At 44.3% G+C, this 60,948-nt stretch overlaps 1 protein-coding gene across 1 annotated transcript; it reads left to right on the top strand.

Moving 5' to 3' along the window:
• The first annotated feature begins 24,478 nt into the window (after window positions 1–24,478).
• LOC139830241 (uncharacterized) lies at window positions 24,479–30,108 on the top strand. Its single transcript, XM_071818242.1, has 2 exons — window positions 24,479–24,487; window positions 29,728–30,108. The coding sequence occupies exons 1-2, from the start codon at window positions 24,479–24,481 to the stop codon at window positions 30,106–30,108; spliced, it is 390 nt and encodes a 129-aa protein (XP_071674343.1).
• The last annotated feature ends 30,840 nt before the right edge of the window (window positions 30,109–60,948 follow it).

The raw sequence follows: 60,948 nt of genomic DNA, 5'->3' as shown, positions 1-60,948 counted from the left end.
TTCGTTTAGTAAAAACAACGAAGTTCCTTCCTCTTGTCGCGTGGCGGCCTTCAGTGGTAGCCACGCTCTTCCCAAAGTAAGTATCTTTCCTTCAAGTCGCTTAACTATTTTTTTTACTGCAACTTTGTTTTCCATATGTACTCATATATTGCTTTTACCTTTTACAGGGTCACCAAATTCTATCTTCTCTTCCCCCCTTCCTGAAGGCGGAGAAGTAGATGATCGGCAAGTTGTCACTGGTGATTCTTAGGAACCTCTTCCTGAAAGTGAAACCGCGGGATCACAGAAGACCACAGGTTCCTCCGAGAGCGGAACCAGATCAGGACAACAATCTGAATCTGGTCACTCCATTTCTCCTCCTCTTGCCGCTTCTCCTGCGCGCAAGAGAAAAAGAAGCGATGTCGAGGATTACGGCGCCTCCAAGCCTATTGATCCGGCTGCCAAAGAAACTGAAGAGGAGGGTGCTTTCGGCCCCTAGGATGAAGCTGGCGCTATTAGCTCGTGAGTTTCTTTATTTTTTATGTTTTGCCTATCTTTGTTTTCCTCGGGATACCCATATTTCTATATTGACAGCTCTGAAGAGGAAGAAAAAGAGGAACCCGTGGTTCATGGTACGGCTCCTACGAGTACGTCCAACACCATGGTTCTTTCGGAAGAACCTCGCACTGCTGCAGATTCTTCGCCTCCCCATCAACAAATCATAGCAACGTCTACGCCAGCAGCCAGCCCCCGAGCACCTTGCCGAAGAAAGCAAGAACCGGGGTTGGCGACTGATACGTCTCAAACGTATCTATAATTTCTTATGTTCCATGCTAGTTTTATGACAATACTCACATGTTTTATATACACTTTGTATCATTATTATGCATTTTTCCGGCACTAACCTATTAACAAGATGCTGAAGCGCCAGTTCCTGTTTTCTGCTGTTTTTGGTTTCAGAAATCCTACACAGGAAATATTCTCGGAATTGGACGAAACAAAAGCCCAGGGTCTTATTTTCCACGGAGCCTTCCAGAAGTCCGAAGAGGAAAGGAAGGGGAGCCGAGGGGGCCCCACACCACCTGGCGGCGCGGCCAAGGAGGGGGGCGCGCCACCCTAGGGGGTGGGCCCCTCGGGACTCCCCCGACTCTGCCTCTTCGCCTATATATTCTCTCCGTCACGAAAACCCTATTACCGAGAGCCACGATACGAGAAAACATACTGTGACACCGTCGCCGTCAATCCCATCTCGGGGGATTCAGGAGATCGCCTCCGGCACCCTGCCGGAGAGGGGAATCATCACCCGGAGGGCTCTACATCACCATACCCGCCTCCGGACTGATGCGTGAGTATTTCATCCTTGGACTATGGGTCCATAGCAGTAGCTAGATGGTTGTCTTCACCTCTTGTGCTATCATGTTTAGATCTTGTGAGCTGCCTATCATGATCAGGATCATCTATTTGTAATGCTACATGTTGTGTTTGTTGGGATCCGATGAATATGTAATACTATGTCAAGTTGATTATTGATCTATCATATATGTGTTATTTATGATCTTGCATGCTCTCCGTTGCTAGTAGAGGCTCTGGCCAAGTTGATACTTGTGACTCCAAGAGGGGGTATTTATGCTCGATAGTGGGTTCATGCCTCCATTGAATCTGGGACAGTGACAGAAAGTTCTAAGGTTATGGATGTGTTGTTGCCACTAGGGATAAAACAACAATGCTTTGTCTAAGGATATTTGTATTATTTACATTACGCACAGTACTTAATGCAATTGTCTGTTGTTTGCAACTTAATACTGGAAGGGGTGCGGATGCTAACCCGAAGGTGGACTTTTTAGGCATAGAAGCATGCTGGATAGCGGTCTATGTTCTTTGGTGTAATGCCTAAGTAAAACTCATATTAGTCATCATGATATGTATGTGCATTGTTATGCCCTCTCTATTTGTCAATTGCCCAACTGTAATTTGTTCACCCAACATGCTATTTCTTATTGGAGAGACACCACTAGTGAACTGTGGACCCCGGTCCATTCTTTTACATCTGAATACAATCTACTGCAATCATTGTTCTCTGCTATTCTTTGCAAACAAACATCATTCTCCACACCATACGTTTAATCCTTTGTTTACAGCAAGCCGGTGAGATTGACAACCTCACTGTTAAGTTGGGGCAAAGTATTTTGATTGTGTTGTGCAGGTTCCACGTTGGCGCCGGAATCCCTGGTGTTGCGCCGCACTATACTCCTTCACCAACAACCTTCACGTGGCCTTCATCTCCTACTGGTTCGATAACCTTGGTTTCTTACTGAGGGAAACTTGCTGCTGTACGCATCACACCTTCCACTTGGGGTTCCCAACGAACGTGTGCTTCACGCGTCATCAAGCTAAATTTCTGGCACCGTTGCCGGGGAGATCAAGACACGCTGCAAGGGGAGTCTCTCACATCCAATCTCTTTACTTTGTTTATTGTCTTGATTTACTTTATTTTATTTTCTGTTTTGTTTGCTTTCTTTATATCAAAAACACAAAAAAATTAGTTACTTGCATTTACTTTATTTTGTTATCATGACTAGTCATGTAGCTGTTACTCTGTCACCTGAGGAATTGATCTTTACCTTTAAACAAGGGGATGAGGAGAGTTTTAAGGGAGCTTGGTCTAGAATTTTTTATTCTTATGGTAAAACTGAACCTAAAATGACTCTAAGCCTGCTTCTTAGTAACTTTTATTTTGGGCTTATTCTTCGCTATAGATATGCCTTGGATTCTGTAGTGGGAGGAGATTTCCTTCATTTCGATGGGGATCAAGCTTTTAATGCCATAAAAAAATTGGTTGCATCATCTAGCTCAGCTAATAATTTTGATCCATCTCTTGATAGTATTTATAATAGATTAAACACCCTCGAGACAAATATATCTTGTTTAAAAGAAGGGTATAGTAAGATTCATGAGCATTTTGATTATGTCCCAGTAAACTTTGAACCTTCAATGTGGGACCCCACTATTAAAGTTGTTATTTGTGGTGAAACTTTTTATGCCCGTTGTGATATTATGTCTGAGTTTTGCCTTATGCCTAAAAGTATTTATGAATCTTTGACACTTTGGGGACTTACTGAAGGAGGAGAAGGAATAACTCTTACTGATAACTCTGTTATAATTCCCAAGGGAATAGTTGAAGGTGTGTTCACAACCTTTCTTGGAAGAACGGTATCCACTAATTATCTCGTTATTGAATGTGTAGGGACAGGACAAATCACACTTGGAAGATCCCTGCTGAAACTCGTGGGAGCAACCATAGATGTGGGGAAAGACACTCTAAATTTTACCTCTACACCCAGATGCGGCCATATATTCCCTAAACCAAAGAGTAAAAATAAGAGTAAGAAGGGTAGGCGCAAAGCCCCTGGTAATAATGTTAATGCTTCCTCTTTTGATAATACTTGATTTACACTTTCTGCGCCTAGCTCAAAGGCGTTAAAGAAAAGCGCTTATGGGAGACAACCCATTATTTTACTTCTGCAATTTTTTGTTTTATATTTGTGTCTTGGAAGTTGTTACTACTGTAGCAACCTCTCCTTATCTTTATTTTATTGCATTGTTGTGCCAAGTAAAGTCTTTGATAGTAAGGTTGATACTAGATTTGGATTACTGCGTAGAAACAGATTTCTTGCTGTCACGAATTTGAGTAGATCTCTCTGTAGGAACTCAGAAAAATCTGCGAAAAATCATGAGTAATCCTCAGATATGTACGCAACTTTCATTCAATTTGAGCTTCTTCATCTGAGCATGTTAAGTGCCTCGAAAAAATTCATCTTTACGGACTGTTCTGTTTTGACTGATTCTGCCTTTTATTTCACATTGCCTCTTTTACTGTGTTGAATGGATTTCTTTGCTCCATTAACTTTCAGTAGCTTTGGGTAATGTCCAGAAGTGTTAGGAATGATTGTGTCACCTCTGAACATGTGAATTTTTGATTATGTACTAACCCTCTAATGAGATTGTTTTGAGTTTGGTGTGGAGGAAGTTTTCAAGGATCAAGAGAGGAGGATGATATAATATGATCAAGAAGAGTGAAAAGTCTAAGCTTGGGGATGCCCCCATGGTTCATCCCTGCATATTTCAAGAAGACTCAAGCATCTAAGCTTGGGGATGCCTCCCCAAGGCATCCCCTTCTTCATCGACAACTTATCAGGTCACCTCTAGTGAAACTATATTTTTATTCCGTCACATCTTATGTGCTTTACTGGGAGCGTCTGTATGTTTTTATTTTTGTTTGTGTTTGAATAAAATCGGATCCTAGCATTCCTTGTGTGGGAGAAAGACATGCTCCGCTTGTTCATATGAACACTGGTGTTCTTAGCTTTACTTTTAATGTTCATGGTGAAGGTTGAAAACCGCTTCGTTCATTGCTATTTGGTTGGAAACAGAAAATGCTTCATGTGGTAATTGGTATATTATCTTGAATAATTTGATACTTGGCAATTGTTTTGAGCTCTCAAAGAGATCATGTTTAAGATCTTGCATCATGTAGTTTGAACCTATTAGTGGAGAATTACTGTAGAGCTTGTTGAAATTTGGTTTTCATGATTGGTCTCTCTAAAAGTCTAGATATTTTCTGCTAAAGTTTGAACAACAAGGAAGATAGTGTAGAGTCTTATAATGCTTGCAATATGTTCTTATGTAAGTTTTGATGTACCGGTTCATACTTGTGTTTGCTTCGAACAACCTTGCTAGCCAAATCCTTGTACTGAGAGGGAATACTTCTCGTGCATCCAAATCCTTGAGCCAAAAACTGTGCCATTTGTGTCCACCATAACTACCTACTATGTGGTATTTCTCTGCCGTTCCAAGTAAATTGCTTGCGTGCTACCTTTAAATTTTCATTCCTTGTCTTTTCAATATATAGCTCATGGGAAAATAGCCTTAAAAACTATTGTGGTAAAGAATATGTAGCTTATGTATCTTATTTCTTATAAGTTGCTTGTTGAGTGGTAACCATGTTTCTGGGGACGCCATCAACTACCACACTTTTGTTGAATATCATGTGAGTTGCTATGCATGTTCGTCTTGTCTGAAGTAAGGGTGATTTGTCATGATTAAATGGTTTGAGTATGCATATTGTTAGAGAAGAACATTGGGCCGCTAACCAAAGCCATGTATCATGGTGGAAGTTTCAGTTTGGACATTAATCCTCAATCTCTTATGAGAATATTATCTGTTGTTGAATGCTTAAGCATTAAAGAGGAGTCCATTATTTGTTTTCTATGTTGTCCCAGTATGGATGTCCTCAAGTTGAGATCTATCAAAAACGAGAAATCAAATGCGATCTATCTCCTTGGACCTTTGTACAGGTGACATAGAGGTACCCCTTTGTGACACTTGGTTGAAACATATGTAATGCAATGATAATCCATGGAAATCCGAGCTAATTAGGACAAGGTGCGAGCACTATTGGTATTCGATGCATGAGGCTTGCAACTTATAGGATGTTTTATGCATAACACATATGAATTATTACTACCGTTGGCAAAATTGTTTCCATGTTTTCAAAATAAAAAGCTCTAGCACATGAGTAATCCCTGCTTCCCTCTGCGAAGGGCCTTTCTTTTACTTTATGTTGAGTCAGTTTACCTACTTCTTTCTATCTTAGAAGCAAACCCTTGTGTCAACTGTGTGCATTGATTCCTACATACTTGCTTATTTGCACTCATCATATTACTTTATGTTGACAAATTATCCATGAGATATACATGTTGAAGTTGAAAGCAACTGCTGAAACTTATATCTTCCTTTGTATTGCTTCAAAACCTTCTATTAAGAATTTATTGTTTTATGAGTTAACTCTTATGCAAGACTTATTGATGCCTGTCTTGAGAGTACTATTCATGAAAAGTCTTTGCTATATGATTCAGTTGTTTAGTCATTGTCTTTACCATTGCTTTGAATCACTTCATTCATCTCATATGCTTTACAATAGTATTGATCAAGATTATGATAGAAGCATGTCACTTCAGAAATTATCCTTGTTATCGTTTACCTACTCGAGGGCGAGTAGGAACTAAGCTTGGGGATGCTTGATACGTTTCAAACGTATCTATAATTTTTTATGTTTCATGCTAGTTTTATGACAATACTCACATGTTTTATATACACTTTGTATCATTATTATGCATTTTTCCGGCACTAACCTATTAACAAGATGCCGAAGCGCTAGTTCCTGTTTTCTGCTGTTTTTGGTTTCAGAAATCCTACACAGGAAATATTCTCGGAATTGGACGAAACAAAAGCCCAGGTTCTTATTTTCCACGGAGCCTTCCAGAAGTCCGAAGAGGAAAGGAAGGGGAGCCGAGGGGGCCCCACACCACCTGGCGGCGCGTCCAAGGAGGGGGGCACGCCGCCCTAGGGGGTGGGCCCCTCGGGACTCCCCCGACTCTGCCTCTTCGCCTATATATTCTCTCCGTCACGAAAACCCTATTACCGAGAGCCACGATACGAGAAAACATACTGTGACGCCGTCGCCGCCAATCCCATCTCGGGGGATTCAGGAGATCACCTCCGGCACCCTGCCGGAGAGGGGAATCATCACCCGGAGGGCTCTACATCACCATGCCTGCCTCCGGACTGATGCGTGAGTAGTTCATCCTTGGACTATGGGTCCATAGCAGTAGCTAGATGGGTGTCTTCTCCTCTTGTGCTATCATGTTTAGATCTTGTGAGCTGCCTATCATGATCAGGATCATCTATTTGTAATGCTACATGTTGTTTTTGTTGGGATCCGATGAATATGGAATACTATGTCAAGTTGATTATTGATCTATCATATATGTGTTGTTTATGATCTTGCATGCTCTCCGTTGCTAGTAGAGGCTCTGGCCAAGTTGATACTTGTGACTCCAAGAGGGGGTATTTATGCTCGATAGTGGGTTCATGCCTCCATTGAATCTGGGACAGTGACAGAAAGTTCTAAGGTTATGGATTTGTTGTTGCCACTAGGGATAAAACAACAATGCTTTGTCTAAGGATATTTGTATTGTTTACATTACGCACAGTACTTAATGCAATTGTCTGTTGTTTGCAACTTAATACTGGAAGGGGTGCGGATGCTAACCCGAAGGTGGACTTTTTAGGCATAGATGCATGCTGGATAGCGGTCTATGTTCTTTGTCGTAATGCCCTAAGTAAAACTCATATTAGTCATCATGATATGTATGTGCATTGTTATGCCCTCTCTATTTGTCAATTGCTCAACTGTAATTTGTTCACCCAACATGCTATTTCTTATTGGAGAGACACCACTAGTGAACTGTGGACCCCGGTCCATTCTTTTACATCTGAATATAATCTACTGCAATCATTGTTCTCTGCTGTTCTTTGCAAACAAACATCATTCTCCACACCATACGTTTAATCCTTTGTTTACAGCAAGCCGGTGAGATTGACAACCTCACTGTTAAGTTGGGGCAAAGTATTTTGATTGTGTTGTGCAGGTTCCACGTTGGCGCCGGAATCCCTGGTGTTGCGCCGCACTATACTCCTTCACCAACAACCTTCAAGTGGCCTTTATCTCCTACTGGTTCGATAACCTTGGTTTCTTACTGAGGGAAACTTGCTGATGTACGCATCACACCTTCCACTTGGGGTTCCCAACGAACATGTGCTTCACGCGTCATCAGCGACACTGGTGAACTTGTCCCGGGGAATTCGTCGACTCCCTTCTTGGACGATGTAAGTCCCTTGTGTTTTCCTTAGCTTGTTCTTTTGTCTTGCTTTTCTATTGTTCTCTTTCTGCCAATACTTTTATCCTTATTGAGTTTGCTTTCCACTGACTATATTTTTCCCTTTGCTTCTTGACAGCCTTTGATGAAAAATCTTATCGACCTCGGCTCCCAATTCATTGGGTTCCGATGAAGCCACCGCTCTCAGAGGTAAAGCCACATTGTTCTTGATATGATTCCTGCTCTCGCCAAATTTCTTTTTTCCTTCTAACAAAGGGTCTTCGCCTTCCAATTACCTTTTTCTAGAAGCTCTCCAGCGAGCCGAAGAACGTGTTGACGTGCTTGCAGCCAAGCTAGAATGCAGCGAAAAAGCTCGTGAGAAAGCCGAAAAAGACGCCGATGTTGTTGAAGGACTCCGCCAGAGGCTTCAAACTACCGAAGATGCTTTGAGCAACAAGGTAGCCCAGCAAATTGAGCGTGAAAACGCCATAGTTGCGCGATTTGACACGCAGAACCGAAGATTTACTAGTAAGATATTCATTTGCCCTTTACTATTTTGCTTCTGTCTTTGCTCATGTAACTATCTCCGATATTGATGAACTCGTGGTTTCCTCCAGCAGGGCGGATGGGTGAAGTGTTTACTTTGCATGAGGAAACCGAGGATAATCTCCTCGATGCCCTCTCTATTTTGGAGCTGAATGGCGACTTAGCGCGCACCAATATTTCCAACGCTCGCGCCGCGTTCACGCGCCTGTTCCCCCACTTCTTTCCTAAGGAGACGCAGCCGGAGATTTCATCTGAGCTTGTTCAGCGTTTATTGGGTAAAGAGGATCCTGCTTTGGCCTATCGCCAAGGTAGTCTGAAGATTGGGGTTAAGGGAACCATCGCCTTAGTTGCTGCCAGCGAGCAGGACGTTGACTGGGTAAGGGCTGGCAATCCCGAGGGGATGAACAAGGAAACTTGGAAAGCTTTGATGAAGAGCGCCAAGACCCACTCGAAGAAAATTCTCGCCTTCCTGAACCCGAAGTCTGCTGCATCCACTAGCACCGCCAGGACAGAGGTCAAGTAGACCAACCTGTGCTTATATTTTTTTATTTCCTTTTGTAACTGTCGCTTTCTTTGTGACTTGCGACTATTCATATCGACTCAATAGGAGTTGACTTTTGTAAGGATCCTTTATGTAAATACCTTGCCTATCAATGAAAAAGTGCTCCCCACCGAATGATTGATGTCTTATATTTCTTTCTTCAGTTGGTTTTTGATAATTATATCGAGGCCGCTGGTCCTTCTGATGCTTCGGCTGCCGCATCTCGCTCTACAAGAACACCTGCCAACATTTGCTTAGACGATTCTTCGTGTGCTGATTCGGTGACCAAGAACTTTCCGATCTTCGACAACAGTTACAGGCTATGAAAAAGCAGGTTATCACCGTTATGGACCAATCTCGCAAATCATCGGAACGTGAGCGGGCTGCTCTTCGACAAACACGAGAGGCTCTTGAACTGAAGGAATCTGCTGTTGCTGATGCTTCTCGTGCTGTTAAGCACGAGAATTATATGCTTGAACTGTTGACTGATGCAAGTCAGGATATGGCGGGTATGTTCTATTGTAGCCTTCCTCTTCCATCTATATTTTTCATGTGTCTTACCAGGCTGTGGTTTATCTTCTATCCTATATGTAGGTCCGTTCCTTGACGCGGTCGCCGAAGAACAACGGGTGAACTCACAAGTCGAGGTTCTTCTTGACCTCGCCAAAAAGAACAATATTGACTTCTGGGCTGACAAAAATTGTGCCCGCTAAATTGTTAGATTCCAGGATCGTCCTGCTCAAGTTTGGAAGTTCCAAGATTTCTTCGGCACTACTCTGGCTATGGTGTATAACTCCATGTTTTCTCAAAACCCGCAGCCTGCGAATATTAATGAACTTATGGATAAGTTCAGGAATGTGGAGAGTATCCATGACGTTGTAAAGGCCCAGATGGTGGCCGGTGCAAAGTTTGCTCTGATTTGGCTGAAGGTTTGTCACTCAAAATTGGACTTCAACAATCTCTTAGACCTTTTCTATCGCAAAACCTCGAAGAGGAGGGTGAACGTCGACAAACACAATGAAGTTGTGTCACCTGTTGCCGAGAAAATGATTGAGAGCTTCTTCGGTACGACATCGTGTTCTTCACAGATCATCGATATGACGATTCGACACAGAATATTCGTGTTGCCAGGGAGAACATAGCCATAGATAGATTAATATGATAGCTATTCTTTTTTATTTTCTCGAGATGTGTAACCCGAGTCGAATATATTTGTATATATATTTATTGCGAGACTTATGTAAAGTTAAGGCAAATTTATGTTGTTATTTTTCTTTGCGAGCCCCCGAGTATCCTCTTTGACGTCTCTATGTTTGTTAGTCGCGAGGTTTGTAACCAAGGCGAATAATTCTGAGCTATATTTTGCGAGTCGAATATATTTTGGAAATTCATCGGGTATGAGCCCCCGAGCCTTGCAAAAAATATATACCATCACTATTTTTATTATATTGCAGCATCGCTAGCCCGCCTCATTAAAAACCTTCCAGCCCCACGGTCGGCGCCAATTGACGCATTTGACGAGATCAGGTTTGACATGTTTACCTCCGTCTATCACGTTGCTTGCCACTGATGATGTCGTTGATGTTGAACGTGCCATCGAGATCAGCTCCTTATCGCCTCCAATCCCCACGGTCGGCGCCAATTGACAAGGTATTAACTTGTCAATGCCTACAAGTTGTAAACTAGAGTTTCGCGGAAAGTAGAGGGCAAGTAGATCTCGAAGGTTTCAGCTGAAAAGGTGCTCGACTATGAAAAACTAGGGTGTTTGTTGACAATGATTCGTGTAACACCCCAACTTTTGGAACCTTGATTAATTGTCGTTAATGCAAAAATTAGGGGGAACAAAAACGTTTTCTATAAACTAATTATATGAATTGCCTTGATTTGTTTATTGTGATGAATTGCTTTGATCTCCTGGTAGATGAATTGTCTTGAATTGCTTGTTGAGTTTTGTCTTGAGCTACCTCAAAGAACAACACCTCTAGTGGTCAGACAAACAACTCACCTAATAAAACACATGTGTGACTTAGGAAAAAATGTTTTCCTTTTTACTACATCAAACTCTTCTCCTGATGGCAACATGAGTGTGTCATCTTGATTTTCCTCTTTGTGCAATCTAGCTCAAATCATACTTAATCCAAAACTTGGAATCATCTGCTCCTTATCATATCTTTCCCTTGTAATCTAAAGCAATGCACTTGGCCCTAAACCTACCATATCTTGAGCACTTCTCAACCATGTCCTTTCCTTGAACCAAATCCCTTTATACTCTTTTATCCTTGTTTGTTTTGAGACCAAGTCTACATTATGTTTCTGGTAGGCTTAAGATATTCAAACTTTGGCAGTTGATCTCTAAGTACCCACAACTATTATTATTGACCTCAATGCATGGATCTCCTCTATGCAACACCCTATACCATTTCCACGTCCTGCATGTCTCAGTCTATCCTTGCAACTCTTTTATTCACTTGATCTTGCACCCTATCCTTTATTTCAACTCTAGATCACTTCCTTCACTTTTACCTCTTGTTTTTATTCAAGTCTAATCTTCACAAAACCAAGAGTGGGAATGATGGGTACAGTTTGTAGCCACCATCTACCCTTGAGAACACTTCTCCCTAAATTAGTTTTCTTTCTCAAAAAACCTATTGATTTTCCTTCTGTAGTTTTGATCTCAAAACTACTTCTAGTTTTATTAAATATTTTCAAGATATTTCTTCAAAGAAAACAAAGAACTGAAATGGATTTTGTTCTCATCCCATTTCTACCAAGTATTGACTTCTAAAACATTACTTTCTTTTTTTCTTTCATTTTAACAAAAAGCTTTTTTATGGTACTTATACCATTTCTTGTTTTCCTCTTGCTATCTTACATTTGAGAAAAACTCTACTTTACTTGAGAAAGTAAGTAGAATATTTTGAACTCCTATATTCCAACTAGTTTTCTCTCAACCTTTTCAAATTCCATTCCACTTGATTTCATTCCCAATTGCACATCTTATGCACACCTCTGATCTACCACATTGTATCCCCTCATTCTCCAATACTTGATCAAATGGGTGATCATTTGATACTTTCAAATGGACTCCCTTGAACAAAACCCTAGACTCAGGGAGTATTTCAAACCACTCCCAATTGACCTCTTATTTGAAGAACAAGTTATATTTCATCATAACTATCTCACTACTCTCTTCTTTTCCATCATCACCTTGACCTCATGGAATGATGATTTATGTCACCATATTCATCCTTGTGAGTATACGGTTACTTCACTCACCATCTCTCTTAGCCTTGCTCTACCATTGTCTAAACCACCACCACCACCCATCATCTCTTGGTCAAATTGACAATTTGATCAAAGTGCTTAATTCTTCCACATAGGCACTAATGTTTATTATCACCTATCTCCCAAATTTTAATACATCATCAAACATTTTTAGCTAACCCTCCCAACACTCAACCTTGGTCGACATTCATGAAGTGGCATTGCACCTTGCTTGTCCACTTGTGATTGTCAAGAAGGAGCCGACCATGGCAAGAATTTTGGCCAGCCCTTCCTACTCACTTTCTTCCTCCACAAGCCTTGCCTCCCACCTAACCTAATAAATAAATGGGCAGCCACCCATCTTAGCCAATCACAAAGGAGGCAGCCAACTCCTCTCCCTCTATAAAAACCTCTTGGCCGGCCACCACCTCCACCTTTGGCTCTCATTTTTCTTCTCTCCACTCACTCCTCCACCTTATCCACTCCTTCACACTCCTCTCCTACCTCCACCCACGAAATTTCTGCTCCTCCTAGCTACCATGGCCGGCCATGGTGTCGTTGCCTATTCGACGGTACCTCGGAGGAGGGATCCTCACGAGGGGGAGAAGAAGTAGGGGCCATAGGGCGGAGTGCTCTCGGGACGGTGGTACGCGATTTACCCAGCTTCGGAACACCTGCACGATGACAGGGCCTACTGCTGCTTGTCTGGAATTATCTGGGCGCTTTTGTGTTGTTACAATGAGTTGTGGTTGTGCCTCTAGGGCTCCCAGGATCCGGCTTATAAAGGCGCACAGATCTAGGGTTTACATGGAGAGTCCTAGCCGGAATACAACTTGCCTAACTACGGTACAAAGTCTTGCCGTGTACGTCAAGGATCCGCCTTCCCCTAAGCTCGTGCTGGATCCGGATACTTCATGGGCCTCCACGGATCCGGCCTCCTTCGTAGGTCGGTTGGGATCTGGCTTCACCATCTGTGGGCCACCCGGGCTTGCCGGATCTAGGCCACGCCGTCGATATACCCATAAAGTATACCCACAACAGTAGCCCCCGAAGTTCTCCGAGATTCATCATTCCTCCGACTTCAAACTCGGATCCGAAGAGAATCTTGAAGAGCTTCAAAACTTTACTTGTTTCCGGCTTCATCTGCTCGGAAATCTTCTTTTCTTCTGAATTGGTAACACAATGGAGATTCCACTTTTCCCACGCACAACTTCCTCTTTTCCCGCACTAAATTTTCGGAGATGCGAATCTTTAGCCGGAAATTTCGGGAGCGCACAGTTAAGTTACCTCCACGTCGTTTTACCATTTTTAACCTAAGACACGTGTCGATCATCTGACGGTGCGACCGTTCCGTTTCCACCGTTAGATCCGAATCACGAATCTCCGCGCAGGGATCTATAAATACCCCCACGCGCGGTAACTTTGCATTCTTTCACCGCATCCCCACCACTTCATCTTCCTCCTCGCGCCGCGCCGCCCACCGGATCTCAACTCCGGCGAACTTCCGCACGGATAGCTTCGCGCGCCGCCGTTCCAAGCCTCCCTCTGCACCAAGATCGCGACGGTTGATCGGGAAAATGTCCCCGCCGCCGATCCGTGGTCATCAGAGGCTCAATGCTGCAAGTTCGACGACCTCCATCTCACCGGAGTTTCGCCGGACCGCCGCGCCATTAACGGTACGTGCACCGGCCTCGTAGAAGAAGAAGTAGTCTTAGCGTAGATTCCGGTTACTCAACTTAGTTCGCATGGGTGCAGCCGGAAGCATGCCGCATGGTTCACCTCACTGTACTGGTAGTTCTCCGAGTAGCCCGGAACCCAGCACCGTAGAACCAATCTGCCCGGATCCCATTGCATTTCTACCACCACACATTTCCGACATTAGGCTCGCTCAACCATTCTCCGCCTCTTCCAGTACCATACTAGGCCGGATTCCAACCGCTCAAGAAGTCCAAGAAGAACTTCAAGGCCAAGCTAGAATGGCAGCCAAGGTTCAGGAAGCGGAAAATAAGAAGGCGTCCAAGGCCCGGATCCGCGAAGGCGTGAGAGGTCAATGGTGGCCCTGCGAGACCACCGACGCGGAGCTTAGAGAGCTTCAGAACAAGGGCATGATCTCCGAGCACTGGAGCTTCATCCGCGACTCCGACGTCCCCAAGCCCGATGCGGACGAACGAGTGATGACAAAGGCATGGGTTGAGCGCGGTCTATCGCTCCCCTGTTCGGAGTTTTTCCTCTCCATCCTCGACACGTACGGGCTTCAGCCCCACAACATCTGCCCAAACTCATACCTCCTTCTCTCCAACTTCGCAACTCTCTGCGAAGGGCATCTAGGGATCCGACCTGATGTCAAGCTATGGCAGTTCTTTTTCCGAGTGAAGAAGGAGACGAAGGACAAGGCCATGCTGAACTGCGGGAGCATGACTTTCATGCTCCGACCTAGCCGTATGTACCCGCCTCATGATTCCCACGAATCCGTCCGGTACTGGAACGCCGGATGGTTCTACGTGAAGAATTTACCAGTTCCGAATGTCCACGACGGACTCCCCCCTTCAGCAACAAGCCACCAGAAGAATTAGCTAGCTGGAGCTTCATCCCGACGCTCGCCCAAACTCCGATCTTGGAGAAGGCAGCCCGAAGGATTTCTTGGTTGGTCCACGATGGGCTAACCGGAGCCCAGCTAACATTAAGCTGGTTTTCTCGGAGGATCCAGCCTTTGCGCTACAATGGACGCATGATGTGCGCATATACTGGGGCGGACGATCCTCTCCGGGTAACGCGCCATGATCTTCCGGCTGACTTCCTAAAAAGGAGGTTCAAGACGCTGGTGAAGATAGGTCCAATCGGTCCCGGAACTGATCAAAGACATCAAGACGAACGACCAGTGTCCTCCGGTAAGCACCTGCACCTTCGTTGTTTTTCAACTTCCCATTTCTTCAACATGTTTTAACTTGTTCTTCTAACCCTCCTCACAGCTCGATAGTTTGGCGGAGGAGGATTTGCGCAATATACTCCGAGTACCTGTTAGCGGTGACGCGGCGGAGGAGGATCCGGAGGACCCTGAGGAGGAGGAGGAGCACGCGCCCCGAAAGGCTGCCCCTCGACCTTCGAAGCGCCCCCGCGCCAAAGTTTCCGGCACTGAAGCCGGAACCAGCGACGAGGCCTCCGCCAAGAAACCCAAGGTTACCAAGCCGCCTCCGCTCGATTCCAAGAAGGCGGAGCGCGAGCGTCTTAAACTGCTGATGACAGCAGGAAAGCGCTTGCGTCCCAACATTCCAGGCGCGACGTAAGTTTCCGAGCACCATGCGTCTTTTATCTTGATAAGGTTTGTTACTTATGTTTTTCCTTCGCCTGCTTGTAGGAATCCGAGTACCACTGCCACGCGGACCAACATGCAAGAAACCATCACTAAATATATGAAACAGTCTCCGGTCGTTGGTCCTGCCACTCCTGTTCCGCCAAGCGCCCCCCAAGCAACTCCACAGCCATCTCCACCTCCCGCGGATCAATCTCCTGCTCCTGCTGCATCCACTCCACCGGAGATAGTTCCGGTTAGTAGCGGCAGAGCGGGCGGAGAAAGCTCCGGCGGCAAGGGCCCTGCCCCTGAAGAAATTGAAGTACCAAACCGTGAAGAAGCAGAGGTCGATTCCTCCAGCAAAACTAAAGCTGCAGCAAGTGACATGGTCGTTTTCCCCAAGAACTTTGGAGATCCGGCGGACCTTACCTCCACCCCTAAAGCCTATGCCACAAAGTTTTTCAACAAACTCACAGAGGCGGAAAAATGGGAGCTGGAGCAAGATCTGCTCAACTCTATGCTGAACAATGCCTGGAGCAAACCTGACGCCGAGACGTTGGAGATCCAAAGTTTCAAGAAGGAAACCGGCCAGTTCCTCGACAAGCTTCTTTGCAAGCGAAAGGTAACTCCCCAGTAGCCCCCAAGTATTTAGGCGGAAACTAGTTCAGTTAGCGTCTAGATACTTAGAGAAAACTCAAACTGAAGGAAAATTTAAATGTTGTGGTAGCCCCCAAGCATTATGGCGGAAAGATTTCCGGCAACAATGCTTTAGAAAGACTTAACCATAAAGTACATGTGGAACTTACTCCTGCACTGACTGGATTTTCAGGAACAGCAAGCTCTGCATTTCGAGCTGCATAAAAACATTGCTCTGCAGCGCCGCGTTACCCTCAGTCAGGCGGAAAAAATCCAACACTTCAAAGAGGAGAATGCGGATCTGAAGAAGCAGCTGTCAGAAGCTCAAGGTTAGTTTTCGACTCTCTTTTGCCTGTAGGCTATGTTCCGCATCTCAAATTTGATGTTTACATATCTTTTGAGTAGGTGCATCCTCTTCCCTTGCTGCAGCCTCCTCCGAGCTGGAAACTCTGCGTGCCTCCCAGAAGACTCTTGAGGCAAAACTTGCCGAGATGGAGAAAAAACTTGCTGAGAAAAACTCGGAGCTTATACGCAAAGAGGGCGAATTCCAGCTAAAGAGGAAAACTGACAGTGAAACCATCAAGGCGCAGCAAAAGGAGCTAGGGGGACTCCAGAAATACATGGAGACAGCAGAAAATTGCTGGGACCTGCTGAATTCCGACTTCATGGGTATGTCCTTGAAGCTCATAGAGTAATGCATATGTTGTGCTAAATTTGCTGTACTTATCAAAAATTGCGTCCTCCAGATCCGCTTGGATATAATGAAGAACGTCGGAGCCAGTTCCCGCGCGATGATCTACTGCAGCTAGCTGGAGAAGATTGCAAAGACCTCATTTCCGCCTCCAGGAAGATCTACCACAATCTGAACATCAAGAAGAGCCGAACCTGCGATGTGCGCAAGCTCATCAAGAGGATGGATGTGGTTCCGGAATTGGTGGTGGATCTGCAGGCTTCTTCGGCACGGGGCGCAGCTGCCATGTCCTTGGCCATGTGTTTAGCGCACAAACCGGAGCTAAACCTTGACCTCGTAACTTCTAGTGTTCCTCCGGACGCGAACGTCAACACACTGCTGGATACAGTTGGTGGCTACGACACTCGCATTGCCCGGAGGATTTGCCATGATGCATTCTATGATAAGGTGGTTCTCCCTGCCGACGAACCTCTTGAAGCTGAGCTTCTCAAGGAGCGCGAGGCGGAGTCCAGACCTACTGAATCTGGAAGCCAGTATACTTCGACAAGCTCCAAGGACCAAGGCGGCGCTGCAACTCCGGCTGCAGATGAAGAAGAAGACGATGACGATGTCTCCTCTCCCGCCAAAGACGCAGAGAAAGAAGCTCCGGAGGCTGATGTCAACGCGGAAACTTCTCCGGCTAAGGAGAAGTAAAAACTTGTTCCTGCGGAAAAGATTGAAAAACAATGCATCATTTTGGCCCCGAGAGGGTTTGTAAGATAACTTTAAATAATTAAGTAGTTAGGGACGAAACACGTATGCATGGGTGGAAACAACTTATCCTGCTATCCATTTAATATTATTTGCATGTTTCGTTTTGTTGGAAAGCAAGTGCTGATTTCTATGTTTTCCGGCTTACTCACTTGACCTTCCGCGAGCCAGAAGACCTTTAGCCGGAAACGTTCACCAGCGGCGACGAAGCCCAATGGCAATCCGTCAATAACCGCGGAAACAAGCCCCCAGCCAAGGTGCCGGAAATCGCTACTAGGAATCCATGAGTTTGCAACAGAAAATATTTCCATCAGAAAACTTAAGCTTACATCCTAAAGGACGATTTTTGAAAATCGCAACTTTCATACACGCCTAGGCGGAAATATCCAGCTCTGTGGTTTTAGTCAGAAAACATACACGATCTAAAAATGAACAATTAAAGGAGGTAAAAGACTCAAAGAGTGAACCAAAAGCTTTATTTCATTGATCATGTATAACTATTACAGAGTATATAACTCAGAAAAATTGCTAAGTGTGGAAAGGACGTAGCTGTGCAATGTTCCAAGGATGCTCTGTTTCATCGTAGATGTCACCCGGATCCTCACGCTTGCGTTTCCGGTACCAGTTAGCAGGTCTATCCTTTAGCTCCCGGAAATCGACAAGGTAGTATGATCCGTTATGAAGCACTTTGCTAACGACGAAGGGTCCTTCCCATGGAGATTGCAACTTATGGTCTTTCACCTGACGAAGGCGAAGGACCAAGTCTCCGGCCATGAAAGAGCGATTCCGGACTCGACGGCTATGATAGCGTCAGAGTTTCTGCTGGTATATGGTGGAGCGTTGGTCAGCTAAATTCCGAGCTTCTTCGATCAGGTCCACAGATAGCTGTCTGGCCTCGTCAGCAGTTTCTTCATTATAGGCGAAAACTCGCAGTGAATCGTGGATGATGTCGGAGGGGAGCACGGCTTATGATCCGTATACCAGGAAGAAAGGGGTAAATCTGGTTGACCTGTTAGGGGTAGTTTGTAAACTCCACAAGACAGAATCTAACTCATCAGCCCAAGCTCTAGCTGCGCGCCGCAGTGGCTCTTCAAGGCGTGGTTTAATCCCTGATAATATGAGACCATTGGCCCTTTCGACCTGACCGTTGGACTGTGGATGAGCCACAGAAGCAAGGTCCAGCCGTATCCCTACCTCCTCACAATAATCCTTTAGCTCTCCTTGCGCAAAGTTTGTGCCATTATCTGTGATTATGCTGTGTGGGATGCCGAATCTCATCACGAGGCTACAGACGAATTTTAGTGTCGTAGCACCGTCGGCCTTTCTCACTGGCTTTGCCTCGATCCACTTACTGAACTTGTCAACAGCGACCAGGAGGTATTCAAAACCACCAGGAGATGACTTTTTTTAATTTACCAACCATATTGAGCCCCCAGACCGCAAATGGCCAGGTGATAGGGATGGTCTTCAACTCTTGGGCTGGAGCGTTTGGTTGAGTAGCGTAGTACTGACAACCTCGGCAGGTTTTCACTATCTTATCAGCATCTTCTTTGGCTGTGAGCCAGTAAAATCCAAGCCGAAAAGCTTTTGCAACGAGTGACCTGGGAGCGGCATGATGCCCGCAGTCCCCTGCATGGATCTCTCTGAGTATCTCAATACCATCTTGGTTGGAGATGCATTTGAGAAAAACTCTTGTTGCGCTTCGTTTGTAGAGCTGTCCATCAACGATTGTGTAGGATCTTGCTCGTCTGATGATCTGTCGTGCGAGGACCTCGTCCTCTGGCAACTTTTGATCAATGAGGTAGTCCAGGAAGGGCTGTGTCTAGGCCGGAATGATAACCATCACTTCTCTGGCCGGAGATATTGCCACGTCTGGATTTTCCGGGTTAGCGCCCTTCACCGAGGGTATCCGTAGATGCTCCAGGAAAATACCAGGCGGAATTGGTTTCCTGCCAGATCCGAGCTTGGATAGCATATCCGCCACTGTGTTGTCGTCTCTCCTGACGTACTTGACTTCGTATCCAAGGAAGCATTTGGCGATCTCGTCAACTTTGTCTCTGTAAGCCCCCATGACGGAGTTTCTGGCGTTCCAGGTTCGGGCTACTTGCTGTGCCACCAGGTCGGAATCTCCGCAACGGATGATGTGCTTGATCCCTATTTCCTTAGCGAAGCGCAGTCCATGTAGTAGAGCCTCGTATTCTGCCATGTTGTTTGTAGCCTCGAAGTGGATCTGCAGAACGTACTGTAGCTCTTCTCCGGTAGGGGACTTCAGGGTGACTCCGGCTCCTGAGCCTTGATGCTGCTTGGATCCATCGAAGTGCATAACCCATGTCTCTGGTTCTGGCTCCAAGTCTATATCCGGAGCTTCTGTCCAATCTGCGACAAAATCCGCCAAGATCTGGGACTTAATCGAAGTCCTGGCTTTGTAGTTGATGTCGAAGGCAGATAATTCAATGCCCCATTTTGCTGTGCGTCCTGTTGCATCAGCGTTGTTGAGAATCGTTGACAGTGGAGCTTTGCTCACGACTGTTAGTGGATGCTCCAGGAAGTAGTGCCTCAGCTTCCTACTGCCTAGGAATACTCCATAGGCTAACTTTTGAAAGTGAGGATATCTCTGTTTGGATTCCGTGAGCACTTCGCTAATGTAGTAGACTGGCCTTTGGACTCCATACTCGTGTCCTTCTTCCTGTCGCTCCACACCATGATGACGAGGCTGATGACTCTGTTGGTGGCTGCCAGGTATAGGAGCATAGGCTCTGACTCTCCTGGTGCCGCTAGGATAGGTGGGGAGGTAAGTATTTCCTTCAACCCTTGAAGTCTTTGCATCGCCTGCCTCATCCTGCATAAATTTGTCTGTCTTCTTCAATAGCTTGTACAGGGGTAGCGCCTTCTCGCCAAGACGGCTAACAAACCTGCTGATTGCTGCGACACAACCAGTTAGTCGTTGCACATCTTTGAGACAAGTTGGCCTTTTGATGCACAAGATTGCCTTGATTTTTTCCGGGTTAACTTCAATGCCCCTGTTAGAGACAATGAAGCCAAGGAGTTTTCCGGCTGGAACGCCAAAGACGCACTTCAGCGGATTCAACATCATCTTGTACCGTCGGAGATTCTCAAAGGTTTATGTGAGATCGCTGATCAAGTCGGATCCTTTCCGGGTCATGACCGCGATGTCGTCGACGTAGGCGTGTACATTCCGGCCAATTTGGTCCTTCAGGCACCGCTGCATCATACGTTGGTTGGTGGCACCTGCGTTTTTCAAGCCAAAGGGCATAGTAACATAGCAGTAAGTGCCAAATGGGGTGATGAATGAGGTCGCCTTTTGGTCGGACTTCTTCATCCGGATCTGGTGATACCCGGAATATGCGTCAAGAAAACACAGAAGTTCCGCCCTGCCGTCGAATCAATGACTTGGTCAATGCGCGGCAAGGGAAACGGATCCTTCGGACAATGCTTATTCAAGCCGGAGTAATCGATGCACATTCTTAGTATTTCAGAATTCTTTTTGGGTACAAGGACGGGGTTTGCGACCCAGTCAGTATGGATAACTTCTATTACAAAACCTGCCTCTAGTAACTTTGCTAGTTCCATTCCTATGGCGCGGCGTTTCTTATCTCCAAAGCGTCGCATAGCTTGCTTCACCGGTTTAGCCCCCGAGGTAGTGCTCGGCGAGTTCCCTTGGTACTCTGGACATGTCAGAAGGCTGCCATGTTAAGATATCCATGTTAGCGCGGAGGAACTCGACGAGCGCGACTTCCTATTTGGGGTCCATGTTGGCTCCGACCGAGACCTGCTTGGTAGCGTTTCCTTCCTTGAAGTTGACTTTCTTGGTCTCTATCGCGGCCTTGAAGGAATCTTTCTGTTCGGAGATCTGTCTCTTGGTGGTCTGCATCTCTGTCGGATCCATCGCGGCTCTGTAGCCTTTCAGCTCCTCTCCAGATATCACACACTCTGCGAAGGCGGCTTCACCCAACTCGCACTCATGAGCCTTTTTGTAGTCTCCGAATACGGTAATCATACCCTTGGGACCCGGAATCTTGAGCTTGTTGTAGATGTAGCACGCTCTTGCGTGGAACTTGTGGTAGGTGGGCCTGCCGAAGATGACGTGGTAGGAGCTCTTAAAGGGCACGACCTCAAAAGTGATCATCTCTTCGCGAAAATTATTAACATCGCCGAAGGCCACGGGAAGTGTGATGCTGCCGAGGGAGTTCGCCTTTTTACCCGAAACCACGCCATGAAACTCAGTGTTGCTGTGTTTGAGCTGTTCCTTGGTAAGGTTCATCCGTTCCAGAGTCTCTAGGTACATGATGTTCAAGCTGGCTCCGCCATCCATGAGGCACTTGGAGAAGTCATAGCCGTCGACGCGGGGACTTACAACCAAGGCGTAGCATTCTTTTGGCACAATGGTAGGATGATCCTCCCTATCAAATGTGCACGGAACTTCCGACCACCTGATATACTGCAGCACAGCCGGAACTATGGCGTTCAGGATCCGGAAAGCTGACTTGGAGGCGCGAACTGTTGGGGTTCCGAGGAATGTGTGGTAAGCGCCTACACTCTTTTTGCCAAAGGGGTTGGACTTAGCTGCGGATCCTTCCTTGGGATCCGACGGAGCATCATCCTCATCCATTGTCTCGGAACTGTCCTCCTCTTTGTCTTTGTTCTTGCCCTTGCCTCCTTTGCCGCATGGGCGGTGCTTCCGGGCTCGCTTATAGCCTGCTTCCGGGTCAGTTTTGAGATCATTGACCCATTTGCAGTTGCGGTTTGTGTGTGTGGACTTGCCCGTAGCCGGATCCAGATGAGCCAGGCAGGACATGTCTCTGTATTCTTCATAGGTTTGGGGGGCGCGGGTTCCGGCAGCCGTGACTTCCTCACGCTGCTGGCCCCTGCCGGCTCCACCTCGGCGGCCGCGTCCTCTTCCACCTCCTTGACCTCCGCGTTGGAACGCCACGGCGACCATCTCGGATCCGCCATTCTTCTGGTCATCTGAGGGATTTTTCCGCTTGCTGCCGCTGCTGTTACCGTTGTCACGGTTCTTCTTTTGCTGGTGTAGGGGGATTGCTGTAGCTGCTAGATCTCCGCCTGCGTCGTCATCAGCGGCAGTATGATCACTGGCGATGGAGATCATGTCATCCAAAGTCAGTTTGTTTGCGTTAGCCAAGCACGTAAGCTTGTGCCGTAGCAGTCCTCCCCTTTGTAATCCACCTATAAATGCGTGCATAGCTGTGGTGTGATCGACGTTCTCACACTCGTTCCTGGTTGCTAGCCACCGGGTGAGGAAGTTCCTTGATGTTTCACCCTTTTTCTGGATACAGGCCTGGAGGTCGCTTGTTGTGGCAGGTCTTTTGTAGGTGCCCCTGAAGTGCTTTTCAAAGGAGTTCTCCAGGTCGAACCAACAAAAGATGGAGTTCTTCTCGAGGTCGCTTAGCCAGATCCGGGCTGGACCTACAAGGTACAGCTGAAGCATGCGGCAGGCGATGTTAGGGGTTCCTCCGGCGAAGGTTACTGCATTGTAGTAATCCTCGATCCAGGTATTCGGCCTTTCGGTGCCATCATAGTTCTTCAGGTTTTCGGGTAGCTTGAGGCTCATCCTTGGCTTTGGTTCCTCTCGAATCATCCTGCCAAAGCATTTTGGGCCGATGTAGTCAGATCTGTATTCGTTGAGGCGCTCCTGTGCATCGCGCGGGCCGTTGCGGGGGGATTTTGAGCGTGAGTGAGATATCCGGCCACCACCTCCGCCTCCACCTCTGCCTCCACCGCTAGGTGGTGGGGAGGGAGATCTGCGAGGGGGTCGGTTTGACCTTTTGCTCCCGCCCTGCGACTCCTCGCGTCCTTCGTGATGTGGACTCTGGCTTCGATGGTTGCCTTCACCATGGTGTTGGCTGCCCTCGTCATTCCGGCTTCGGCGGGGTTCCGGCTCACGTTCGTCGTTCCGACTCCTCCTGGGCTCGGGCTCGTCATAGTTGTTCCGGCCACGTCGAGGTTCCGGCGTGCGCTCCCTGCTCCTGTTCCTCTGAGGGACCACGGTGTCGCGGATATTGATTCCGCCAGGCCCATGGGGTCTGGTGTTTCCGGCTGGACTACGGCGTCGAGGGAGCGGAGGACGCGGGTATCCCCTGGGCGGAGGTGACGGGTTTCGGTACTTGTCTTTGCCAGAGTACATCGCATCCTTTCCCTTCTTCGGATCTGACGGAGGCGTCTTTGATGGTATGGGGATTGGATTTGGGTGTGCTCTTGTTTTCCTTCTGCGTTCCGAGGATCCGATTCGCGATTCATCATCGCGATGGCGATTGTCATAGGCGTCCTTCTGCGCAGTGGAGATGCAATGCTCCGGGTTGGATTCCAACCTGCGTGAAGTATCTGCCTTGCTCTGCTGCTTCATTGCTGAAGCGACGAGCGTACGGACGTAGTCGATGTCGATTTCCTCGTCATTTTTCTTCAAGATCTCCGCAGCCTTTTTCATATTGTCCTTTGGAGTGGCGAGCGGCTGCTGCTCGGTCGGAGTTGCGAAGGTGATCTTGCGAGGAGCTATAGTTTCTCGCCGGATCTTATCGACCTCCTGTTGAGCCTCAGTGATCTTGTTTTCCCAATGCTTTTGGAGTTGCTTGACTTTAACCAGCGATTCGTCCACCTCGCGCTCGCGCTGCAGAAAATTGTCCACGAAGTGCGCGGCCTCTTTCCTTTCATCCAGCATTGCGGCTGCGGTGGTGGCGAACTTTTTGGCTGTGGCCAACATCTCCAGTCTTTTAGCTTCTAGCGCTTCTGCATTTAATGCGTCTTCGGGAGTGATGGGCTTGTTGAGGATATCCGAGTGCGCGATTGCATCCATGCCAGCTTGCTCAACCAGTTCTTCTGGGGACAAGACTTCCTTATGCAGTCGTTCCCGCGAAAGCGGAGATCCTGCATGGGATGGTTGTGGGTCGGAGTGGGTGTTTTCATCTTCTGATTCTCGTTGATCCAACGCCGCCAAGGTTGCGAGAACCTGCTTTGGCTGGGCGGATTCAACTTCAGGTTGATCACCGTATCTGTATTCCTTCACCTTGCGATCGAACTCTTCAGTATCCATGGATGGGGTATCCCCGGAGATTGGGCTTAGGTTACCTAGGATCGACTCTTCAACCGGTGCGTTGCTTTCTCCGACAGTCTCCTGCTGATCCGGAGCAGCGTTGTGTTCCGGTGCTTCAACCTGCTCGGGACCAGCTCCGGCTTCTTGAGGGGCGGTTCCGGTGGTATGTGCCAAGAAGTGTACGAAGTGACACCTTTGCTTCTCTAACACCTGGGAGACCCAGGCGGATCTGCATTGGTCTTCCACCTTTGTTTCCTGCTCAAGGGCGGATTGGGTGGGTTTTGTTTTTTCCAGATCCAAGGCGGAATCTTCTCCAGGAAGCTCCTGCATCTTAGATCGGATCTTCGCAACTGCGTCCTGCTTAGCGGCGGTCGCGTCAGTGTTACTTACCAATGGGTTTCCGTCGGAATCGACGGTTTCCCCGGTGAAGATGTGTATGCCACCGACTGGGACGATGGAGAGCTTGACGGGGTTGGTCTTAGCCGGAATCCAGCACTCATCCGGGGGGACGATCGGAAGGTTTCCGGCGTAGAGGACGCGCCCCACAGCGATGGTGTCGTCGTAGCTTCCCATGGTGGAACCCTCCCGGTTCCGGCCTCCAGACGCCGCTGGCCCCACGGTGGGCACCAACTATCGTTGCCTATTCGACGGTACCTCGGAGGAGGGATCCTCACGAGGGGGAGAAGAAGTAGGGGCCATAGGGCGGAGTGCTCTCGGGACGGTGGTACGCGATTTACCCAGCTTCGGAACACCTGCACGATGACAGGGCCTACTGCTGCTTGTCTGGAATTATCTGGGCGCTTTCGCGTTGTTACAATGAGTCGTGGTTGTGCCTCTAGGGCTCCCAGGATCCGGCTTATAAAGGCGCACAGATCTAGGGTTTATGGAGAGTCCTAGCCGGAATACAAGTTGCCTAACTACGATACAAAGTCTTGCCGTGTACGTCAAGGATCTGCCTTCCCCTAAGCTCGTGCTGGATCCGGATACTTCACGGGCCTCCACGGATCCGGCCTCCTTCGTAGGTCGGTTGGGATCCGGCTTCCTGCTCCTGAACTGGACTTCATCCTTCAGGATCTACAGCAACTGGGCCGCCCGATGGGCCACATGCCACATCACCATCTATGGGCCACCCGAGCTTGCCGGATCTAGGCCACGCCGTCGATATACCCATAAAGTATACCCACAACACATGGCCATGGAAAGAACTCCAAGATGAAGCTCCCTCCTCCCTCAAGCTCCTCCTCAACATGAGAGCATCCCTCTCACTCTCTTCTCCCCTAACCCTAGATGAATCCAGCTCTCTTTCTCTTTTCCCCTCTCACAAAATTGGATCTTGATGCAGGTGCATGTTGGTCCAAACATGGAAAAGCTTCACCCATCCTCAGATCTGAAGTCCTTGACCAAAGTTCGTCCAAAACCTTGCAGTAATTTCTTCCAATCTTGATGTGTCAGATTCTGCACGATCTTGTAAAATCCGACAAAACTCGTGTACAGCTTCAAATCGAGTGGTTAAAAGTTCCAAGCTTAGATAATTAAAAGATCTACAATTTGGCGTTGGTTTCATCCTCAAATTCGTAACAGAATTTCCTTAGTAAATAAAGTTCTGAAAACATGCAGATTCACTGTTTGTTAGATTTGATTTGTTTTACAAAACCTTTGTAAGCAAACTCAACTGTGGGTGAAATCACTCTCCAATACCTTCGTTTTTCCGTTGGTCTCACTTCAAATGACCACCTAAAATTAAAATGGTTCACAGATCAAATTTTAGTCAGATCTGATTTTGTTTGTTTAGACCAGGAGCTTGGAGACGAATTTGCGAGTGAAACCAATTGAATTGGAACCATACTGTCAATACCTTTCAGATGCAACTGGCCTCATATTTTTAGGATTTTTATACGATTTTTGGAATACAGATCTTGTTTTCTGTATAGTCAGATTCAAGCAAAGTCCTAAAATTGTAGGTTCAACCTTTTTGAGTGAATCCAATTGGGTTAGTTTTGTATTAGTATTGGCCATCTAGGAAAAATATTGTTAGTCTCTGTTCATGCATATTGGTTACTGATATTAACATGTGTGTGTTATATGAGTTGTTGGACCAAAACTCTTTGATTTATTTTAAAACCTTTGACCATCTCTTTTATTAAAAATGGGCAACCTTTGTTTTATGCTTGCAAAACAAAACCTCTGCAACTTAACATTAGTTCTATTGTTTTGCTTAAGATTCTAAAAGGTGTGGTATCTTGCTTGCTTTCTATTTGTGGGTATAGTGTTGAGTGAGCAAATTAAATTAGGAAAACTGATTTCTACTTTCCAAAAATGTTTGAAAGTTTAATGTGAATGTGTTTGTTGCCAAACTAATGCCCTTGTACTCTTCATGATGTTATCTACCAGGGGATAATTGTTTTATACCATGGGGATAGCCGAGAAAGACAATTGCTAAGTTGTGATGCACTCATACCTCTACTAGGTAAATAAATGGGGTTTTCTAAATTAAAACTCTTAAAATTGTTTTGTGATATCTATAAGTCCTTACTATGTTATCCCTTGGCTGCATGGTTAGTTGTTGATTGTTGAATGTTGTCTTGTTGGTGCAATGTGATTGATTGTGTTCCTTTTATATTTTCCGGCGATAGATGCGAACAATTCCGGAGAAGAAGAAGAAGTGGAATCGGATGAGGAGATTATTTATATTGTTGGAATTCTTATTGGATGGAGTTGAAAAAGTCCAGGGACAAACAAGCCAACCAAGGCAAGCCATCTATTTATCTCTGAATGTTTGGGTCACATATTGTTGACACTTTGTTGTTGTTCTTATTCCATGATCTATGGTGTGTTATTCTCCGTTTTTGTCATGCATGCTTTGTCTTAAGCATAATGATCCTCTTGGCCATACTTTATGATCATCTTAGTAATTGTTGGTATACTTGTTGATCATGGCTATGCCATCCTACCTTGTTGAGTTACATGCTTACCTTAAGCATGTGACACTTCTTGTCAATTCACTCCTACACCCCTTGTTAGTGTAGTAGTAATAACATCATGATCTTGGTGTACTCTCATTTTGAGATGAGTATGCCTACCTACCTTAGGTATGTCAAATATCGATGATCACCCTCACTTCTATTAGTGTTGGTTGGTTAACACCACAAATATGAAAGTATTTTCCTTCTTAGGTTGACAACATGCATGCTTACCCTAAGCATGTATCCCCCCCCCTCTTGACCACCTATATTATCATCTTCTTAGTGGCATGATGATTAACATCATGACCCTTGTTGTATCATCCTACGTATGTTGTCTCTATGCATGCTTATCCTAAGTATGTATGATCCCCTTGACACCTCAATCATCATATTCTTAGTGGTATGATGGTTAGTGTCATGCTCTTGTTGATAGCTTAGTTCTCCACAGTGAAACCTTAGGTTGGGAAACCCCGATGTTTTATGTTTTGGAAAGACTTTGAAAACTTTGGGAAGATGTTGTCTTGCCCAAGTGTTGTTTCAAGAGAAATGTCTTGATGTTTTGGAAAGTGGTGTATGGTTGGTTGTTGACAAGCTATGGAAGTGTGAGTAAAAATGTTTTTAAAGGAGCACTGCGTATAAGTGTTCGCCATCCCAACTTTTTATCGCGCAACCACACTACCCTGAGGTGGGACGGGGCTTAGCCCATAGTTTGTTGAAGCTGGCGTGGGACACCTCATAACTTTCTATATGGGTGGATATGGCCCCTCAAGCCGGGTTGCGCTCTGGAGGAGGCAATACACAGTTGCCTATAGTCGGACGATTACTGAGGGTCTTCTGTCGTGGCGCCGGAGATACGCTCGAAAAGGAGGTATGCTGCCGGGGTGCCGGGAAGGGTTAAGCCCGCAGGGAAGGACTCATGCCAGTGGAGATAAGCGAAAGGTTATGTTCGGGTATCCGTCGTGGCATATGTTGTTATGCGGGGATGATGCCCACACGATAGGTATCCGGATAGTTGTGGGGAAAGTGTGCAAACTCTGCTGAGTCAAAATCTATTCGAATAGCCGTGTCCACGGTCATGGACGGGTTGAAATGGTCATACTTAACCTTGGCTAGTTTTGTTTAAGAAATGTTTTTCAAAGGAAAAGAGAAAGTTGTTCTTAGAGTACCGGAAGGGTACAGGAAAGATTGTTGACCATATGGAGATGGTCGGAAAGGATATAAAAAGGGCTAGTCCCATCCTAGTGTTTTATGTTGTAGAACTCTCTTGAAATATCTTCTTCCACAAAGATATAGAGATGTCATAGGGTATATTTCGAAGTATCTTCTTCAATAAAGATATAGAGATGTCATATAACCCTCTTAATGTCCCCATCACCTGAGATGTCGGGATGCTATATCCTCAAGAGAAACTATTTCTCTTCCACATGCTATATCCGCAAGAGAAACTGATTCTCTTATACATGCTATTTCCACAAGAGAAATTAGCTCTTCCCTCTTGTCATCTAGATTAGCACTTGTTATCTTGCACTCTTGCAAAGTACCTTCTTGATGGTTTACGAGTACAATTCCAAATGTACTCACGGTTTTGTCCCTGGCTATTTACTTGGCCAGACTTGGAGGAACACGACGGATGAAGAAGGAGTTGGTGACGTCTATGCGAGCTAGGAACATTTTCCCAGTCAGTTGCCTGTAGGGTTTATGGCAGATGACTTCGGCTCCGCGCTATTGAAGTGATGATGCTACTATGATGTTTAGATAGGCCCTTCGAGGCTATTATGTAAGTATTGGTCATGTGACCCTATTGTAATTTTCTTACTCTGCTTTGTAATGGATGGTGTAATTTGATATCAGTTCGGTTATGTGTTCACAGCGCACTGATCATGGGATCGTGAACTGTATACATAACAGGGATTTTGGACAGCTAGTCCGGGGTCCCCACAATTCGATCCTTTCTTTCTCCCTCGGCTCCCCTTTGTATAGGAGGTGGAGCCGAGGCTTTCGTATTGTGCAAGTTTACAATGTTTGGAAGGTTTACACGAGTCCTTCCCGTATTACAACAAGACTTCCTAATATATCTATTTTCCATATCAATGTTTGCTGGGCTTCCGAGCTTCATAAACTTCGGGTTGTGGGCCTTCAGTTATTCCCGGGTATCTTATTTGGCAGGCCCATCTAGGATGCCTATGTCACCGCCCACAACTACTACCATTGGCGCCACCTTTTCCACATCCACCTCAGTCGTTGTGGCTTTTGTCATCACATCCATCCATCCTCCATACCGTAGCCTGACAATCCTCGTTCGGTGAAAGACGACCTCGCCATCATCCAATGGATCTACACCCGCATATGCACCGAGCTTTTTAACCTAGTCTCCAACGACGACGCCGCCACCGCCGAGATTTGGGCCTCCCTTCAGCATCTGTTCCAGGACAACTCCGACGAGCGCATCAACGCGCTTCATACTGAGCATCGCACGGTCTCCCAGGGCGATTCTGCGGTCACTGTCTTTTCCGAGCGGATCAAATCCATCGGCGATGAACTCCGTGAACTTCGCAATCGCGTGGAAGACCGCACTCTCATCAACGCCCTCCTCGTCGGTCTTGGTGATCAGTTTGAGAAACAGCAGACCTTCATCCCCATGCTCAAGCCTGATGCGTGTGGTTGACACGTCCGTTGGGAACCCCAAGAGGAAGGTGTGATGCGCACAGCGGCAAGTTTCCCTCAGTAAGAAACCAAGGTTTAATCGAACCAGTAGGAGTCAAGAAGCACGTTGAAGGTTGATGGCGGCGGGATGTAGTGCGGCGCAACACCAGAGATTCCGGCGCCAACGTGGAACCTGCACAACACAACCAAAGTACTTTGCCCCAACGAAACAGTGAGGTTGTCAATCTCACCGGCTTGCTGTAACAAAGGATTAACCGTATTGTGTGGAAGATGATTGTTTGCAGAAAACAGTAGAACAAGTATTGCAGTAGATTGTATTTCAGTATAGAGAATTGGACCGGGGTCCACAGTTCACTAGAGGTGTCTCTCCCATAAGATAAACAGCATGTTGGGTGAACAAATTACAGTTGGGCAATTGAAAAATAGAGAGGGCATGACCATGCACATACATATCATGATGAGTATAGTGAGATTTAATTGGGCATTACGACAAAGTACATAGACCGCCATCCAGCATGCATCTATGCCTAAAAAGTCCACCTTCAGGTTATCATCCGAACCCCCTCCAGTATTAAGTTGCTAACAACAGACAATTGCATTAAGTATTGCGCGTAATGTAACTAGTAACTACATCCTTGAACATAGCACTAATGTTTTATCCCTAGTGGCAACAGCACATCCACAACCTTAGAACTTTCTGTCACTGTCCCAGATATCAATGGAGGCATGAACCCACTATCGAGCATAAATACTCCCTCTTGGAGTTACAAGCATCTACTTGGCCAGAGCATCTACTAGTAACGGAGAGCATGCAAGATCATAAACAACACATAGACATAACTTTGATAATCAACATAACAAGTATTCTCTATTCATCGGATCCCAACAAACGCAACTATAGAATTACAGATAGATGATCTTGATCATGTTAGGCAGCTCACAAGATCCGACAATGATAGCACAATGGGGAGAAGACAACCATCTAGCTACTGCTATGGACCCATAGTCCAGGGGTAGACTACTCACACATCACTCCGGAGGCGACCATGGCGGCGTAGAGTCCTCCGGGAGATGATTCCCCTCTCCGGCAGGGTGCCGGAGGCGATCTCCTGGATTCCCCGAGATGGGATCGGCGGCGGCGGCGTCTGGAAGGTTTTCCGTATCGTGGCTCTCAGATCGGGGGTTTCGCAACGGAGGCTTTAAGTAGGCGGAAGGGCAGGTCGGGGGCCACACGAGGGCCCCACACTACAGGTCGGCGCGGCCAAGGGCCAGGCCGCGCCGCCCTATGGTGTGGCCACCTCGTGGCCCCACTTCGTCTCCTCTTCGGACTTCTGGAAGCTTCGTGGCAAAATAGGACCCTGGGCGTTGATTTCGTCCAATTCCAAGAATATTTCGTTACTAGGATTTCTGAAACCAAAAACAGCAGAAAACAGCAACTGGCACTTCGGCATCTTGTTAATAGGTTAGTTCCAGAAAATGCACGAATATGACATAAAGTGTGCATAAAACATGTAGATAACATCAATAATGTGGCATGGAACATAAGAAATTATCGATACGTCGGAGACGTATCAGCATCCCTGCTTAGTTCTCGCTCGTCCCGAGCGAGTAAAACGATAACACGTATAATTTCGGAGTGACATGCCATCATAACCTTGATCATACTATTTGTAAAGCATATGTAGTGAATGCAGCGATCAAAACAATGTATATGACATGAGTAAACAAGTGAATCATAAAGCAAAGACTTTTCATGAATAGCACTTCAAGACAAGCATCAATAAGTCTTGCATAAGAGTTAACTCATAAAGCAATAATTCAAAGTAAAGGCATTGAAGCAACACAAAGGAAGATTAAGTTTCAGCGGTTGCTTTCAACTCATAACATGTATATCTCATGGATATTGTCAACATAGAGTAATATAATAAGTGCAATAAGCAAATATGTAGGAATCAATGCACAGTTCACACAAGTGTTTGCTTCTTGAGGTGGAGAGAAATAGGTGAACTGACTCAACATTGAAAGTAAAAGAATTGTCCTCCATAGAGGAAAAGCATCGATTGCTATATTTGTGCTAGAGCTTTGATTTTGAAAACATGAAACAATTTTGTCAACGGTAGTAATAAAGCATATGTATCATGTAAATTATTTCTTACAAGTTGCAAGCCTCATGCATAGTATACTAATAGTGCCCGCACCTTGTCCTAATTAGCTTGGACTACCGGATCATCACAATGCACATGTTTTAACCAAGTGTCACAAAGGGGTACCTCTATGCCGCCTGTACAAAGGTCTAAGGAGAAAGCTCGCATTGGATTTCTCGCTATTGATTATTCTCAACTTAGACATCCATACCGGGACAACATAGACAACAGATAATGGACTCCTCTTTTATGCATAAGCATGTAACAACAATTAATAATTTTCTCATATGAGATTGAGGATATTTGTCCAAAACTGAAACTTCCACCATGGATCATGGCTTTAGTTAGCGGCCCAATGTTCTTCTCTAACAATATGCATGCTTAACCATAAGGTGGTAGATCGCTCTTACTTCAGACAAGACGAACATGCATAGCAACTCACATGAAATTCAACAAAGAGTAGTTGATGGCGTCCCCAGAAACATGGTTATCGCACAACAAGCAACTTAATAAGAGATAAAGTGCATAATTACATATTCAATACCACAATAGTTTTTAAGCTATTTGTCCCATGAGCTATATATTGCAAAGGTGAATGATGGAATTTTAAAGGTAGCACTCAAGCAATTTACTTTGGAATGGCGGAAAATACCATGTAGTAGGTAGGTATGATGGACACAAATGGCATAGTGGTTGGCTCAAGTATTTTGGATGCATGAGAAGTATTCCCTCTCGATACAAGGTTTAGGCTAGCAAGGCTTATTTGAAACAAACACAAGGATGAACCGGTGCAGCAAAACTCACATAAAAGACATATTGAAAACATTATAAGACTCTACACCGTCTTCCTTGTTGTTCAAACTTAATACTAGAAATTATCTAGACCTTAGAGAAACCAAATATGCAAACCAAATTTTAGCATGCTCTATGTATTTCTTCATTAATGGGTGCAAAGCATATGATGCAAGAGCTTAAACATGAGCACAACAATTGCCAATTATCACATTACCCAAGACATTTATAGCAATTACTACATGTATCATTTTCCAATTCCAACCATATAACAATTTAACGAAGAAGAAACTTCACCATGAATACTATGAGTAGAAACTAAGGACATACTTGTCCATATGCTACAGCGGAGCGTGTCTCTCTCCCATAAAGTGAATGCTAGGATCCATTTTATTCAAACAAAACAAAAAACAAAAACAAACCGACGCTCCAAGCAAAGCACATAAGATGTGATGGAATAAAAATATAGTTTCAGGGGAGGAACCTGATAATGTTGTCGATGAAGAAGGGGATGCCTTGGGCATCCCCAAGCTTAGACGCTTGAGTCTTCTTGATATATACAGGGGTGAACCACCGGGGCATCCCCAAGCTTAGAGCTTTCACTCTCCTTGATCATGTTGCATCATACTCCTCTCTTGATCCTTGAAAACTTCCTCCACACCAAACTTAGAACAACTCATTAGAGGGTTAGCGACAATAAAAATTAACATGTTCAGAGGTGACACAATCATTCTTAACACTTCTGGACATTGCATAAAGCTACTGGACATTAATGGATCAAAGAAATTCATCCAACATAGCAAAAGAGGCAATGCGAAATAAAAGGCAAAATCTGTCAAAACAGAACAGTTCGTATTGACGAATTTTATCGAGGCACCAGACTTGCTCAAATGAAAATGCTCAAATTGAATGAAAATTGCATACATATCTGAGGATCACTCACGTAAATTGGCATAATTTTCTGAGTTACCTACAGGGAAAACAGCCCAGATTCGTGACAGCAAAGAAATCTGTTTCTGCGCAGTAATCCAAATCTAGTATGAACTTTTATATCAACGACTTTACTTGGCACAACAAAACACTAAACTAAGATAAGGAGAGGTTGCTACAGTAGTAAACAACTTCCAAGACACAAAATAAAAACAAAGTACTGTAGGTAAAAACATGGGTTGTCTCCCATAAGCGATTTTCTTTAACGCCTTTCAGCTAGGCGCAGAAAGTGTATATCAAGTATTATCAAAGGGTGGTGCATTCTCAGCAGGGTGTGGAGTTTTCTCAACCAGGCATAGTATATTAGATACATAAGTTTTAGCATCTCCCTTTTCATTAGTCTTAGGCGTGCTACTCTCATCAAACAAATTTTCAGGAACAAGCCAAGCATAGTTATTTTCTAGTGCATCATTCATAGCTAAGAGTTTACATGGTATTGGTGCTTTGATCTCCCCTCCATCATTAATATTATTAGTGTACTTTATTCTATCCATATCCACCTTTTCAAGGAGGCTAACAAAATTGGTATAAGAACCAAGCATATTAAATTTAGCAAAGACCTTTCTAGCCTCTCTTGCTATACCACCAAATTCTCTAAGAAGGGTTTCTAAAACAAAATCTTTCTTTTCCCCTTCTTCCATATCACCAAGTGTGAGAAACATGTGTTGGATTATAGGATTGAGATTAACAAATTTAGTTTCCAACATGCGAACTAAAGCAGCAGCAGCAATTTCATAGGTAGGGGCAAGGTCTACCAAGTGTCTATCCTCAAAATCGTCAACGGTACTGACATGGTTGAAAAATTCCTCTATATTATTTCTCCCAACTATAGACCCACGTCCTACCGGTATGTCTTTCATGGTAAAATTAAAAGGAAACATGATGAATCAAGTAAAGTAAATGCAAGTAACTAATTTTTTTGTGTTTTTGATATAGCAAACAAGATAGCAAATAAAGTAAAACTAGCAACTAATTTTTTTGTATTTTGATTTAGTGCAGCAAACAAAGTAGTAAATAAAACTAAGCAAGACAAAAACAAAGTAAAGAGATTGAGAAGTGGAGACTCCCTTGCAGCGTGTCTTGATCTCCCGGCAACGGCGCCAGAAATTTGCTTGATGCGTGTGGTTGACACGTCCGTTGGGAACCCCAAGAGGAAGGTGTGATGCGCACAGCGGCAAGTTTCCTCGCAAGAAACCAAGGTTTAATCGAACTAGTAGGAGTCAAGAAGCACGTTGAAGGTTGATGGCGGCGGGATGTAGTGCGGCGCAACACCAGAGATTCCGGCGCCAACGTGGAACCTGCACAACACAACCAAAGTACTTTGCCCCAATGAAACAGTGAGGTTGTCAATCTCACCGGCTTGCTGTAACAAAGGATTAACCGTATTGTGTGGAAGATGATTGTTTGCAGAAAACAGTAGAACAAGTATTGCAGTAGATTGTATTTCAGTATAGAGAATTGGACCGGGGTCCACAGTTCACTAGAGGTGTCTCTCCCATAAGATAAACAGCATGTTGGGTGAACAAATTACAGTTGGGCAATTGACAAATAGAGAGGGCATGACCATGCACATACATATCATGATGAGTATAGTGAGATTTAATTGGGCATTACGACAAAGTACATAGACCGCCATCCAAAGATGCATCTATGCCTAAAAAGTCCACCTTCGTGTTATCATCCGAACCCCTCCAAGATTAAGTTGCTAACAATGAGACAATTGCATTAAGTATTGCGCGAACGGTAACGAGTAACTACATCCTTGAACATCGCACTACTGTTTTATCCCTAGTGGCAACAGCACATCCACAACCTTAGAACTTTCTGACACTGTCCCAGATATCAATGGAGGCATGAACCCACTATCGAGCATAAATACTCCTCTTGGAGTTACAAGCATCTACTTGGCCAGAGCATCTACTAGTAACGGAGAGCATGCAAGATCATAAACAACACATAGACATAACTTTGATAATCAACAGAACAAGTATTCTCTATTCATTGGATCCCAACAAACGCAACATATAGAATTACGAGATAGATGATCTTGATCATGTTAGGCAGCTCACAAGATCCGACAATGATAGCACAATGGGGAGAAGACAACCATCTAGCTACTGCTATGGACCCATAGTCCAGGGGTAGACTACTCACACATCACTCCGGAGGCGACCATGGCGGCGTAGAGTCCTCCGGGAGATGATTCCCCTCTACGGTAGGGTGCCGGAGGCGATCTCCTGGATCCCCCGAGATGGGATCGGCGGCGGTGGCGTCTCTGGAAGGTTTTCCGTATCGTGGCTCTCGGTACTGGGGGTTTCGCAACGGAGGCTTTAAGTAGGCGGAAGGGCAGGTCAGGAGGCCACACGAGGGCCCCACACTACAGGTCGGCGCGGCCAAGGGCCAGGCCGCGCCGCCCTATGGTGTGGCCACCTCGTGGCCCCACTTCGTCTCCTCTTCGGACTTCTGGAAGCTTCGTGGCAAAATAGGACCCTGGGCATTGATTTCGTCCAATTCCGAGAATATTTCGTTACTAGGATTTCTGAAACCAAAAACAGCAGAAAACAAAGAATCGGCACTTCGGCATCTTGTTAATAGGTTAGTTCCAGAAAATGCACGAATATGACATAAAGTGTGCATAAAACATGTAGATAACATCAATAATGTGGCATGGAACATAAGAAATTATCGATACGTCGGAGACGTATCAGCATCCCCAAGCTTAGTTCTGCTCGTCCCGAGCAGGTAAAACGATAACACAGATAATTTCTGGAGTGACATGCCATCATAACCTTGATCATACTATTTGTAAAGCATATGTAGTGAATGCAGCGATCAAAACAATGTATATGACATGAGTAAATAAGTGAATCATAAAGCAAAGACTTTTCATGAATAGCACTTCAAGACAAGCATCAATAAGTCTTGCATAAGAGTTAACTCATAAAGCAATAATTCAAAGTAAAGGCATTGAAGCAACACAAAGGAAGATTAAGTTTCAGCGGTTGCTTTCAACTCATAACATGTATATCTCATGGATATTGTCAACATAGAGTAATATAATAAGTGCAATAAGCAAATATGTAGGAATCAATGCACAGTTCACACAAGTGTTTGCTTCTTGAGGTGGAGAGAAATAGGTGAACTGACTCAACATAAGAAATTATAGATACGTTTGAGACGTATCAAGCATCCCCAAGCTTAGTTCCTACTCGCCCTCGAGTAGGTAAACGATAAAAAGGATAATTTCTGAAGTGACATGCTACCATCATAATCTTGATCAATACTATTGTAAAGCATATGAGATGAATGAAGTGATTCAAAGCAATGGTCTATAGTTTGTTAAGAAATAGATAATGACTAAACAACTGAATCATATAGCAAAGACTTTTCATGAATAGTACTTTCAAGACGAGCACCAACAAGTCTTGCATAAGAGTTAACTCATAAAGCAATAGATTCTTAATAGAAGGTTTTGAAGCAACACAAAGGAAGATTTAAGTTTCAGCAGTTGCTTTCAACTTTCAACATGTATATCTCATGGATAATTGTCAACACAAAGTAATATGATGAGTGCAAATAAGCAAGTATGTAAGAATCAATGCACACAGTTGACACAAGTGTTTGCTTCTAAGAGAGAAAAAAGTAGGTAAACTGACTCAACATAAAGTAAAAGAAAGGCCCTTCGCAGAGGGAAGCAGGGATTACTCATGTGCTAGAGCTTTTTATTTTGAAAACATGGAAACAATTTTGTCAACGGTAGTAATAATTCATATGTGTTATGCATAAAACCTCCTATAAGTTGCAAGCCTCATGCATCGAATACTAATAGTGCCCGCTCCTTGTCCTAATTAGCTCGGATTTCCATGGATTATCATTGCATTACATATGTTTCAACCAAGTGTCACAAAGGGGTACCTCTATGCCACATGTACAAAGGTCCAAGGAGATAGATCGCATTTGATCTCTCAATTTTGATAGATCTCAACTTGAGGACATCCATACCGGGACACCATAGAAAACAGATAATGGACTCCTCTTTTATGCTTTAAGCATTCAACAACAAATAATATTCTCATAAGAGATTTGAGGATTGATGTCCAAGCTGAAACTTCCACCATGATACATGGCTTTGGTTGGCGGCCCAAATTTTTTCTCTAACAATATGCATACTCAAACCATTTAACTCATGGCAAATCTCCCTTACTTCAGACAAGACGAACATGCATAGCAACTCACATGATATTCAACAAAGGTGTGACAGGTTGATGGCGTCCCCAGATAACATGGTTACTGCTCAACAAGCAACTTATAAGAACTAAGATACATAAGAGACATATTCTTTACTACAATAATTTTTTAGGCTACTTTCCCATGAGCTATGTATTGCAAAGACAAGGAATGAATTTTTTTAAAGGTAGCACGCAAGCAATTTACTTTGGAATGGCAGAAAAATACCACATAGTAGGTAGTTATGGTGGACACAAATGGCATAGGTTTTGGCTCAAGGTTTTGGATGCACGAGAATCATTCCCTCTCAGTACAAGGCTTTGGCTGGCAAGGTTGTTTGAAGCAAACACAAGTATGAACCGATACAGCAAAACTTACATAAGAACATATTGCAAGCATTATAAGACTCTACACTGTCTTCCTTGTTGCTCAAACACTTTTACCAGAAAATATCTAGACTTTAGAGAGACCAATCATGCAAACCAAATTTCAACAAGCTCTACGGTAGTTCTCCACTAATAGGTTTAAACCACATGATGCAAGAGCTTAAACATGATCTACTTGAGAGCTCAAAACAATTGCCAAGTATCAAATTATTCAAGACAACATACCAATTACCACATGAAGCATTTACTGTTTCCAACCAAATAGCAATAAATGAAGCGGCTTTCAACTTTCGCCATGAACATTAAAAGTAAAACTAAGAACACCAATGTTCAATATGAAAAAGTGGAGCGTGTCTTTCTCCCACACAAGGAATGCTAGGATCCGATTTTATTCAAACATAAAAAAAAATAAAAGCACACAGACGCTCCAAGTAAAGCACATAAGATGTGACGGAATAAAAATATAGTTTCACTAGAGGTGACCTGATAAGTGGTTGATGAAGAAGGGGATGCCTTGGGCATCCCCAAGCTTAGATGCTTGAGTATTCTTGAAATATGCAGGGATGAACCACGGGGGCATCCCCAAGCTTAGACTTTTCACTCTTCTTGATCATATTATATCATCCTCCTCTCTTGATCCTTGAAAACTTCCTTCACACCAAACTCAAAACAATCTCATTAGAGGGTTAGTGCATAATCAAAAATTCACATGTTCAGCGAGGACACAATCATTCCCAAAACTTATGGACATTACCCAAGGCTACTGAAATTTAATGGAGCAAAGAAATCCACTCAAACACAGTAAAGGAGGTAATTATGAAATAAAAGGCAGAATCTGTCAAAACAGAATAGTCCGTCAAGACAAAAAATTTCGAGGCACTTAACATGCTCAGATGAAGAAGCTCAAATTGAATAAAAGTTGCGTACATATCTGAGGATTACTCATGAATTTTTTACAGAATTTTTAGATTCTCCTACAGAGAGAACAGCTCAAATTCATGACAGCTAAAAAACTGTTTCTGCGCAGAAATCCAAATCTAGTATCAACTCTCTATCAAAGACTTTACTTGGCACAACAATGCAATAAAGTAAAGATACAAAGGTATTGCTATAGTAGTAACAAGAACCTTGACTCAAATATAAAACAAAAATTGCAGAAATAAAATAATGGGTTGTCTCCCATAAGCGCTTTTCTTTAACGCCTTTCAGCTAGGCGCAGAAAGTGTAAATCAAGTAACATCAAGAGAAGAAGCATTAACATCATAATTTGTTCTAATAATAGAATCAAAAGGCAACTTCATTCTCTTTCTAGGGTAGTGTTCCATAACTTTCTTAAGAGGGAATTGATATTCAATATTTCCTTCTTTCATATCAATAATAGCACCAACAGTTCGAAGAAAGGGTCTTCCCAAAACAATAGGACAAGATGCATTGCATTCAATATCCAAAACAACAAAATCAACGGGGAAAAGGTTATTGTTAATCGTAATGTGAACATTGTCAATCCTCCCCAAAGGTTTCTTTATAGAATTATCAGCAAGATTAACATCCAAATAACAATATTTCAATGGTGGCAAGTCAAGCATATCATAAAGTTTCTTAGGCATAACAGAAATACTTGCACCAAGATCACATAAAGCATTACAATCAAAATCATTGACCTTCATCTTAATGATGGGCTCCCAACCATCTTCCAACTTCCTAGGAATAGAATCTTTAAGTTTTAATTCCTCTTCTCTAGCTTTTATGAGAGCATTTGTAATATGTTTTGTAAAGGCCAAGTTTATAGAACTAGCATTAGGACTTCTAGCAAGTTTTTGCAAGAACTTAATAACTTCAGAGATATGACAATTATCAAAATCAAAACCATTATGATCTAAAGCAATGGGATCATTGTCCACAATAGTCTGAAAAATTTCAGCACTTTTATCACAAACAGTTTCAGCAGTTTCAGGCAATTTTGCATGCTTTGTATTAGAAGTAGAAACATTGCCAACACCAATTATTTTACCATTGATAGTAGGAGGTTTAGCAACATGTGAAGCATCAACATTACTAGTGGTAGTAATAGTCCAAACTTTAGCTACATTATTCTCTTTAGCAAAAAAAATTTATCTTTCCCACCTAGCATGCAATTCAGCCATCATTCTAATATTGTCATTAATTCGAACTTGGATAGCATTTACTGTAGCAAATGACTTAATATCTTTAGTTTCATTAGGCATAACTTTCAGTTTTAAAAGATCAACATCAGCAGCAAGACTATCAACCTTAGAAGCAAGAACATCAATTTTACCAAGCTTTTCCTCAACAGATTTGTTGAAAGAAGTTTGTGTACTAATAAATTCTTTAAGCATGACTTCAAGACCAGAGGGTACACTCCTACTATTGTTGTAAGAATTACCATAACCATTACTATTATTAGAAGGATATGGCCTATAGTTGTTACCAAAATTATTCCTATAAGCATTGTTGTTGAAATTATTATTTTTAATGAAGTTCACATCAACATGCTCTTCTTGAGCAACCAATGAAGCTAAAGGAACATTATTAGGATCAACATGAGATCTACCATTGATACGTCTCCAATGTATCGATAATTTTTTATGTTCCATGCTTGTTTTATGATGATACTCACATGTTTTATACATACTTTATGTCATATTTATGCATTTTCCGGCACTAACCTATTAACGAGATGCCGAAGAGCCAGTTACTGTTTTCTGCTGTTTTTGGTTTCAGAAATCCTAGTAAGGAAATATTCTCGGAATTGGACGAAATCAACGCCCAGGATCTTATTTTTCCACGAAGCTTCCAGAACACCGGAGGAGATACGAAGTGGGGCGACGAGGCGCCCACACAACAGGGCGGCGCGGCCAGGCCTTGGGCCGCGCGGCCTTGGCGTGTGGGGCCCTCGTGGCGCCCCCTGACCTACCCTTCCGCCTACTTAAGCCTTCGTCGATAATAGTTCCAGTACCGAGAGCCACGATACGGAAAACCTTCCAGAGACGCCGCCGCCGCCAATCCCATCTCGGGGGATTCAGGAGATCGCCTCCCGCACCCTACCGGAGAGGGGAATCATCTCCCGGAGGACTCTTCACCGCCAAGGTCGCCTCCGGAGTGATGTGTGAGTAGTTCACCCCTGGACTATGGGTCCATAGCAGTAGCTAGATGGTCGTCTTCTCCTCTTGTGCTATCATTGTTAGATCTTGTGAGCTGCCTAACATGATCAAGATCATCTATTTGTAATGCTACATGTTGCGTTTGTTGGGATCCGATGAATATGGAATACTATGCTATGTTGATTATCAATCTATCTATGTGTTGTTTATGATCTTGCATGCTCTCCGTTATTAGTAGAGGCTCTGGCCAAGTCATTACTTGTAACTCCAAGAGGGAGTAATTATGCTCGATAGTGGGTTCATGCCTCCATTAAATGCAGGGACAAGTGATGAGAAAGTTCTAAGGTTGTGGATGTGCTGTTGCCACTAGGGATAAAACATCAATGCTATGTCTAAGGATGTACTTGTTGATTACATTACGCACCATACTTAATGCAATTGTCTGTTGTTTGCAACTTAATACTGGAGGGGGTTCGGATGATAACCTGAAGGTGGACTTTTTAGGCATAGATGCATGCTGGATAGCGGTCTATGTACTTTGTCGTAATGCCCAATTAAATCTCACAATACTCATCATAACATGTATGTGCATGGTCATGCCCTCTTTATTTGTCAATTGCCCAACTGTAATTTGTTCACCCAACATGCTATTTATCTTATGGGAGAGACACCACTAGTGAACTGTGGACCCCGGTCCATTCTTTTACATCAAATACAATCATCGCAATACTCGTTCTCATTTTTTCGTAAACATCATCATCCACACTATACATCTAATCCTTTGTTACAGCAAGCCGGTGAGATTGACAACCTCACTGTCACGTTGGGGCAAAGTAATTTGGTTGTGTTGTGCAGGTTCCACGTTGGCGCCGGAATCCCTGGTGTTGCGCCGCACTACACTTTGCCGCCATCAACCTTCAACGTGCTTCTTGACTCCTACTAGTTCGATAAACCTTGGTTTCTTACTGAGGGAAACTTGCTGCTGTACGCATCACACCTTCCACTTGGGGTTCCCAACGGGCGTGTGCTTTACACGTCATCAAGCTAAATTTCTGGCGCCGTTGCCAGGGAGATCAAGACACGCTGCAAGGGGAGTCTCCACCTCCAATCTCTTTACTTTGTTTTTGTCTTGCTTTACTTTTATTTACTACTTTGTTTGCTGCACTAAAACAAAACACAAAAAAAATTAGTTGCTAGTTTTACTTTATTTACTGTCTTGTTTGCAATCTCCATATTAAAAACACAAAAAAATTAGTTATTAGCATTTACCTTATTTTTGTTACCATGACTAGTCCTGTAGTTGTTACTCTATCACCAGAGGAATCGATCTTCACTTTTAAACAAAGGGGTGAAGAGGGTTTTAAAGAAGCTTGGTCGAGAATTTTTGATTCTTATAATAAAATTGAACCTAAAATGACACTAAGTTTGCTTCTTAGTAATTTTTATTTTGGGCTTATTCTTCGCTATAGATATGCCTTAGATGCTGTAGTGGGAGGAGATTTCCTTCACTGTGATGGGGATGAAGCTTTTAATGCCATAAAAAAATTGGTTGCATCATCTAGCTCCACTAATAATTATGATCCATCCCTTGTTAGTGTCTATAATAGATTGAATACTCTTGAGACACATGTATCTTGCTTGAAAGAAGGGTATGGTCAGATTCGTGAGCATTTTGATTATGTTCCTATAAACTCTGAACCATCAATGTGGGACCCCACTATTAAAGTTACTATTGATGGTAAAAAAATTGATGCTCGTTGTGATATTATGACTGAATTTTGCCTTATGCCTGAAAGTATTTATAAATCTTTGACACTCTGGGGACTTACCGAAGGAGGAGAAGGAATAACTCTCACTGATAACTCTGTTATAATTCCCAAGGGAATAGCTGAAGGAGTATTCACAAACCTTCTTGGAAAAACAGTATCCACTGATTATCTCGTTATTGAATGTGTAGGTACACGACAAATCACACTTGGAAGATCCCTGCTAAAGCTCTTCGGAGTAACCATAGATGTGGAAAAAGGCACTCTAAGTTCCTCCATACCTGGATGCCATCATATATTCCCTAAACCAAAGAGTAAGAAGGGTAAGCGCAGAACCTCTGGTAAGAATGCCAATGCTTCGTCTCTTGATAACACTTGATACACACTTTCTGCGCCTAGCTGAAAGGCGTTAAAGAAAAGCGCTTATGGGAGACAACCCATGATTTTACTACAGTACTTTGTTTTATATTTGAGTCTTAGAAGTTGTTACTACTGTAGCAACCTCTCCTTATCTTAATTTTGTTGCATTGTTGTGCCAAGTAAAGTCTTTGATAGTAGAGTTGATACTAGATTTGGATTGCTGCGCAGTGACAGATTTGTTACTGTCACGAATTTGAGTCGCCCCATCTGTAGGTAACTCAGAAAATTATGCCAATTTACATGCGTGATCCTCAGATATGTACGCAACTTTCATTCAATTTGAGCATTTTCATCTGAGCAAGTTTAGTGCCCCAGAAAAATACGTCTTTACGGACTGTTCTGTTTTGACAGATTCTGCCTTTTATCTCGCATTGCCTGTTTTGCTATGTTTGATGGATTTCTTTGTTCCATTAACTTTCAGTAGCTTTGTGCAATGTCCAGAAATGTTAAGAATGATTATGTCACCTCTGAAAATGTGAATTTTGATTATGCACTAACCCTCTAATGAGTTTGTTTTGAGTTTGGTGTGGAGGAAGTTTTCAAGGATCAAGAGAGGAGGATGATATAATATGATCAAGGAGAGTGAAAGCTCTAAGCTTGGGGATGCCCCGGTGGTTCATCCCTGCATATTTCAAGAAGACTCAAGCGTCTAAGCTTGGGGATGCCCAAGGCATCCCCTTCTTCATCGACAACATTATCAGGTTCCTCTAGTGAAACTATATTTTTATTCCATCACATCTTATGTGCTTTACTTGGAGCGTCTGTATGTTTTTGTTTTTGTTTTGTTTGAATAAAGTTGGATCCTAGCATTCATTGTGTGGGAGAGAGACACGCTCCGCTGTTGCATATGGACAAATATGTCCTTAGGCTTTACTCATAATATTCATGGCGAAGGTTGAACTGCTTCGTTAAATTGTTATATGGTTGGAAACGGGAAATGCTACATGTGGTAATTGGTATAATATCTTGAATAATATGATACTTGGCAATTGTTGTGCTCATATTTAAGCTCTTGCATCATATACCTTGCACCTATTAATGAAGAAATACATAGAGCTTGCTAAAATTTGGTTTGCATAATTGGTCTCTCTAAGGTCTAGATATTTTCTAGTAAGGGTCGAACAACAAGGAAGATGGTGTAGAGTCTTATAATGCTTACAATATGTCTTTTATGTGAGTTTTGCTGTACCGATTCATACTTGTGTTTTCTTTAAACAACCTTGCTAGCCTAAACCTTGTATCGAGAGGGATTACTTCTCATGCATCCAAAATCCTTGAGCCAAACACTATGCCACTTGTGTCCACCATACCTACCTACTACATGGTATTTCTCCGCCATTCCAAAGTAAATTGCTTGAGTGCTACCTTTAAAATTCTATTCTTTATCTTTGCAATATATAGCTCATGGGACAAATAGCCTAAAAACTATTGTGGTATTGAATATGTACTTATGCATCTTATCTCTTATAAGTTGCTTGTTGAGCGATAACCATGTTCCTGGGGACGCCATCAACTATTTCACCTTTGTTGAATATCATGTGAGTTGCTATGCATGTTCGTTTTGTCTGAAGTAAGGGTGATTTATCATGATCAAATGGTTTGAGTATGCATATTGTTATAGAAGAACATTGGGCCGCTAACTAAAGCCATGATTCATGGTGGAAGTTTCAGTTTTGGACAAATATCCTCAATCTCATATGAGAATTTTATCTGTTGTTGAATGCTTATGCATTAAAGAGGAGTCCATTATCTGTTGTCTATGTTGTCCCGGTATGGATGTCTAAGTTGAGAATAATTAAAAGCGAGAAATCCAATGCGAGCTTTCTCCTTAGACCTTTGTACAGGCGGCATAGAGGTACCCCTTTGTGACACTTGGTAAAAACATATGCTATGCAATGATAATCCATGTAAATCCAAGCTAATTAGGACAAGGTGCGGGCACTATTGGTAATCTATGCACGAGGCTTGCAACTTGTAGGATATAATTTACATGATGCATATGATTTATTACTACCGTTGACAAAATTGTTTCTTGTTTTCAAAATAAAAGCTCTAGCACAAACATAGCAATCAATGCTTCCCTCTACGAAGGGCCTTTCTTCTACTTTTATGTTGAGTCAGTTCACCCATTTCCTTCTATCTCAAGAAGCAAACACTTGTGTTAACTGTGCATTGATTCCTACATACTTGCATATTGCACTTGTTTTATTACTTTATGCTGACAATATCCATGAGATATACATGTTATAAGTTGAAAGCAACCGCTGAAACTTAATCTTCCTTTGTGTTGCTTCAATACCTTTACTATGAATTTATTGCTTTATGAGTTAACTCTTATGCAAGACTTATTGATGCTTGTCTTGAAAGTACTATTCATGAAAAGTCTTTGCTATATGATTCAATTGTTTACTCATTGCATTTACATTGCTTCGAATCGCTGCATTCATTACATGTGCTTACAATAGTATTGATCAAGATTATGATGGCATGTCACTTCAGAAATTATCTTTGTTATCGTTTACCTACTCGGGACGAGTAGGAACTAAGCTTGGGGATGCTGATACGTCTCCAACGTATCGATAATTTCTTATGTTCCATGCTTGTTTTATGATGATACTCACATGTTTTATACATACTTTATGTCATATTTATGCATTTTCCGGCACTAACCTATTAACGAGATGCCGAAGAGCCAGTTGCTGTTTTCTGCTGTTTTTGGTTTCAGAAATCCTAGTAAGGAAATATTCTCGGAATTGGACGAAATCAACGCCCAGGATCTTATTTTTCCACGAAACTTCCAGAACACCGGAGGAGATACGAAGTGGGGCGACGAGGCGCCCACACAACAGGGCGGCGCGGCCAGGCCTTGGGCCGCGTGGCCCTGGCGTGTGGGGCCCTCGTGGCGCCCCCTGACCTACCCTTCCGCCTACTTAAGCCTTCGTCGATAATAGTTCCGCATCTGAGAGCCACGATACGGAAAACCTTCCAGAGACGCCGCCGCCAATCCCATCTCGGGGGATTCAGGAGATCGCCTCCGGCACCCTGCCGGAGAGGGGAATCATCTCCCGGAGGACTCTTCACCGCCATGGTCGCCTCCGTAGTGATGTGTGAGTAGTTCACCCCTGGACTATGGGTCCATAGCAGTAGCTAGATGGTCGTCTTCTCCTCTTGTGCTATCATTGTTAGATCTTGTGAGCTGCCTAACATGATCAAGATCATCTATTTGTAATGCTACATGTTGCGTTTGTTGGGATCCGATGAATATGGAATACTATGCTATGTTGATTATCAATCTATCTATGTGTTGTTTATGATCTTGCATGCTCTCCCGTTATTAGTAGAGGCTCTGGCCAAGTCATTACTTGTAACTCCAAGAGGGAGTATTTATGCTCGATAGTGGGTTCATGCCTCCATTAAATCTGGGACAGTGACAGAAAGTTCTAAGGTTGTGGATGTGCTGTTGCCACTAGGGATAAAACATCAATGCTATGTCTAAGGATGTACTTGTTGATTACATTACGCACCATACTTAATGCAATTGTCTGTTGTTTGCAACTTAATACTGGAGGGGGTTCGGATGATAACCTGAAGGTGGACTTTTTAGGCATAGATGCATGCTGGATAGCGGTCTATGTACTTTGTCGTAATGCCCAATTAAATCTCACAATACTCATCATAACATGTATGTGCATGGTCATGCCCTCTTTATTTGTCTATTTCCCAACTGTAATTTGTTCACCCAACATTCTATTTATCTTATGGGAGAGACACCACTAGTGAACTGTGGACCCCGGTCCATTCTTTTACATCAAATATAATCTACTGCAATACTCGTTCTACTGTTTTCTGCAAACATCATCATCCACACTATACATCTAATCTTTTGTTACAGCAAGCCGGTGAGATTGACAACCTCACTGTCACGTTGGGGCAAAGTAATTTGGTTGTGTTGTGCAGGTTCCACATTGGCGCCGAAATCCCTGGTGTTGCGCCGCACTACACTTCGCCGCCATCAACCTTCAACGTGCTTCTTGACTCCTACTGGTTCGATAAATCTTGGTTTCTTACTGAGGGAAACTTGCTGCTGTACGCATCACACCTTCCACTTGGGGTTCCCAACGGGCGTGTGCTTTACGCTTCATCAACCATTAACAAGCATAGACATAATAACATCAATCTTATCACTCAAGGAGGAGGTTTCTTCAACAGAATTTACCTTCTTACCTTGAGGAGTCCTTTCAGTGTGCCATTCAGAGTAGTTGATCATCATATCATCAAGAAGCTTTGTTGCAGCACCCAAAGTGATGGACATAAAAGTACCTCCACCAGCTGAATCCAATAGGTTCCTTGAAGAAAAATTTAATCCTGCATAAAAGGTTTGGATGATCATCCAAGTAGTTAGTCCATGGGTAGGGCAATTCTTTACCAAAGATTTCATTCTTTCCCATGCTTGGGAAACATGTTCATTATCCAATTGCTTAAAATTTATAATGCTACTTCTCAAAGATATAATTTTAGTAGGAGGATAATATCTTCCAATGAAAGCATCTTTACATTTAGTCCATGAATCAATACTATTCTTAGGCAAAGATAGCAACCAATCTTTAGCTCTTCCTCTTAAGGAGAAAGGAAACAATTTCAGTTTTATAATGTCCCCATCTACATCCTTATACTTTTGTATTTCACAAAGTTCAACAAAATTATTAAGATGGACAGCAGCATCATCAGTATTAACACCAGAAAATTGCTCTCTCATAACAAGATTTAGTAAAGCAGGTTTAATTTCATAAAATTCTGTTGTAGTAGCAGGTGGAGCAATAGGAGTGCATATGAAATCATTATTATTGGTGCGAGTGAAATCACACAACTTAGTGTTCTCAGGAGTATTCATTTTAACAATAATAAAAATAAGTAAAGCAAACCGAATTAAGTAAAGTAAAACAAGTAACTGATTTTTTTGTGTTTTTGATATAAAGAAAGCAAACAAGACAAAAAATAAAATAAAGCAAGACAATAAACAAAGTAAAGAGATTGGGTGTGAGAGACTCCCCTTGCAGCGTGTCTTGATCTCCCCGGCAACGGCGCCAGAAAAGTAGCTGCTGACGTGCGACATGGATTGCAACGGCACCAGAAAGTAGCTTCTTGTGACGGTAAAGCACACGTCCGTTGGGAACCCCAAGAGGAAGGTGTGATGCGTACAACAGCAAGTTTTCCCTCAGTAAGAAACCAAAGTTTATCGAACCAGTAGGAGATGAAGGCCACGTGAAGGTTGTTGGTGAAGGAGTGTAGTGCGGTGCAACACCAGTGATTCCAGCGCCAACGTGGAACCTGCACAACACAATCAAGATACTTTGCCCCAACTTAACAGTGAGGTTGTCAATCTCACCGGCTTGCTGTAAACAAAGGATTAAACGTATGGTGTGGAGAATAATGTTTGCTTGCAAACAACAACAGAGAACAATGATTGCAGTAGGTTGTATTTCAGATGTAAAAGAATGGACCGGGATCCACAGTTCACTAGTGGTGTCTCTCCAATAAGATAAATAACATGTTGGGTGAACAAATTACAGTTGGGCAATTGATAAATAGAGAGGGCATAACAATGCACATACATATCATGATGACTACTATGAGATTTACTTAGGGCATTACGACAAAGAACATAGACCGCTATCCAGCATGCATCTATGCCTAAAAAGTCCACCTTCGGGTTAGCATCCGCACCCCTTCCAGTATTAAGTTGCAAACAACAGATAATTGCATTAAGTATTGTGCGTAATGTAAACAATACAAATATCCTTAGACAAAGCATTGATGTTTTATCCCTAGTGGCAACATCACATCCACAACCTTAGAACTTTCTGTCACTGTCCCAGATTCAATGGAGGCATGAACCCACTATCTAGCATAAATACTCCCTCTTGGAGTTACAAGTATCAACTTGGCCAGAGCCTCTACTAGCAACGGAGAGCATGCAAGATCATAAACAACACATATATGATAGATCGATAATCAACTTGACATAGTATTCCATATTCATCGGATCCCAACAAACACAACATGTAGCATTACAAATAGATGATCTTGATCATGATAAGCAGCTCACAAGATCTAAACATGATAGCACAAGAGGAGAAGACAACCATCTAGCTACTGCTATGGACCCATAGTCCAAGGATGAACTACTCACGCATCAGTCCGGAGGCGGGCATGGTGATGTAGAGCCCTCCGGTGATGATTCCCCTCTCCGGCAGGGTGCCGGAGGAGATCTTCAGAATCCCTCGAGATGGGATTGACGGCGGCGGCGTCTCAGTAACTTTTCTCGTATCGTGGCTCTTGGTACTAGGGTTTTCGCGACGGAAGGATTATATAGGCGAAGGGGCAGAGTCGGGGGACGCCCGAGGGGCCCACCCCATATGGCGGCGCGGCCAGGGGTGGGGCCGCGCCCCCTATGGTGTGGCCGCCTCGTGGCCCCTCTTCATCTCCTCTTCGGTGTTCTGGAAGACTCCGTGGAAAATAAGACCGTGGGCTTTTGTTTCGTCCAATTCCGAGAATATTTCCTGTGTAGGATTTCTAAAACCAAAAACAGCAGAAAACAGGAACTGGCGCTTTGGCATCTTGTTAATAGGTTAGTGCCGGAAAATGCATAAAAATGATATAAAGTGTATATAAAACATGTGAGTATTGTCATAAAACTAGCATGGAACATAAGAAATTATAGATACGTTTGAGACGTATCACGCCCCATCCTCCAACTCGATGCATAGAATCAAGATCGCAAGGCGACTCGCCCTCCTCGGGTTTTCCACGCCAACGCCGCCCCTCTGTTGCGGCAAGGAATTGCGCTGTTGTGGGCCTGTGGCAGACTGCCGCACCTCCACAGCCTGTCGTGACACCTGCGCCTCCGCAACTTCCTCCTGGTTGGCGCCCGAGTCCCATTTATCGTGGCCGGAACCCAACGTATCGGCCCCGCAACCTCGCCCTATCATCGCCTCGCCATCCACCTCTACTGCTCCGGCGCTCCTGGCTCCCTCGGCGTGGCAACCACAACACGACCCCTAGACTGATCTTGTGCATGCCTGGCCCATGCCATGGTTGGCCCCTCTCCTTACGGCGCTCCTCCTGCATACACGGGCACCTGGAGTCCTAGCCTTCGCCCCGCCACCGGCTCCCCTGGTCTCCTTTGCCCCAGGCCACCGGCACACGTCTACACTGCCATTCCTACACCACCTCCTCATGGCGCACCAGGGCCTCCGTTCTCCTACACCAACATGATAGCTCCCTACGCGTACGGACCTCCTCCCTACATGCATGCACCCAGGACCTCCGCTCCTCCTCAGCAGCCGGCCTGGGATCAAGCCGCATTCATCGCCGCCATGGACAACTTCACCCTAAACCACGCAGGTACGGATTGGATTTTCGATTCTGGTGCATCCTCGCATATGTATTCAAATACGATTTTTCTATCAACTTGGTTTCCCTCTTCTTTTTCTACAATCACCATTCGTGATGGTTCCACCATTTCTGTCTCTTTCCCCGCCACTCCTACATATCCTCTCCCTATGCCAATTTTCTTTTACGCAATATTCTTGTTTTTCCTTCCTAATCAAAAAGCTTATATCTGTTCGGCAATTTACCAAGTTATTCTGGCTTTTGACCCTTTTGGTTTATCTGTGAAGGATCTTAAAACGGGGAGGTTCTAGCCCGATACAATAGCACTGGCTATCTTTATCCACTTCACGACGGACCTACATACACCCCCCGCGCCATGCTTGCATCCATTGATCTATGGCATCGTCGTCTCGGCCACCCCAACAACACTACACTGTCATTTCTACTTCAAGAGTTTTGTATCCCTAGTTCTAGTGCCTATCATGATTCCTCTCTCTGTAATGCCTGCCCATGTGGCAAACATGTTCGATTACCTTTTGGCACATCTTCTACTTATAGTACTTTTCCATTTGAATTGGTACATTGTGATATATGGACCTCTCCAGTTCCTAGAGTTTGGGTTATAAATATTATCTTGTTATTTTGGATGACTACTCCAATTATATTTGGACTTTTGCTCTACGTGCAAAATCTGATGTACACTCCATTTTTCTTAATTTTTCACAGTATATTCTCACGCACTTTGGTTTGCCTATTCACTTTATTCAATGCGACAACGGCCGTGAATTTGACACTCTAAAAACCACAACTTCTTTCTCTCTCACGGTATTCTTCTTCGTTTTTCCTGTCCATATACGTCTTCACAAAATAGCAAAGCAGAAAACTCTCTTTGCTCAATCAATGACATCCTTCGCACATTGCTTATCCAAGTTGTTCTCGTTTTTGGGCAGAAGCCCTTCACACCGCCACCCTCCTTCTCAATATTAGACCCACCAAAACATGTCCTCTCTATAGGCCTTTTCAATCCCTTTTTCTATCTCACCCCGAATATCTTTTTCCACGTGTTTTTGGTTGCCTTTGTTTTCCCAACATTGCCTCTACTTCTTCTCACAAGCTAGAACCACGGTCTTTACCCTGCATTCATCTTGGCCTCTCTCATGATCATAAAGGATATCGTTGTTTTGATCCATCCTTGATAACCCACAAGTATAGGGGTTCGCGTGTAGCCTTTTCGATAAGTAAGAGTGTCGAACCCAACGAGGAGTTAAAGGTAGGATAAACATTCTCTCAAGTTCTATCAACCACTGATACAACTCTACGCACACTAAGTATTTGCAATATCTAGGAAATAAAACTAGAGCGATAACGGGTATGAGAGGTGACTTTGCAGAACAATAAAATACACGGAATAAATGTTAGTGCTGCAGCAATAAAACAAACTAAACTAACAGTACCATGAGTGTGGAAAGACGGTGGTAATAGTGGTGGCTTTGTCCAAGATCAATTAGTGAAGATCTTGGGTTCAATGTCTTCGATGCAGCTTTCTATGTAGGAGAGGCTAAATATACATGCTCTCCCTCCGGGATTACAAGTACTATATGATTGGCGTGCTAGCAAACATCCATAAATACTGGCAAGCATTAAGGTTTCCCCAACCATAGCCTTAAGTAAATGGTCCTCTTACTCCCATACATGCAACTATCCGGTTCGCGTCCTTAGGTTTCTGTCACTCCGGCAGAACTTCCCCCTTCTAGTATACAAGTACTACCAACCCTATGGTGCTTGATCCATGCGCGCACAAATATAATGGGCACCAAGAACGGTAACATATCAACATACAACTCTAATGAACCAAAGAGAAACAACCAATCAATCAAAGAACAAATAAACTATGGCAACATGACATAGATCATAGGATTATAACTTATAGCATCAAACACCATGTTTACATAGGGCGGTACAGAGGTTTATGAGAGGATAGACCACTGAATACAATGAGGAGTTGGTGATGGAGATGGCGGTGAAGACGTTGGAGGGCTCAGCGAGGAGCGCCGGGAGGCGGAGGCGTGGGCGGCGACGGCGGCGGCGCGGGGGACTCCTTCCCCGCCACCGGCATCATGGGGGAGCGCCGCCCCTTAGCCTTCTTCTTCCTTGAGTTGGTGCTGGTGTTTATGAGTGTTCCCCCTCCTTGGCTGCTGCCAAGGAGGAGGATTTTCGTGACAATGCTTGGGGACCTCCAAAAATAGGGTTTCCCATCAATATATAGTGTTGGAGATGCAATCTAGGCCATGGGATGGATGCCCCTTTGATCCAAGTGCTTTTGGGCACATCTAGAACCTTCCTAGGACTCCCCTATGACTTTCATGAGCCTCACAACTCGTGGCTGGGCCGAAATATCCAGGTATGGAAAGAGTTTGTGTCAAATACGTCACCAACTTTCGGAGTCCCGAGACTGCACGAACCTCCGCAGTAATTCTGCTCTGCCGGATGCATCCTTTATCCGTTCTGGACGAATAAGATGTCCAAATTGTTCGGTTTGAAATTCTTTACAACTTTGTAGTTTAGGACTTTTCCATTGGACGTCGTTTTGATGGATTTTCGAAGCGATCTTTGAAAAGTGTTCAGCAGGGACAGATTCCGGGAAATTCCAGATTTCACCATAACAAGCTATTTCCTTCCATATTTGCCTATTTCCTGCACAACAAAGTTGAAACCAAGAACTTGTGCACTTTTGCAACTATTAATAGGTTAGTCCCTTAAAACATATAGTAATTGGTGTAAAACAAGCATGGAACATCAAAAATTATAGATACTTTTGCGACGTATCAATCCTCTGGTCGTGTTCTTGTCTCTCGCCATGTCATTTTTGACGAAAATATTTTTCCATATGCTGCCATCAAGACTACACCCATCTCTACTGATAAACCAACATCCAAAATTTCTCCCATTATAACTCCTACCATCACCTCTACCGCGACAGAACCTTGCGTTGTCGAGAGCTCGTGGCAGCGCGCCACGCCCCATTTTCCTGCCGCGATAGACACCGCACCCGCCTTCTCTCCTTCCGCGGCATCACAATCTCCCGACGCGCGCGGCAGCCTGACGCGCCCCCTTCTCCTGCCATGATAGCCATCCCTGCCGCGAATGATCCCACACTGGGTTCTTCCCCATCATCAACCACCTCCTCTCCCTCTACCACACCATCCCTTCCACCTCATGTTGTACCCATCCTACCTCCTACAAACGATCATGGCATGTGCACCCGTGGTAAACGCGGATTTCTTCTTCCAAATAAACGTAGCAATCTCACGGCTACATCAACAGTTTCTCCCATCCCTACTTCATACAAATGTCCTCTTGTTGACCAGCTCTGGCTTTCCGCTATGTGTGATGAATCTAATGCTCTACAACAAAATAATACCTAGACTCTCGTTCCCAAAACCCCTGGTGTTAATATAATCTCTGGCAAATTGGTTTTTCGCCATAAATTTCATGTTGACGGTACTCTCGCTCGGTACAAAGCTTGCTGGGTATGTCGTGGTTTTTCTCAACTACAGGGTGTTGATTTTGATGAGACTTTTTTCATGTAGTTAAACACAGTAAGTTGTTCTTAGTCTTGATGTTTCTTCTTCTTGGCCAATTCACCAACTTGATGTCAAAAAAAAATCTTCATGTCACTCTCAATGAAACTGTCTACTGTCAGCAACCTTCTGGTTTTGAGCATCCCTCTTCGCTTGATCTTGTTTGCCTTCTTAACAAATTTCTCTATGGGCTCAAACAAGCTCCTCGTGCTTGGTTTATACGTTTTGACACCTTTATTCAAACCATTGGCTTCATTCCCACTAAATCTAATTCCTCCCTTTTATTTTTTAATCTGTTGCTCATGCTTTCTACCTTCTTCTTTACGTTGATGATATTATTTTTACTGTTCTTCTGATTCCTTTCTACAACATATCATCTCCTCTCTTAATCGTGAATTTTCAATGACTGATCTTGGCCCCCTACATCACTTCCTCGGCATTAGTGTTTCTCGCACAAAATCTACTTTTTTTATTTCCCAACGCCAGTATCTTTTAGATTTGCTCCATCATTCTTTCTCAACCCTCCCGTACCCCGGCTGATATTGGTGCCAAATTGTCGGCTGATGGTGATCCTGTTCCAGACCCTACACTCTATTGTAGCATCACTAGTTCTCTCCAATATGCCACTCTAACTCGTCATGACATCTCATATTCTGTTCAACAAGCATGTCTCTTTATGCATGATCCTCTGAAAGGATCGTATGCCGCACCTAGAGGGGGGGGTGAATAGGTGCTAACCAATTTTTAGTTCTTTTTCAATTTAGGCTTGACACAAGAGGTAAATTCTCTAGATATGCAACTAAGTGAATTTACCTATATGACAAGGCTAACAACTAAGCAAGATATATCTAAGCAATATAGAGATAGAATAGGATAGAGGTAACCGAGAGTGGAGCACGCGATGACACGGAGATGATTCCCGTAGTTCCCTTCCTTTGCAAGAAGGTACGTCTACGTTTGGAGGAGTGTGGTTGCTACGAAAGCCAAACCAACAGCCACGAAGGCTTCACTCAGATCTCCGGTGAGCAACGCCACGAAGGCCTAGCCCACTTCCACTAAGGGATTTCCTCGAGGCGGAAACCGGGCCTTTACAAGGTTCTTGGGGCACACATCCACAACCAAATTGGAGGCTCCCAAATCTGTTACAACACAACAATCAACAACAATACATCAACACAAATCAACTAGGGAACCAAATAGGAACACTAGCATGAGATCCCTCAAACAAGAGAGGGGGAAATGAAGAACGCTTCGGTGAGGATGTAGATCGGTGTCTTCTCCTTCGAATCCCCAAAGATCAAGAGCTTTGGTTGGAGGAGGAAGGAGATCTTGCAAATCTTGTGTTCTTGAGGTGGCTCTAATGGTGGTGAAGCTTGGCAGATTTTTCTTGCAATGATTGAGCAACTTGTCCCTTTGGAGAAGAAAGCTATTTATATGGGTGGAGCTTTTAGATCTGACCGTTGGGGACGAATTCCACTTACACCGGAAGTTCCGGCCAGGACGGCCGGAAGTTTCGGCTTCCACCGGAAGTATCGGCCATGCGGGCCGGAACTTCCGCCCTTGATAAAATTCCTGCAAAGCAAAAAGAAGGGGCGGAACTTGGGCGGAACTTCCGGTGGCCGGAAGTTCCGGCCAAGTTCCGGCCAAGTTCCGGAAACTTGCGAAAACCTTACTGGACTATACTGAGCCACAAACACGGAATTCCGGAACTTGCCCGGAAGTTGGGCGGAAGTTCCGCTGACCGGAACTTTCGGCCAGCTCCACCGGAACTTCCGGTCCTGAAGAGAAAAACTGAGCACAGACGTCGCTGAGAAGCTTCTGCTGAAAAAGTCAGGCCGGAACTTCCGCCAGATACAGAAAACCTGCAGAACTTCAGAACAGCTAAACCAATACACCGATCCAACATAATTTTTGATGGCTTGTACCTATCTACATCAACACACATAAAAATATACATAGTGTTGACGTCAAACACACAAAACCCAAGAGGGCGGGAAATGTTCTTTCAATCTCCCCCTTTTTGGTGTTTGATGACAACACAAGTATTTGCAAGGAATAGATAATGTAAACAACAATGTCAGAGATATAGAGGAGCTCCCCCTAGATATGAGCAATGGTACATAAGAAGCTCCCCCTATATCTTGCATCCGTCTTCCAAGGGTTAGCAATACAACATAGTGATAAGCAAATGGATAATAAGATCATGCACACATAGATAACCAAGGAAGACTCACATACGGAGTTTACCATACACAAATAAGGTTCCAAGCACATAGATAGAGTTTACAAACCAAATAGCTAAGACATAGTTCGACACCATAAAGATAACTAGAATCACAAGCAATAAAAACCAAAGCCAACACGAGCTTGTGACTCCCCCATGCAAATACCCACGAAGATCAACCTAACAAGGTCTCACTCTCCCCCTTTGGCACCAAAGCACCAAAAAGGAAAAGGAGAATCTACGCGCCCCAAGGGTCGGCGTTAGCCCAGCCGGGAGGGAGGTTCGATGAAGCGCCGGGATAGGGAGGAGTGTGAGGAGGAGACTCGATCTCAAGGCCATCCGGAGGAAGAGGGACACCATAACGAGAGACCCACTCAGCTTCCGGAGTGACATCCTCCTCGGATCCGGGGGAGACACTTCCACCTCAAGTGCCCTCATGATGCTCTTCTGACGAACCCTTGACTTCTTGGCTTCAACATGCTGCTGATACTGACGTTGGTTGACTGCAGAGGTGAGGCAAAAGATCTGTCTCATGCGGCGTGCTATCTTGGAAGCCCAACTAGGTGGCTTCTCATCCATGGGGTTAACATCTTCAAGAGGAGAGTTGTGGCGCTTGGCCCTCAATGACTTCACTTCATGGGATGTGAGAGTGAGTGGAATGGATTGAACGAGTCTAGCCTGACAAGTATCCATCCAAGTGTCCTCAATGAGCTTCATAATGTACGGAGCAAAGGCGGGAAGCTTCTTCTCCATCACACATGACCACATCTCATGATAGATGTAGTCCATCACATCAATCTTCTCACCGGTGCCCTTCTTAGCAAAAGAGTTTGCCATTTGATCCACTTCATAAAGATGTATCTCATCAAGGTTGCCACCCTTTGGTCCAATGGTTTCCCGGTAGACTCTAAGCATAATATCCCAAGTAGGGAGAAGATCCGCACTCTTGCCCGGTATACCCCAACCGGGGATGTAGAGGTTCTCCAAGACTTCCCTTGTTTGAGCCCATGAGCTATCATGGCACCTCCAACCATTTGCATTCACACCCGGGTAGCGAGGATATCCAAGGGCGGCTCCAAACTTTGCCAAGTTAGACTCAAGGAGCCTCTCATGAGTCATCCACCGAAATGTTCTTGCTTCATCTTGCTCAAAGTGGACGGTGGCATAGAATTGTTGAATCAACCCAACATCATAGTCCTTGTTGAGCTCCATAATGGGATAGAGCCCAAACTCTCCACACATGGCATAGGCTTCTTCAAAGTACTTATTAGCGGCCATCTTCCCGGTGTCAATAGCATGTTGAGGGGCTACCCCCTTCTTGAATGGAATGTAGATCTCATAGAATATCTCCTCTTGGGACTTGTTGTGGAACCGCTTATCCCCAACCCTATTGTTCCGAGGGGTGAGGTAAGGGTTCATGTCACGGAGCTCCTTGAACTCATTATATTGCATGCCCTTCACGGATATATGTATGTTCTTCCCACGAACAGCCGGTGACTTGAGCCTCTGAGCAGCTGCAGCTTGCTGGCGAGCGGTGAGCTTGGATGGTCGGATTTGCTCAAGTTCTTCCTCAACCTCATCCACATGATCCTTGCCTCTCTTCTTGGAACCACCTGATAACGGAATCAAAATGATAGGAATGATGAAAGAGAACACATAAGCAAGGAGGCCAAACACCAGAGCATGCACAGGATATTGGGTAACAGCAGAAAAAATCGCCAGGCCGGAAGTTCCGGTGAGAACCGGCGGAAGTTCCGCCCCGGGCGGAAGTTCCGGCGTGAAGGGCCGGAACTTCCGGCTGTTCGAAAACAGCGGCAGTTTCTCACCAGATCTGAGGCAATGGCTAAGAGAACCGCATTACCACGACATCCTAAGCACGATCTAGTAGAGGAAAGGCATCTAGAGGATTTCTACCATAGCTTTGCCTAGAGTATGCCCTATATTTCATCTAGTGAGGTCTACCCACACATAGAGAGGGAGAGGGCACAAACCGGGGGAGCCATGGAGGAGAAGAGGGAGAGGATGCCGATCCACGGAGACGATCCGGCGGGGAGCGCCGGAGGAGGGAGATCCGGCCGGAGGAGCAGCAGCCGTCACAGGGGAGGAGCACCACCAAATAGATCTTGGAAAGGGGAAAAGTGAGGAAGATGGAACTGCTCACCCGTTCGGCCCAGTTATATAGTGGCCACTTAAGGCCGGAAGTTCCGCTCGTTGGAGCCGGAACTTCCGGTCTCTCAGGAACCACCCAGGCTGGACACGAACAGGGCTGAACTGGCGAAAGGGATGCCGGCCGGAAGTACCGGTCGAAACGACCGGAACTTCCGGTGGAACAGGAAACTATGCCCAAAAACAGGATTTTGACACGAACAAGGTGCACTAGGAGAAGATGAAGGATATGTCTTAGATGAGATAGGCTTAGGACAGATACGCCAAACTGTGAGATGGTACATGATCACTCATTTTTGCAAATAAATCAAATGAAGGCCAAAAATGAGTGATTTCCCATAAACAAGGAGATGTCAATAAAATCCAATGAAGATCCAAACAACTCCAACTCTTCACGAAGAAGAGTGCGATGGCCTAGGCCACCATATATGAGTGTTATGATATGGCACCGCGAAGATATATCTTGGGTCCAAACCAATACTCATCATTTAAGCTCACATATCAACATATGATATAACGAGAATGAAATCTTTAATGTTGGCATTATGGGGGGAGGGATAGCTCAATAATTTAAACCGCACTCCCCCTATCTCCATGCCCACATCTAAACCAAATAAAGTTTTGAGACGAAGGTGTGTTTGCAAGATGATCAAGCTATACTCCTTGAATCGATGATATTTAGCTCATTCCTCAAATAAGTGAACCTTGCTTCATCAAGAGGCTTCGTGAATATATCGGCAAGTTGATCTTTGGTAGGAACATAGATGAGTTCAATATCACCACGGGCAACATGATCCCTAATGAAATGGTTCCGGATCTCAATATGCTTCGTTCTTGAATGTTGCACCGGATTATAGGCAATCTTGATAGCACTTTCATTGTCACATAATAGAGGCACTTTGTCACAAATGACACCGTATTCCTTTAAAGTTTGCCTCGTCCATAACAATTGAGTGCATCCACTTGCGGCGGCAACATATTCGGCTTCGGCGGTGGAGAGAGATATACAATTTTGCTTCTTAGATGACCAACACACCAAGGACCTACCAAGAAATTGGCAAGCCCCAGAGGTTGATTTCCTATCATCCTTGTCTCCCGCCCAATTCGCATCGGTGTACCCATTGAGAATAAAACTTGAGCCTTTGGGGTACCAAATACCATATCTTGGGGTATCAACCAAATATCGAAAGATTCTCTTGAGAGCTATCATGTGGCTCTCCTTAGGAGAAGCTTGATACCTTGCACACACACCAACACTCAACACTATGTACGGTCTAGATGCACAAAGGTAAAGAAAGGATCCAATCATGGAGTGATATACCTTTTGATCCACCTCTTTACCATTGGGATCAAGTGCAAGATGACATTTGGTAACCATAGGAGTGGCAACACCCTTCATCTCGGTCATCTTGAACCTCTTGAGCATGTCTTGGAGATATTTTGCTTGGTTGATGAAGGTTCCTCCTCTCAATTGCTTGATCTCAAAACCAAGGAAGAACTTCATCTCTCCCATCATAGACATCTTAAACCTATCGGTCATAAGCTTTGAGAATTCATCATTGAAAGCTTTGTTAGTAGAGCCAAAGATAATATCATCAACATATAATTGGCAAACGAAAAGCTCCCCATTG

The sequence above is a fragment of the Lolium perenne genome, chromosome 4, assembly GCF_019359855.2.
Source record: "Lolium perenne isolate Kyuss_39 chromosome 4, Kyuss_2.0, whole genome shotgun sequence".
NCBI lineage: Eukaryota > Viridiplantae > Streptophyta > Magnoliopsida > Poales > Poaceae > Lolium > Lolium perenne.
Note: the sequence above shows the minus strand (reverse complement) of the source record. Positions and strands in the feature narration are given on the sequence as shown.